This window comes from Magnolia sinica, chromosome 10 (genome assembly GCF_029962835.1).
Source record: "Magnolia sinica isolate HGM2019 chromosome 10, MsV1, whole genome shotgun sequence".
Lineage (NCBI taxonomy): Eukaryota > Viridiplantae > Streptophyta > Magnoliopsida > Magnoliales > Magnoliaceae > Magnolia > Magnolia sinica.
This window is the reverse complement of record NC_080582.1, coordinates 29,428,764-29,500,852: the sequence shown is the minus strand read 5'-3', so window position 1 is coordinate 29,500,852 and position 72,089 is coordinate 29,428,764. Positions and strand designations below refer to the sequence as shown.

The following is a 72,089-nucleotide window of genomic DNA, read 5'->3' as shown; positions in this document are numbered from 1 at the left end:
CCTTGCACTAAATGCACTGAAGCACCCAAAGCCCAAACAAAACATGAAGCAGAGGACCACTCTTAGAAGACTCTACTCAAATGAGATACCTGCCTTGTAGAGCCCTAAATATCAGAAGAGATGGAATCAATGTTTCCAAAAATTAACAGAAACTGAGATGACACCCTAGTAAAGGACCTGCCACCCTCACACCTTAAACCAATGCCCGAAGGCCATGCCTTGCCAAGTGATACTATAGCTAAAATACCAATAGCTACGGTTTTAGCCCGTAGCAAGATAATGTAACTATAGGTCTGAAAATTTGTAGCTAAAAGTTGGACTAGATCCGTAGCTATAGACAAAATTAGGCACTTGCTATGGTTTCCTAATTAAAAGCTACGGTTAATATTCGTAGCTAATGTCTATCTTAAAAAAAAAAAAAAAAAAAACAAAGGAAATATAAATGGTATCGCTTACCATTGCTAGTACATGCCTTGATATATCAACTCATCTAAAAATGATAGATTTAATAACAGCCTTCAATGATTCAACAATAAAAGAAACCAATGAATAGATGATGGTAAAAGATCTAGCAACACATGCTAAGATCCACCCCAATGCAACTAGATATGAGAAAAAATGCCCTTAAACACTATCGCCTATCCCAGTCGAGGCAATCAAAACCCCAAATCCTCACGGCGGCAAGTTTGAGCCATGAAAATTTGTGGAAAATGTTGCTATATTTTTAAAATACCGAGGTCATCTATTGACTATGAAGTAACTAGATTCTTGAACTATGGTTTGATCCAAGCGCACATTACTCTAAAGCCAACGGTAGCAGTCCTGGAATAACTACAAAACAGTAAGCAATGTCACTAGCATGACAATAGGTGAAAAACTACAGATGTCTGCATATAATCCAATAGTGATGAGTAACAAGGAATGAGGTAGACAAGTTTAAGGAATACAGAGAGCCATTGAACAAGTGAAATTGTGCCAAATGAAAAGTGATTGTGGACTACAAAGGCAAACTAAAGATATACACAAACTACATTAGTTTAGCAAAACAAAACACACACACACACACACACACACACACACACACAGAGAGAGAGAGAGAGAGAGAGAGAGAGAGAGAGAGAGAGAGAGTTGTGCAATAGTAAATGTAGTTATAAGTCTACAGGATTGACAATATACATACCACATCAGACATCACAATGCAGTTTCGTCACTGAATCACCTCTCCCAAGCTCCTTGTAAGATCCATATGTAATGTATGTTTTGGGTCCTAGGTCAGGCTTTAAGCAACCCTTGGGAAACTTTGTGGCAACATTGAGAATACCATATTTTGGATGGATATAATCATAAAATGGGGGCGTTGCAATGAATTCAGCACCATGCCTTGGCAGACACTCTTCAAATGAACAATTTTAGGCAATGAAGAAAAAAACGCATGTTGCATGCTGCATATCTTGGCAATTATGTCCATAATCAGTTTTAGACAATGCAAATACATAAATTTTCACCATATTAGCAAGTAAGATAAAGTGTATGGAAATAATCCAAGCACTTTCAAGAGACAGAATGGGAACCTTTTGAAATTTTCTATTCAGGTCTTGCAAGGGTTCTATCCGTATGAAAAAAGATACTAGATACTCCAACAAATGCGCGAAATAGTCCTTGTACTACCTGCAAACACAAAACATGCAATAAGCTGAAAAACATTAATGTAATAGTGATTATTATAAAAGGATGCAATGGACATGCAGAAAGTCCCTAAACACATTCAATTGTTCTTACGAAAGTAAAAGCCAGAAGGTTACTTAGTCATCTTCAAATTCCTAGGCATCTTATGTGTTTGTGTAAACACATCCAAGTAAGCAGAGTGTTCAATGCTCTCCAAATTTAGAGTTGATGTACCCAGTTAAACAATTCATGCATATGCAGATATTGACTAAAAGCTTCCTGATGAAATGAATCCAGATTCGTGTCAGTACAATATTATCTGATATAAAAACTGCAACTAATTGGTGGAATGCTTTAGACATCTAAACAAGATGGCTTCTTCTTTTCCATTGCCAAATCAAAGGGGGTCATTTCACAATCAGAAGTTGAAACCCAGACACTATATACTGCAAATGGGGCCTATCAACTCTATAAAATGGGACTTGAGATCCTAGAGCAAACATAAGCAAACCCCAATAAGAATTTGAGTTCTATGAAAAGCATGCATTTTGTGACAATTCTCATTTTTTTTTTTTTTTAACAACAATTCTGTCTTATTTTCTTGTTAGATATCAAAAATTGTATAGTTCTCTTTTTAGCGTTAGATCTGACTGGGCCATACTGTACAACCATCCTGTAGGGCCCGTTGAATCAAGGCCGGGCCAGGATCAATCAGTTATTAGGCCTGTACGCTCAAACCCAAATCAGGACGAAAGCAAACAGGGCTGAACAAGCCAGTCCATTTGCATCCCCAGCAGTAGTATTGAGAATACTAATGAGAAATTCTAGGATGATTCACTAGCCGTTTGTAAGGTGGGTCCCATCGCAAAAATGCCCACAACAAAATATCAGGCCCATTCGATTATCAGATGGGCCACGCAAGTATAAGAAGCTCAACATTCTACATTTATATGTGGACCGGACCACCCGATGAATGGATCTTATTGATCTCCACACCAGTGCATATGCACTGGGGCCCACACCTGATGAGTGGCACGGATCCTTCTGACATTACCAATTTAGTGTGCAAACGACCCCTTCAATAACTCCACTCCAAAACGACTTATCATTTCACAAACGAAGAATCATATTTCTGAGATTTCCATTTCATTATCATAATCAGGACTGGTGTGGAGATTAAAAAATTATTTTCTTTAATCCTAAAATCCCAAATTCCTAAAATCCCCAAATCTCCAATTTGTAAAATCACAAAATCCCCAATTTCAAAAGTCTTCGAATCCCCAAAATCCTATAAATCCCCAATTTATAAAATCAGAAAAACCCAATTCGGGGTCCACATTCAAATCTATAAGCCCTAAAATCTCTAAATCCTAAAATAAGGGTCCACATTCAAATCGGGAATCTACAAACAACAAACTCCCAAATTCCAAAATCAGCATTAATATTGAGAGAGAGAGAGAGAGAGAGATACTTCACCTGTGTGAATATGAGAGAGATGTGTAGAAGTATGGAGAGGGACGCATAAGCAGCGAGTGGAGTCCGGATCTTGGCCTTTTTCATTCCTGTTTTCTTTTTCTGTTTTTTTTTTTTTTTATTTTCCTTCGGTTTTTGTCATAATGGTTTGGAGTCCCATTTTTTCTTTTAGTTTTTATTTTTTTAATGAGTGGTGATGTGGACCAATGAGGAGGAGGCAATGAGGGAATCTCTGTTTACCGAATAACAGAGGATCCGGACTCCCGTTCCTTATGCAAAAAAATTTTGAACTGTTCCTACACTACCAAAAACCCCCAGAATCGTGAAATAGAAAACCACAATGTGTATTTCATTCCCAGGTCTCTCTCCCCTTGCGATTTCCATGGTTTTTTTCCCGTCATCTCCATTTGTAGCCTCTCTCTCTCTATTTGCAATCTTCATGCTCTGATCGAACCCAAAACGTTCTCACTGATGACAGATAAAACATCAATCCTCCTTCAAACCCCCTCTCTCCCTACCCATTTATATCATTACAACAGAAGCTTCATTTCTACAAAAGCTCTCTCTCTCTCCATTTGCAGTTTAGGGTTTTCCGGTAATGGTTTTACTAGTTTATGCTAAAAGTTAATTTCTGATTTATTATAGTTGGGATTAGTTTATTTTTATTTTTAAATTAGCATCAAGATATAATATTTGAAGGTTCATGATTTCTGCATTTTTCTAGGTCTCGGTTGGGATGGAAACCATTTCGCGTGTGGATCTTGATTTTGTGGGATTTTATCTTTGCTTTTTAAGATTTTTTTCTCTTTTGTTTTCCTTTCTTAGGTTTTTTTTCTATTTTCTGTCCATTTTTCTTTTGTATCTTCTTTTGGGATCGGCTTGGTGAAGCTGAGCCTCTTCCAACGGATGGAGTTTGAAAATGTGGTGCCTAATGAGCTTATTCTGGTGAATGGGTATATATGGAAGAGAATCGAAATGGATTTAATATGATTCTAACAGCGGCTCTTATGGATGTTTATTGCTAGTGTGGGTGCATCTCTCTCGCTTAGAAGCTGTTTGATGGAATGTCTAAATTTGTTTTCTTATCTTTTTATGGAGATGATGCCTTGTTAGATTTCTTAAGACATTGGTCTAAAATAGTTGGAAATATTCCTTATTGCATTCACTTCAATAGCAATGATCTAAATCAGATCATAAGCATAAACAAACCAATCAAAATTCAGACATTCAGATCATTGATCAGACATCCATACCCTTGGATGATTCTTGGCGGTTGAAAAAAGTCTAACCAAAGAACTGCATTCAATGGATAAAAGGCCACTGATCATAAAATTGAGGCAGATACAAAGCTCAAGTGGACCACACCACAAAAAGTTGTGGGGATTTAACATCTACCATTGAAAACTTCTTGTAGGTTGTAGAAGTTTTGGATCAATCTGATATATGGTCTTTTTCCTTCAATCAGCTGCATCTTATTTCGTAATTCTCGAAACTCGTAACACAACTCAGACATGATGGGAACTTGAGTCCCAGTCAGCCCAGAACTCAGTTGTTCTGTTTCAAGCTTAAAAGATTACGTTGTCTGATTTTGCAAGTTTTTCTTCTACGTAATTATCTTTTTCGAGTACATGAATAAGTCTTGAATACTTGATTGAGTTCATAATTGTGTACTGAAATGTTAATCTGTATCGATGCGTCGATTGAGATTTGCTTTTCTTTGGCAGACTGCTTTGAAGTTATTAGCAGGGGATGAGCAAGAGTTGCTACGTGTAATTCCTGTCCTTCTGAGCAGCCGTGAGGAAAATGATGCAGAAGGGAAGCTCGTAGAAATTACTGCAGTAAATGGATTTAGTGATCTGCTTAAGGATACTGCTTATAGCTATTTAATGGATGTGTTTTTCTTGGCTTTTATGTCCACAAATCCATGAAATTTGTAAAGGATGCACCATATATGCCTTTGTGTTTTTTTTTTTTTTTTTCTTTTCAATACATCATAATGTAGATTATTGAAACAATGTAAAAGATAATATAATTCGAATGCTCTGAGACTGGTAAATAATTATAGAAATGATGCTTGCAACACCATTTATCCATGGGAAAATAACATTGATAAAATAATTTTAAAAAATGCAGGGAGCAGTGGTTTTCTTCCCCATGATTCTTATTTAGTGGTGCCTCTTGTTTGTTGCTTCTGTTGAGACTTAGCAGTTGGTTTATTTTTTTAATGGAACCTAATGATTTTTGAAGGAATTTGTTTTCCATTTCCTGTTGGGCATCAAACTGCTTGGATTACATGTTTTTATACCTTTCAACTTTATAAGCCCTTCAGTTAATTAAACTGCTTTTGGTATTATTTTCCTTTGGGAAGTGAAATGATTTGACTTTTTTTTTTTTTCTTGATTTTTGCAGGTTATCTTGGAAGTGGCACCTGAGACTTTGTATGATAAGCTTTTCATGAAAATTTTCAGTGTGGCAGTTTTGTTATCCAAGCATTAGTTTGTCCTACAAGATCCGAAGGTCAGGTATTTGCTATAACATTTCCATTCATTTTGGAGCTTTTTATTTATTTTTTTTTCTTTTCTATTTTCTTATGTTGTTTTGAAGTCCTAATTGAGCCATGATGGACAATTCCATTCTTTTAGGTAAGGTTATTGGTACTGATTGTATATACATCTCTGATAAAATCTGTTGGCTTGGGTAGAGGCTGCTGAAGAAGTGGGCATTTTTTCATGGGACGTCATTTTTTATGTAATAGTTTGAGGCTCAGTTTTCCATAAAGACATGTAATGTAGTACTTTTAACCTTGAGTTTCACATGCATATGCTAACAACCCTAAATTCTTTTAGTTTTAGTTCTTCATTGTACTCATTTATATGAAATGGAAGAGCAGGCCAATTATTTCTACTGAAGAAAATTCACAACTGTTGATTTAAATTATGAACCATGCAACTATAAGTCTATAATACTATCTTCCAAAAAAGAAAAGAAAAGGAAAAAAAACCTATGCGATTCATGTGACTGTTAAACTTCTTTCACCATTTTCGTTTGCTTTCCTAACCATCCTTTGTACTTGCTTCACTATCTAGTAATACATGGAGCTCCCATACCCAGAATGCAATTAACAAACAAGGCCTTTTATTTTGATGCGAGTTTAGAAAACAATGTAAAATGTTTTTTTCCTCTTGATATTTTATGACCATCTTTCAGGGGCACATGAGTGAAAAACGAAGAATAATTTATTTTTGTGAGAAATAATTGGCAATTTCCTCCTCGCAATTTTTTCGATCTGTTTTGTAGATGGACTTGATTTGGGAGGAGCTTGGTCAAAAAAAAAGAAAAAAAAGAAAAGAAACTTCTAGAGATTGGAAAGTCAGGAGTTGTTGCTACTCTCTTAGCTGCCTGTGAACTTGGTAAAAAAATAAAGTGCGACTTTGGGGAGCGGTGGTTTTGTTTTCTAGAATTTGAAGATATATTTTGTCAATTCATTTCCACTTCCTTGAATCTCAAACCGTTTTTTGTTGTTGTTGAAAGGTCAAGAAACTTGCCTCCCTTACGTTCACAAATCACCTTTCTTCCTAGCTACGGTGATGTCAGCACATTACTAGTTTAGGAGCTTGAAATATATTGCTAGGAGATCCATTGAAAAAAGTGTATTGTTAGGAGATGATAATTAGCCATTTGCTAAATATTATCCCATGGCACTTTTCTTCATACAGGCAGTCCTTTTTGAAACATGGCATTTAATGGTGGCCTGTGGTCATAATGTCAGCATATGTTTTGTGGGGCTCATAATTTTTCTCCTAGTGGACCCAAAAGACTTGAAGTCACTGTTTGGCTCAGATTTTGTATTCATGCTAGCGAAACCAAATGCAGAATATTCTTTTCTTGATTGACTGTCAGTTTTTCTTTTCTGGGTCTTCTAATGGGCTTATAGTAGGAACATAAGGTGATGAATATCTTGACTTCTCTCTTTGCATAAGTACCATAAGTTTTATGCCCCCCCACCCATTTCTCCCTCTTTTGAGATGTTCTGATTGTTTATTTTTTCATTCCCTTGCTAGGATGTTACACTCCATGATTTGGATGCTGCAAATGCTCGCCCACAAGGAGGGGCAAGATATATTATCGGCCAGATGATGAAACCCAGGAAGACTGAAATTACTGAAAAGCTACGACAAGAAATTAACAAGGTTCTGCCACTCTTCTTTGAATGGAATATGGCCTTTAATGTAAATCCATTATTTTAAGGTGTGTTTGGTTGCACAAAATATCATGAAATTTCATGATATTTTGCAACAAACGAGGCTGCTTAATCATGAAATATCTTGGAATCTCATGATATTTGGAGCACCCAAATGCAGCCTTAGATATCATTCATCGTATTAAGGCAATTACTAGTGAGTCCCGTGGAAATATGTTTAGTTGGATGGTGGAAATGTGTGAGCCTTGAAAAAACCACATGATTAACAGGTTGTTAACAGATATATCAATGAAGGGGTAGCTGAGCTTGTCCCTGGAGTCCTATTCATTGATGAGGTGCCTTTTCCATTCAAGCCTCTTTCATTTCCTAAATTGCTTAGTTTTCTTCACAGTTCCTCTGTTTTGACATATCCTATTTGCAGGTTCACATGCACGATATGGAATGCTTTTCATACCTTAACCGTGCCCTAGAAAGCTCACTATCACCAATAGTAATTTTTTCTACGAACAGAGGAATATGCAATGTCAGGTAATGAGAAACTCTAGGCTTTCACGAAATGTGAAAAGGACTCAAAGTTGATTCCATGAAAAGTCATTTGTTTTCCATGCTCAGTTTGGCTGAGTGGATGAGCAAGTCGTCAATCATATGAAAAGTGCCCAAGTCCATTAAGTGGGCCTATTTTGAATAATCAAGGGTTTGGGACTCTAGGGACTCAGAGCTTGTTCAAACTTCAAAGCAAGTCAATTTATTTGCATTTTTGGTCCACTAGCTAGTTCATTCTTGAAATTGCTTTCACATATATCAGCTGCTTTTACATATAACACTGCTTCTTGGAAGATCCTACTTTTTGTTCTCTTATCTGAATTTTGTTCTTCCTAGAAATCTTTACATGCATTTTTTAGCATTAATTTGCAATATCTTCCTGCAAGCTTATGTTATTTTTTTCTTCAATGCATATGATGTAGGGGAACTGATATGAGCAGTCCACATGGCATACATGTTGGCCTGTTAGACCGTCTTGTGATTATATGGACAGAAACTTATGGTCCAGCTGACATTATACGGGTTCATGCTTAATTACTTCTCTGTTTCTGTAAAAATGGATAATCTACTCTTTGTAGACTTGAATCATTTGGATTATTGTGCTTCAGGAGTGCGATGGAGATATACACCGGGTATTATCAAACACTGTAAGCAATTGAGTAGCTGGTAATAACGCAAGAGGAATACTACCTCAAATGCTTGCATGGTTGAAGTTACACTTCAGATGATCAATTCAAATCTAAGGTAATTTACTTTAAGATTGTTCCTTTTTAGAGTGAAATTATGTCACTAATGCTCCGGTCTAATATTAACAAATTTGTGGAAAATCATGCAGGTTATATTATTTGATCTGAATATCATGAGCGCTAATCATAGTTTTATGGGTAGCATTTGTCTTTTAAGGCTCATTTAGATTGGTGAAATCCAAAAAGCAGATTTAGAAAGAAAAATGCTGCATCTCAAAGAAACCATGGTTAAGGAAGATCGAGGAAAAGAATTCGAAAAAAGTTGTTCCTTTAAGTTTTTATGGCTTTCAAGGAAATGTAGATTGATAAATGATCAAAAAGTGATAATTGTCTCTCAAAAATTATGGAAATGTGGATTATCAAGGTTTGGGGTAGAAAAGGAAAATGTCTATTTTAGGAAAATTGTAGAAAGAAAAGTAGTTTTCCACATATTACTTTATTATACCAATTGGTGTCATGTCAGCAAATTTATTTATTATTATTATTATTTTTTTCCAACGGTAGCATTTGGATTCCACCAATAAAACATTGAAGGATCAACCAAATTCTATGCTAAAAATTCAAGCATTGTAGGATGTTTATTATCTAAAAATACACTTTTTCTCAACGGTAGCATTTGGATTCCACCAATAAAACATTGAAGGATCAACCAAATTCTATGCTAAAAATTCAAACATTGAAGGATGTTTATTATCTAAAAATACACCTAACAAAGAAAGTATGGGTCTTGTTTATGCAAACTAAAGATTAAACTTGCCATACAATTTCTTTGCCTGTGCATTGTCAACTACCTCCTTTTTTGGTAATTACTTTTTATGGTTCTTGAATTGCTTTCTATAGTTAACTGATTTTTTTGGCTAACAGATCATTTAAACGACATCATTTCATTGAGCAATGTGAGTAGTACATGTGTAAAAAAGATGGAGAACGGGCCTAGCAGCATACATGCCAACATGGTACACTTGTGGGAGATTAAGACAGCTGGTGATTGGATCGAAAGTCAGGCCGGTCAGCTTGTCAGGTGGGTGATAAGCATACATTGAATGTGAACCAATGGTTATTTTCCTTGCAAAATTTTCATTTTTCTATTACTATTGTGATGCAACCGATGTGTGGAACACTGAGTTTTGGAAGTTCATAGCTGCAGAGGTATGCCGTGTTTACATAATTTGAGGACCAGTGAGATTTGTCTCATGTGGGCCATATATATGCTAATGTTGGCCATATGTTATGGGACCTTCTAAATGTATGGTTTGGATCATCATATCATGAAGTGAACGGGCAAGATGATTGGGCGATCCTTGTAGGCAAATCTCATTTAGTACTAAACTGTTAGACACATGCAATGTATACTCACACCCGCATGCACTCACATCTGCTACCACATATCCATGCATGTTTCAGCCCTTGGCCCTTTATATACACACTCCCCCTTGTATACACATTTACTTGACACAATGAACTCCCCATCATTTTCAACCGTTCCTAAATAGAGATTTTGGAATAGCGACCACGTGGAAACCAGTTTCTCAGCAATGTATCTCTCTCAATTTTATGAATGATCTTGATTGCGATTTGGGTTTTGTTTACTTGTTTTGGATTGATGGATTTCTTCTATATTTCCCAAAAATCAAGGAATTGTTACTGATTTCCACTACTTCACTAATGACTTCCATACAATTATTCTATAACTCTTAGAAATTTAGTTGTCCTTTTCTTTTTTCGTATGGACTTAATAGGCAAGCTGAATTTGCCGTGAGTGGAGCCTAAATTGAAACTTTGCGACGGTTTTCAACCGTCCATAATTTATTGCGACGCCATATTTTAGGAACGGTTGAAAGCCGTTACGAAATTGAAATTTTTGATCGTTCCAACCACTCAATTTTTGCAACACCCTATCTAGCCACGGTTGAAATTCCAAAATGGTTCAAGAATGATTTTCAACCATTCCTAAATAGGGATTTTGATGTAGTGGTTAGTCCCTCATTAGGTGGGGAGTTATCTCTTGGGTGATGAAACCAAAAACAGATCAAGAATCGCAGGCATAGAGCCACCACGGCCGCCTTAAGCCTAGCAATCTGGATAAAGTCATTGACTAAATGGAGGTGTTCCACCTTCCCCAATTTTGCTAGATGAACAGACTTAATTAATTCACCTGGCTAACACGAACGTTTATCGCATCGCATTATGTAACACCTTGAAAATCGGGGGTTGGGCAAAGCTCAACTCCCAAGTTCCAACGCATCACTTATGCAACATAAATTATGATGATTATTATGAGTGCATTCGAACATGAGTGAGATTATACTAAAACAGTATATCATACTCTAGGGATGGCTAAATTAAGCAAATGGAAGACTGTGATAGATATATAAAGTACATAAGTGGTTTTAAATCCCCAGAATATGAATATGTAGCAGGGCTGAATATATACTTGTTTTGTGTCAAATTATACAAAATACTAAAATGTAAAGTGTTCAACTAAATCATGTATCCCTGTAATCCCGTCGAATCAGAACAAGGTCTACGAAGACCCGCCTGACAACTGAACATAGGAGAATTCCTCCTCCTCGCCCATGAAGTCAATTTCTGTTGTATAGACTTCGCCATTACTTGCATCTAAAACAGATTCTGGGTGGTGTTTTAAAACACCGTCCCAGATGAGAATGAGTAGCTAATTCAGTGCAACTATAACGCAAAGGTTAACATGTTATCAATTCAGTCAAGCAGTAATAATAAAGTAATACAACAAGCATTCCTAGGTATTCTGGTTAATGCAAGGATAATATGTATTAATGATGCATGCCCTCGCCTACACTCCCTCTGTGAACTTCATCTCAAGATCGCGGCATGCACCCCTTCCTCTGTGCTCAACTCCAACGCCAAAGGCACATGCAATGCGGTGCATGTGCGTGATTACCAAGTTCTTATTTAGGCCTTTTCATACAGCAAGATTGGGAAGCTAAGGTACCACCCTTTAAATCACATATCCAAACAATGATCTATCTAGGGTAGTCAATCCTAGTTAATCACATACGACAAGCGAGTTCCAGGTCACTACGGAGAGGCTCGTCACCTCAATGCAAGCCTAGTGTATACATAAGGTCACTACAGAAAGGCTCATCACCTTACCGTACGCCTAGTGTATACTCGAAGTCACACCACCAACGCCCTACCAACTGACAGTCTATTTTCGAAGGCTCGTCACAACCCGACTGAGGACCATAGCCATGCTGCGCCAGTGTAGGCCTAATTTGTACTCGAGGTCACTACGAGAGGCTTGTCACCTGATCGTAGGCCGACAGCTTGAATACAGTGTCTCATACTACCGTATTCGGCTCATGAGTTTGGGTTGCTTACTGGTCACTACGGGGAGGCTCTTCACCCCAGCGTAGGCCGACAGCTCAACCACGATGTTCCATACCACCATGCCCGGCTCATGAGTCTTAGCGGATCGAGGTACCATGGTTGAGACGGGTCTTTACATTGATAAGGGGTACCTTAGGTTCAAGCAATAGCATCCATACATGGTGAACATACAATAAGCCAATCGGGTTACTTGACAAGCTCGACTGGTATGAGCATACGTTGAATTAATCGACATGGAGCGCATAAACACTCTACGTGGCTTAACCACTGTCGACAAACAGTGTACGACTCAGATTCATCGAACATGTCTTGTGTGGCGAAAACGACCTCAGCCACTAATTCAGCAATCATTACCGATTGCCTGGACTACGCAGTAGTCCCAATCACATTTGAACACAATAGGCATTCATGTGTGCTAGTCAAAACAGCATGCGACAATCAATTCAACTATAAATCTCATTTGGTCATTTTAACAAACACATAGTGCACATGTTATCATACATGGACATTCATCCATAAATCACGTAATAGCAAGATAGATTACATGAAGTAAACTATAACTATAGATAAGGTTATTGAGGATCCCATCTCAATGCCCTCATTAAACATATTTCAACAAGCATATTCTCATTCAAACATTTTATCAAACACTTAGATTACACATATCAACATACCTATAATAAAGTAATTATAACAGGTATTATAACAAATCCTTTCACAAAGGACTTGCCACACGTACAATAATCATGTATTCTCAAACATCAATCATAACAAGCACAAATCATAATTCCACATTCATTCAATCATTTCAACAAACACATAGAATGCATTAAAATCAACGTAGTTTACACATATGTGTAATATACGAAAAACATCGCATCTAACATATGTGATAGCAATCAAGTCAGTCATAAATCATTAACTGAAATTGAAAGCCTTGAAAACTATAACCTAAACATTGATAGTCTGCACCTTTCGTCGGTAAACTCTAACCGAACTCAGTTTGAACACTACGCCTTTGTCTACTGCACAACGGCTACCTGAATCATGAAATAGGTTAGCTATTTCACTGATTCCTCTATTTGGATTTCTAAAATAAGATTAGGGTTAGGATTTCTTACCCAAATCAAAGTTGGATTGATTTGTGTAGCAATGGTTGGGTGGCGATTCGGTGCGTGGAGTCGTGAGAAAGGATCCCAACAACGAACTCCCTCTCTCTCTCTCTCTTCTCCTCACTTTCTTTTCTCTTTCTCTCTCTTCTCTCTCCTAGGGTTTAGAATTCGTAGGGAATGAGAGGGGGGTGTGTAAAGGACCTTATATAGGCCCAGAACTGATGGGAATGGCCCTAGGGCCATGATATACTTAGGTTACAGCCAAACGGTGGCTGTTTCGATCCAACGGAGCGCATCTGGAGGCTCCTTTTTTGCATACGGTTTGAAAAAAGTTTCCTGACATTGGATCTAGGTTAGGCTAAGGTTTTGGTCCGATCGGAATTATAGATCGACCGTGGCGGACCAGTTTCAGTTCAACGGTCACCGGGACTCGATCAGGGCCACAAGTACACTGACATGTGTATGAAATTTTTCCTGATCCGAGGGTGTATTTAGGTCAGATTCCGATGGTCTGGAACCTTAAATTTGGCCCGCAAGTGAACGGTCCAATTCACTTAAGTTTTTGTTCATTTTTTAAAGGTATTCGCATTTCTCACATACTTTGCTCCGAGCTCAAGTTGTGCGTTTCTGGATACTGTTAGGACTTGATTTTCGAGATGGTTGTCAAGTCCAATGAGGCAGTTATAACTATAGAGTTTCGTAGTTATCGGATTTTCGACGCACGGTCCAGGTCTGATACGAAGTTTCAATGTGCTCCTGAGAGCAACTGATTTTAAAGATTGATCCTAGATTTCTAGGGATTGTAGCGTTAGCGATTCTGCTAGTTTTGGATTTTGCAGTTCGTATTTAAAGTGGTTTGAGCTAATTCCACAATTAATTTAGTTTAATACTTAACTAAATTTCACCCTAATTACGAAAGAATAAGGTCCTAAGGTAGGAGAAACTGATCTTTCCAAATAACATATTCGTTTTGTGAGATTCCACAATGTTAATGGTCAAAAGCCCATTTTATTTATATTTTTACTATTTATAGTAAGTTTTAGTTTAAGTTTGTTCTTCATCACCTAAACTTTAGGATTAGTGTCTAATATGAAAGTACTTAAAAAAATTGAAGAATAAGGTGGTGAAAGGTGAGATTTTGAAGGAAATGGGTTAAAAAGGGGATTTGAGACTTTGGGATTGAGTTCTGAGAAGTTATTAAGGTGTTATGATCGACCAATTGCCTAAGGACATCTATTTCCAAGTTGGCAAAAATCCGGGATGTTACACATTAGTTTAGGTTGTGTCGACTTAGGCGTCGTAGTTGCGTGTTGAGAGAGTGTTGGCATTTATGAATGTGGTGTTGGAGTCACTTATGAAGGAGTGTTGGATTGCAAGGGTGGACATACATCATCTCATGACAGCATGCATGTGCATTAATAAGAGCATTCACCAACAGTGTTTAAGTTGCTTTATCATTACTTGTGCTAGTGAAATTGATAATACGCGTAACTAAGAGTTAATGAAACCACTGAGTTGATCACTCCTGGGACGGTGTTTTAAAGCACCAACTAGACATCGTTATAGATACAGGTACCACGGAGTCTGATGCGTTGAAGGAGGCGCACATAAATTTGGAGGAGTCCTCGTACTTCTAGTTGTTGAGTGGGTTGATGTAGGACACCGGCGGAATGTCGACGAGATTTTAGCGTCGACACATCTTGTATTTTTTTGAAACTATATATTTTGCTCAGATGTAGTCATATACTCTGGATAGACTTTACTTATTAGTTGATTTACTTATGTTAAATATTTATATTTATGCTAGGGTACATAGCATAGTCTATTTTAATTCTATGAATTGCTCAAATGCCAGGTAAAACGAACTATAGAACCCCGCTTCTGCAAAGCATAAGTGACACCCAAATATTGAGAGTCGAGTATCTATTCGACATTCGAAATTCAGGGCGTTACAAAGTTAGTGGTTTATCAGGAATGAATATGATCACTATGTCTACTTTAAGACAATAATGATTGAGGATTCATTTTATTCGTATTATATGTTGATGACATGTTTATCATCGGTCAAATCATATCTGATATCAATATATTAAAGACTTGGTTGTCAGAGACATTTGAAATGAAAAATCTAAGTGCTACAAAGAAGATTCTCGGTATAGACATACATAAAGATGAACAGAGGAACAAATTACAGTTATCTTAGGTAGAGTGTCTTAATAAGGTATTGGTGAAGTTTGGAATGGACAAGGCTAAACCAGTTAGCACACCCTATGTTGCTCACTTCAAGTTTTCTTCAAAGCAATGTTCGATTACAGATGAAGAAAAGCAGGTTGTCTCGTGTGACATATTCAAGTGCAATTGGCAATTTGATGTATGTTATGGTCTTTACAAGAATGGATATTTCATATGCAGTTGGTGTTGTGAGCAGATACATGTCAAACCCCAGCAAGTAACATTGGGAAGCAGTGAAACGACTACTTCGTTATCTACGAGGTAAAATAGACTGTCTTGAAATTTTAGAAATCAGATGAAAAGCTTGTTGGCTATGTTGATTCACATTATGTAGGAAACGTGAACAATAGAATGTCGACTTCCAGTTACTTTTTTGTATTAGTAGGTGGAGTGGTTAGGAGGCATGTCGATGTTTCAGTATGTGGTTGTTGTTTTTTTACAACAGAAGCTGAGTATATGATAGTAATTGAGGCATTCAAGGAAGGTATTTGGTTATGTGAAATGATGAACGAACTCGGGCTTCAACAGGAGGCCGCACCGGTTAATTGTGATAGAGAAAGCACAATCAATTTGACGAAGAATTTAGTTTACAATTCTATAACTAAATATATTGATGTTCATCATTATTTTATCCGACAGGTAGTTGAGGAATGCAGTGTTACTCTAAAGAAGATCCAAAGGAGTGTGAATTTCGTGGATATACTGACCAAGGTGGTTCCCACAGAGAAGTTCTTATTCTATTCGACTTCTCTGAGTTTGGCGAAAGGTTGATAAAGACAGTGTGTATTAGAAACGACGACGATAGTGAAGTTATGATGGAGGCAATTAAAGATGGAGCTTAGAACTGTGGTTTGTGACAATAAAAAACATATTGAGATTGTTATCAGATGTCTTAAATTTATCTACAACTAGGAATGTCGATGCCATCGACAAACCACTCGATCCCATCGACAACCCACTCAATTTCATCGAGAAAATCCCGATTTATTCCCTTTTCTCGTTGAACTATTTTTGGGTCCAAATTGATATGATCGCAGGTGGCCTTGATCCCATCGAAGAGCATTCGGTGGTTGTCGATCCCATTTCGGTGGTTGTTGATCCCATTGACGGAAGCACACGGTTTTGTGGAATTGCGGAAATTATTTTCTATTCTAGGTGAGACACTATATATGGATGTTATTGCGGGATTATGATAATTATTCTAAGTAACCATAAGCTATTCTAAGGAGGGCTAAACTTGGGGGAGGTGAAAATGAGGATTTTCATATGATTGTAAGTGATCCCATCTCTTTTACTTTTGCTTTCATAGTGATTTACTTTCACTTTGTGCTGTGGTTTTTTTCGGGAGAGTTTTCCATATAAAATCATGTGTGCTTTGTGATTGCTTGTTTACGTTTGCTTAATCTCATGTAATCTGAAGTTGGGGTTTGTTTCCACGGATTCCCAACTAAAGGTTTGTATGTAGGCCACCATGCTATGTATTTTCCAGCTAATCATGCATTTGGTGTGCCTGTCAAGGATAAAGGGACACTACAAAAGTCATTTTGCTCCAAAAAATCAGCCAATCCGTACTTCATGAACATTATAAATAATTTACATTGATTTTGATGTTGTGGCCCACATGAGTTTTTGGATTGGACTGATATTTTTGTTTGCATGGTAACCATGTGGAGATCAACCTATGCATGGAGAGGACGCTACACAATAGAACCAGCAACTAATGTTTTCACTTTTTTTTTTTCCATGGTAAATGGCCATGCTTCCAACAACTCACCGTTCGTACATTGGTAAATGGCCAGCCCTCGGTTGTCAATGCCGAGCTTGGGTTGGCTTCAACGGGATTTTGGACTGTTGTACTGGGATATTTAGAATTTTGATTTTTCCTGACCCGAGCCCAGCTAGTTGACAGCCCCAGCCTTCTCTGCTTTAGTTTTTCCGGAACCACGCTGCCAGTGAACTACTTTTGTTTACCACCGTCCCTTTTCGAAAGTAATCCGACAGCTAGAATCGTCTGATGTATATTTATTTTAAGCTATTTCCAATCGATCCTACCGAACCGAGGAATGCGGATTTTCTAGTGAGCGCTCACTACCTATTGTTGTGATGCGGAGATTGTGTGGCCCACCTTGATGTATGGTTTTATTCACACCGACCGTCCATTTTACCGGGACGGGAATTTCCTACAAAAGCCTTTTGCAGGAAGCTCCTGCGCCTTGATGTTTTCATAAATCCATTCTGTTAATCTGTTTTATGAGGTCTTTTTAGGACATTCTACAGAAAATTAGATGGATAAAAAACTCGAGTGGGCACGAGAGGAAATAGTTGTGATTCAGTCACCACCATTGAAACATTTTTAATGCCACAAAAGTTTCCTATCGTGCTAATTTTTTCGTGTTTTCACTTCATCCCAGTGGGAATGACCTTATAAACCGTTTGGATGGCATATAAAAATCAAGGTGGAGCCTTGGAAGGTTTCAACGGTAGAAAACTCTTTCCCCAGTTTTCCCTCTCGTATGCCCCACTTGAGTCTTGAATCCACATCATTTTCTGTAAAATGTCGTAAAATGATCTCGGAAAACGGATGGACGGAATGGATTTATCACAAACATCACGGTGGACCCCACGTAGCATCTCAGCGCAGGAGCTTCCCGCGGAGGGCTTTTGCAGGAAATCCTCGTCCATTTTACCCGATCATGTTAGGACATGAGACCAAATTGAAGCATCTCCAAGGCTCAAGTGGACTACACCACAGGAAACAGTGAAAATTGAGCATCTACAATTGAAGACCTCCTAGGGCTACTGTTTCCTATGATGGTGTCTCGAGCTGGACACAAACCTAGCCAGCCTGAAAGTTCGACTCGAACTGGTTCGAATAGAAGTTTGTACCAAACCATGGGTCAGAGTCAAGCTCAATAGTGACTCAACTTGATTCAGCTCGGCTTGATTAGCTCGTAGATTGTATGCACTTCTTGTAATGTGATCCACTCGAGCTTTGGATATGATTCAATTTTGGAATCATGTCCTAAAATGATATTTAAAAATGGATGGACGGCATGATAATACACATACATAAAGACATGGATAATACATAATATATGTACACGAATGCACACTGTTTCTTATGGTTTAGTCCCCTTGAGCTTTGGATATGATTTAATTTTGGATTCGTGTCCTAAAATGATATGTAAAAATGGATGAATGATATGGATAATATATATACATGATAGTGGGCCCACAAAGTTTACTCAATACACTAAACCAGGATTTGAATTTGCTGGTGACCTCAACACCCGCCACGTAGGTGGTGTCATAGATCTGTGGGGTCCACCATGATATATGTATTTTATCCAGCCGTCCATCAAAATTTATAGCCCATTTTATGGTATAAGACCAAAAATAAGGAAGATCCAAACCTCTGATAGACCACAACACAGGATCTAAATTTGCTGGGGGACATAAGTTTTGAATCAATATTGTTTTCCTGTGGTGGGGCCCAACTTAATGTATGTGATGCATATCCACATCGGCCATCTATTTTTCCATATCATTTTGTGGCATAGCCCAAAAAATGAAGTAGATCCAAATATCAGTTGGGCCATACCACTTGAAACATTGAACCACTGCTATTGAAATCATCAGTGTCAATATCAACTTGATCTAAAACTTTTGTGGCCCACAAAAATTATTTCATGGTACATGTGACATTATCAGCAATTTGAATGGTGAATAAACATTATGGTAGACTCCATAAAGTTGTAATGATGTCGTTTAATGGTCACTATTTCCCGTGGTATGGCTCACCTGAGATTTAGAGCTGCTTCATTTTTGGGCCCATGTCCTAAAATGATATCGAAAACGGATGGGCAGCGTGGATATACAATACATATGTTGATGCAGTTTCCTGACAGACCCTTCGTTGTTGACTTTTCTATACCTGCACAGGTGTGAAAAGAAACAAAGGAAACCCTGGCTAGTGCAGGGGACTCTCCGATGCCTAAGTCAAGAACTGGGTCTTTTTTGTAAGGTAGGAACTCTAGAAAAGAGACACTAGTCGAATGCTGGGGTTAGAATGTGCATACCTTTGAAGGTTGGGGATACCTCTATATATATAGGAAAGGGAGTTCGATTGAACGAGGACTCTTCCCGATATCTTGGAGATTTGTCCAGATCTGGGATCCCTAAAGATTACCGGCTTCCGAGATTATCGAGATCCGATCTTATTCCCTGAAGATTTAGGGAGAGATCTTCGGGATTTTAGGGAATTACTTGAATCTATATCTCGGTTTTAAGTCGACTCCCATTGGTGGGTGATGACTCGGGAATAAGCAACACCGATCTCCCTGAAAAATCAGCATTCACCATCTTCGACCAATAATTAGGTCGGAGGGTTCGTGTTCCCTTTACCTGGGCACTAATGGTCCTTGATCTTGTCGCGGGATATTGTCTGACTTTCAATCGGACGTAGATGCCTTATCAAGCTCGAGTTTCTTCGGGCCCGTGCTGGTTCAGCAAAGTTGGTCCATTCCATAAGCTGACTTATCGACTTGTCTGTTTTTCCCCCAACAGTGAGCCCCCCTTACTTCTCGGGCTGACCTATGGAGGTTCGAGAAGTAAGCTTGTTGAAGTTAAGTCAAGTTATACATGGACTAGGTTGAGTCGCGTTGTCATTAATGCTAAGTATGACACCCAGCACGCTAGTCGAGGCATTGTTAGTCCGTAATTATAACGTGTCGTTTTGTCGATCGAGGTCACGTGGGGTGTCAAGCTATCTTTTCGATAATGGACCAATGAGGTCGTGATGCGTGGCGTCGTACTCAATATTGGGGTCAAGCATCGCATGGGGTCGTGCCACGTGTTGAGTCAGGGTAGCCGAGGGGATGTTGTATGGACGCGCATTGATGGGCGTCTGCAACAGCTGCCACGTGGCACGGCTATATAAGGGAAGCCCTAATCCTTAGGGCCTGTTTGGTTTTCCAAATATCATGGTATTTTGTAGTAAAGAAGTAATAATTACTTATTACTTGTATTTGTAATGATTGTTGGTACTTCTGTTGACTACTGTCACATGTTTGTTTTCTACAAAATTTTGGGTGGACTATACATAAAATCACTAGTCGTGCATTTGGTGGGATGGTGTATTAGATAGTTGATACTGGTTGGTATGTTATGATGTCCACCACTTCATCTCTATTACAGATGCAAGGCTGTTTGATTTCCATTGCATTCCCACGTACATAAATGGATTGTTGTCTCTCCCTCACAGTAGACCGATGGTCAGTGGTCAATGTGTTATGGGCCCCACTTTCTGTACGTGTTTCATCCACGCCATTCATCCATATTTTCAAAGCTAGTTTGAGAAGATGGTATATCCAAACTGACCCTTAAAAAATATTTACAGTTATATATCCAATATGACTTTTAAAATATGTTATTTGCGATTTACCCACTCAAAGCTACCTTTGAGAAGATGGTATATCCAAATAGACACTTATTATATGTACAATGTACATCCAGACAGACTTTTATAAGCTATTTGCGGTATACCCACTCAGAATTTCCTTCCGCATTTTCGTTTCTTTCCCCTTTCATCTCCCTGCATCTCTTCTGAACAATCTCCAGCGTCCATTTCTTCTACAATCAGGCCAGCGACTCACCCATTTCCTCTCTAGTGAGCTCCATCTCTTCCTCCTCCTGTCGTTTTTCAATTTTCGAGTAGCTTTACTCGTCGACACGATGTCCAGCTCATTGAGCTCGTGGGAGAGGGCTTTCGGCGGTGACAGTGGGGCGAGCTCTCACCTTAGGGTAATGTCGAACCCACCGCCGCCACTGGTGATGATGGCGGAGTTCGATTTCTAGTCGCTAGCGTCGCGGGTGTTAGAACGGTCTCCTGCCTAGAGGCCGGCACTCGTGGCCAGGGCGTTGAATTTGTCCCCATTGTAGAGGATAGCACCCACGCCTGGGGCGTCAAACACATCTCTGGCTATGGGCCCAGTTATTGTGGGGTGTGACCCTTCTGGAGAGGTCAATCCGGAAGAGCCTGATGATGAGAAGGGCCCGAGAGGGCCGGTGCCCTCAACCTTGTTTGAGGAAGAGTTGACCCGGATCAGGCTCGGATACCATGTCCCCGAGTCTGTGGTCCTCCGGCTTCCTTTGCTGGACAAGTTTCTGGACCGACCTCCATAGGGGGCTATTACGATCTTCCAGGTTGCGCTTCAGTGCAACATGTGGCTTCCTCTGCAGGGAGTAGTTAGGTGTCTGCTAGCTTGCCTTGGCTTCGCCCTAGGATTGATGATTCCGAACAGGTGGAGGGATTTGTTTGGCTATGCAGTCCTATGGGCAGAGCTAGATCAGCTCGAGCTATCTGTGGATGAGTTCCTCAACTTGTACTAGTTAAAGCTGAGTCGTCTTCAGCCTGGCTGGTTCTACTTCTTTGCTTGGCGGAATATTGGTGGGGCCCTTATTATCAACCCTTTGTCCTCCAATAAAATTGGAGAGACAAATGGTTCTAGGCCTCTGGATGCTAGGAGACAGCCGAGCTAGAATTGACTCCCATTGTCCCCCGGGCTTTCTCCGTTCCATGTCAGCATTTCTGCTGTAGTAGTTGTGCTTTAATTAGTTGGTATTTACTAATATCTAACCTTTGTTGCATGTGTCTTTTGTTATAGTTGTACCCAAACATCCTCCTTTGTTCAACAACAGATCATTTGCTCGGATCTGTGATTTACGGGCGCTCGAGGAAGGGAAGAGGTCTTGAAGAGTACTTCTTCAACCCGAGCTACTCCTCAAAATGGGCTTGGACTTTACTCTTACTGGTAAAAGCTTTGGTAAGATCTTCAACCGAGCTTCATTACTTAGAAATCTTCAAGAAATTTTTTGACACGTTGCTTGTGTGTCGTCATAGAGATGCCTAAAGCTCAGCCCATCCTCTGTTCTCCCTCTAAGGTTTGTGTGCCACCTCGAAATGAAACGGTGACGCCTAAGAAGAAGAAACAGAAGATCTCCACTAGGCCAAGGGGAAGGTCAGCCCCTCTTGCCCGGTCGTCTTAGAGGTCGAGGAAGAGGGCATGGAGGTGGAAACCTCCTTTGGAGTGGCAGAAACAGTTGCTCCTGAAAGCATTGCTCCTGCAGGGAGTATGTCGCCTTGTTCGACTTTCCTATGGACACGCTCCTCGGGCATGTGTCGACGACTCTTCTTGGGGTAAGTATCTCATCCGAAGCTTGCAGGGAGTATGCCACCTTGTTCAGCTCTCCCATGGACACGCTCCTCATGCACGTGTCGACGACTCTTCTTGGGGTAAGTATCTCATTCGAAGCTGATTCAAATTTCATTTTTCTTGTGGTTGCTCATCTTCACCTTTCTTTTTTGTAGTTCACCCTGTGCATGTTGAGGGCGTGCACCGAGTTTGCTTAGTTGTAGACTCGGGCGGAGGTGGCCAAGCAACAAGTGGCTCATTTTGAAGTTGAGCTGCAGGCTGCGAAGATGGCTCTTGAGGCGTCTTTCGCTAAGAAGGCCGAGGTAGTTGCGCGACTAGAGGAAGCTAAGGGCTTGCATGATGAGTGTTATGCTTAGCTTTTCGAGACCGAGGCAAAACTGAAGAGGCTGAGGAAGGAGTCTAAGGTTGTGATCGCCCAGGCTCAAAAGGAAGCTGTCCAGGAGTTTGAAACATCTCAGACATTTTTGGACGAGAGAGATAATCTCTTCTACCAAGGTTACACCGAGTACGTGAAGGCGATGAAGGAGGCCTTCCCAGAGAATGACCTCTCCACTTTTGATGAGCCAGAGTCGAGTTCCGATGAGTCGGGCAATAAGGTGGCTCCAAAGCCAGCTTTTGCAAAGCAGAATTTCCTTCATCCTGCTCAACCTTACCCTTTTTCAGCTTCAAGCACTTCAAGCGCACTTCTCCCGAGCCTTTTTTGGTTTTCAATACTTAGCCATTTGTAGATCAGTGTACATGTATTTTTTTAGGACATTACTGATGTAATCATGTCCTTTGGGTCTTTTTCAATGAAAATACTTCTTTGTCTTGAATTCTGGATTTCTAGGCTAAGTAGGTTGTTTTTTTAGTTCATTTGAGTGTGTTAGACCAAGCGTAAGTTGTAGATTGGGTGTCAGTCGGCTATTGTGCAAAGAATTGTTGAATCTATCCAAACTACATAGTTTGGACGTAGTTTAATCGTTGATCGGATCTAGGTCGATCATTGATCGAATCAAGATTACTTGCTGGTTAACCCTTGGTTAGTCGTTAATCAAATCGATATCGCCCAGTCATTAGATTTTAGTCGGGAATGGATTAGATAATTGTGCTAATGCTTTATAACGTAACTCAAGATTGAATAATACATAATGAATGTCGTACTGACCCAATTCAGGAGTAATAGATCTTCAAATGTTTGGCGTTACAAGGGAACGAGAGCAGTTGTCCAGCTAAGTCCTCTAGTCGATATGAACTAGGTCGGCTCGAGCTTGAAACCGCATAAGGCCCCTCCCAGTTCGGACCTAAGGTTCCTGACCCTATCTCTTTGGTATTCCAGAATGTCCTCCGAAGAACTATGTCTCCGAATCGAAATCTTCTGACCTTCACCCATGCATTATAGAAGCGTGATACCTGTTGTTTGTGAATGACAATCCGAGTCCGAGTTAGTTCCCTTTACTCTTCAAAGAGGTCGAGATTGAGGGCCATAAACTAGGTATTGGCTTATTCGTCGAATGAGTCTGTTCGGGCTATATGCAATCCGATTTCTATGGGAGTGACTGCCTCTGCTCCATATGTGAAGGTGAAAAGGGTCTCTCCGGTAGCTATTCGGGCAGTAGTTCGATATGCCCAAAAGACTTTCGGGAGTTCTTCGGCCTATGCTCCTTTGGCATCCTTGAGCTTTATACGGAGATGATGCTTAATGATCTGAATGATGGACGGTTTGGATTCCCCAAACGTGACCATATGATGGCCCATAGCTGATCGGAAGTAAATGCTGTCCGGTCGAGTTTCACTCGTACGCAGTTCGTGTGAGCTCCAAACCGTGTGCACGTACACGTATTTCACCATGTGAAGTTGATTAGGTTTTGTTCGAAATTTCCATGTGGACACGATGGACGACTTTGATCATTGATCAAGACTCAATTGGTGGGCCCAATTTCAAACCCGACATTGGCGGGAAGATGAAGGAGAGAATTTCTCCTTTTTCTAGTTTTCATCGGGTCAACACGGTCTAACCATGTTGACTAGTCCGGTGCATTGTGGGAGCACCATCCCCGGTGTACACAGTATTCCTGTGGGGTCCATTGTGATGTATTTCCTTCTAGATCCACGCAATCCATTTCATTTTGAGGGCTCAATCATAGTCGTCGACCAAGTATTAGGCAGATACACAGCTCGGTGGGCCATATAAATCAAAATATATGGTTTAAGTGCTTATTAATATAATTTTAAGAGCCAGATTGATTAAGTAACTTGCTATTCAAATCTTCTTGGGATCTAGGGCCCTATTTTAAGGTGAATGATGTGAGTAAGAGGGCCACACTACTTGATTATGAATTTTATTACGATTTATGATTGAATTTGTGGTTGTATCTGTCTAAATTTGTTAATCTTCATAAAATTGATGGTTAGGTAGTTTCCAAACCTAATCTAGGATAGTCTTAGGAGTTCGATATTAACGATGGGTGGTTTGACTTGTCAATCTAAGTGATTGAGATCTTAAAATAAGGTTCTTTAAGGATGTGATGGTCCATCTTAATATCGACTGATGGACGGTTTGATCGGTGGATACAAACTATTCTTGACGGTTAGATTGTTGCACGATTGAGTGTAAGTGTGATGTTTTCTAGCTCCTTTCGTTGTCAAATTTTGTAATGCCAAAACCTCTTGGAATCCTTGTCTTGTGTAGCACCTCTACAGGTCTATGCATCTTATGTACAAGCACAATGGTCTTTACTTCAAGATCTTCAAGTACAAGGTCAAGTACATAGTTCGCTCCTTCAAGAACTTTAAAGTGCAAGGTATTAAAGCTACATCTAAGGGAAAGACAATAGTCCTTATTTTGGTATTTAAGACTCAAGGTGAAGTACATCTCAAGTATCTCAAGTTCAAGCTTCAATGTATATCAATTTCAAGCTTCAGAAGTCTCAAGTTCAAGATTTTCTACATGACAAGACATCAAGCTTCATGAACTTCGAAGAACATCTAGCAACTAAAGCAAAAGAAGTCTCATTGTTCATCCATTGCTTATAAGGTATGAATGACCTTAGATTGACCTTAGGGTAGGCCATTTTGAATACATAATTCAAATTAGGTCTCTTTATAAATGGATTGATTGTTTCTCGACTAGTCCTGAACTATGTTCAACTAGTCCTAACACTGGCTCGACCAGTCTAAAAAATTTCATGACCAGTCCTAAGGTTGTTGCAAATTTTTGAAATTTTTTGTTAAGCCACGACCAGTCCTGGAGACTGCTCGACCGGTCGTGTGAACAGTGCACGACTCATGCTCGACCAGTCCTACAGCCATGACTCAAAGTCGAACGACTAAATCAGGCTCCACACCACCAGTCATGGACAGGTCACGACCAGTCGTGGAGGTCCCTCGACCGGTCGTGCAGGGTCTACGACCAGTCGTGGAACGGCTTTATCTTATCGCGCCCAAATTTCAAAAATCTATTAGTCTTACGACCAATCGTAGTGTCCTTAGGACTAGTCATGAACGTGATTTCTTCACGTATAAATAGAGCACGAATTTCAGAGTTTTTCATTAAATTCAAGCTAAATCAATACGCCACTCTGAGAGATAAGTTAGTGACCTTTTTAATCTATTGTGCTCATTTAATATTCTCTTTTATTAGCTTTCTTTGCATTTGATTTTGAATTTTCGCATTCCAATTTTATTTGAAAGAGGGATTGAAGTATTCTTATTTCTTGGAATCAAAATCAAATCAATCTAGCCCAAGGTGCTTTAAATCTAAAATCAATTTAGAACCTAAAACCATTTCATAAGTGAGTTTGGACATTGAACTTCTACTCCGATTTGGATCTTCTGGCCGGCATCAAAAAGAGAATATCCGGGTATTTTACATTATTGTAAATTTCTGTATTTTGGTTTCATTAAGATTGTGCCAGAAAAATCTCTCTGTTTTGGTTTGTTTGAGATGATCCAGAAAACTCAGAGTGTGGGGTTTTTGAATTGTGTAAGCCCACTTGAAAGACACGATTGTGAGGGTTTTAGGTGAACCTGGAAAAACCTATTTTCATAGTGAACGTTAATATCCACTATGTGAGGATATTAGGAGTGGAGTAGTTGTGTGGCTATTTTTCTAAATAGTTGGTGTACACACAAGCGAACTACTATAATTTCTGGTCTTGTGGTTTGAATGTTTATTTCTTTTTGTGAATGGTTGTAATTTACTTTTTTGCATTGTGGAGAATGTTATAATTTCTTTTATGCAAGTGTGGAGAATGTTGTAATAGCTTAGATTTCATTCCATGCTATTTATTTATTTATTCCTCTGTATCAGTTTGAGTTTTTGATACACAAATCATTCTAGTAAGGTTGTCCTGCCATAAACCCTTGGTTTTTATGGTGTAAGGTTGTCCTCAGGATAACATCCGTATCAACCTCTCAATGCTTGTTCTTTTGAGGTTGTTTTTGAATTCAGTATTGTGGGATTGTCTATTGCTATCTCTATTTAATTTATTTAAATTTCGTTATTATTTTTTAATTTGGCATAGTCCTATTCCACCCCCCCACCCCCCCCAGGACTTATAGTTCGGCCTTTTCATTGAGTTTATAGGCTAATCTCAAAGTACATAGGTGCGATATCACATGCCTCAACTGTTGGATTTGGATCGTGGGTCGGCTAGTTAGTGTCGATGTAATCCTACGTTGAGACATAAGGGGTCATTCAAGGGTGGATCATGAGTAATCATACGTGGTGTAAGTTATAGGTTATGTGTGTTTTATCATGCATTCATGCTAGATTTGATTTAAATGGTAACACTCGAGTACTGAAAAGTACAAGGTGTTACACTTATCAAAGAAATCCACGCGGTCCATTGGTTTCCCCTCGAAAAACTAGTCGGACCTGATCGATTTTGGATCAGATTCGTGGTGGCCCACAAATTATTTTAATTCACTGTCAGTCTTCTGTATGGACGATCAAAAATCAATCTTCGATGTATCTTGAAATTTCTCCACCTAGGCCATGTTTATAGGGCCCCTTTAAGCCTGATGGACGGTCCTGATTATCTGGATCATGGACCATAGTGGCCCACAAGAACAGACCGCAACCTTTGTTGTGAAATAGAATCGACGCACATCAACTCTGTGAAGTGTGATAGTCCATTGATTGCTGTCAGGTGGAAGATCCACACCGCTAATTGGATTCAGGATGAAAAACCATCCGAGAAGGAGTATTTTTGGTGTGAAATCGGTGTGGCCCACACGATCTTTTATTCCACCGTCCATCTTGCATTTAACGGCTAGGAACGTGCAGACGCTTGCATGATGCCAAAAGGACATCTAGGCGTGGGTTACACCCTCCTCTGGATGTAATGGACTTTTCTGATCTTCGAAAAAAGAGAAAAGTGGGGCCCACAATCAAGACTTGGCGTCGGCAGCGAAGACGTTGTTGCGTCTTTGGTTTTTTCAGAGAAATCGTCGTTTAGCGCAACGCTGACCGACTTTGCTTTGTTCGGTGCACGGCGACTATGCGTGTGCACACCATGTAAGGTGGGTCCCACCTTAATGTATACAAAGAATCTGCTCCGTCCATTTCTTTATGTAAATTAAGGGTTTGAGACCAAAATTGAAGCATATCCAGAGACCAGGTGGGCCCCAAATCACTGATATGTAGACTGATCTGTCCATTGGGCCACTTCCAGAGGGACAATTGGTCAAATTTGACGTGTATGGTTCATTTATGGTCCTCAGGCCATGTATGAAGTTTCGAGCCGAACAGATGGTGGAAACCCTGTGATCTCACATTTTGGTTGACTTTTAGGCCACTTGAGCTTCAGTTTTTCGATTTTTTCGGATCTCTGGCATGTGAATCCGTCGATCTTGGTCCCCTAGGGTCCATTCTTTGCCTTGATGAATTCTGAGCGTTAAATCCATGCTTTTAGTACCCTGTTTCAGTCCAAGCTCGTAAATATACCTTGCATCACAAACACTATTAAATCTGGTCGTTAAACAGTATCATGTTCGTAAATCTAGACAATAACGGGAGTCTAATATGCAATACTTGACCTTCAACAACAAATCGGTTGAAATTACATTTGGCTTGTTGAGGAGGAGACGTTGTACCATGTAGCAAAGCTTCTTAGGAAGTCCAGAATTTATTTCGTGCCATTCTCAACTCAAATACAAAGACTTTCTCTGCACCTCCCCCAACAACTACAACCAATACAACTAGTCACAGAAGATATAAAAGTAGTTTGTTATAAATAAAGAAGGATTAAGTAGAAGAACTGCCTCCAGGTCCTCCACAATTAATAAAGAAGAATAAGAGAGAATTTTAAGGGAACAAGAACAACAATATTATAAAGAGGCCGTAAAAGAAAGCTTGAAAACGGCATCCATGACTAGACAACAACATCCACCCCCTTCTAAGATAACATGATGCTAAAGCAGGCATGAGTAAATCATCAAAGTTTAAATGTAAGGCCCGTATTTTAGTCCTTACCGTTCCTTAAACTTCCGTGATGTTCCCAGTTGAATTCCGACGACCCACGACTTGTAATCGGTGTTTGCGTACGACCCTAAGTCGTCTCCCATATATTTGAGTCGACTAGACTCGAGACTTGTACTATTACGATCGCGTCGTTGCCGTGGTTCCAACACTGTGTCTCGCGCGCTGATGAGATACCCAGGCCAGGAGTTGTGGGCCCACGTATATTTTGAGGAAACGCCGCGCGTTACAAATCCCAAGAGAATCTCTACCACCTTTCATATCAATCAATCAATCACAAGTCAAGTACACAACCCATCAGTCACTTATACCTCTCTCTTCATCAAGTCAAATAAACCCATACCCAATCCATCCCTCTCTTACACAAGCCTTCCTAAAGTCAACTCTCTCTCTCTCTCTCTCTCTCTCTCTCTCTCTCTCTCCACCCATCCCTTTCTTACACCACACCATCCCCTTTCATCCATCACATCTCCTCTCCCTCTCATTCTCCCTACCATTTGCAAGCAACCCATAGGAGTGACCGTCCAAGCTCTTCCAAGAGAGCCTAGAGAAGGTCCACTCCCTACCACCCAATCTCTCATCTCAACCCTTCAACTTTTATCATCTTCTATTAAAGAAGAAGCTTAGGAGCTAGGGATTCCAAGGAGCCTAGAAGGAGTGCAATCGGTGGGTGATCGTAAGATTTTCATCATTAATCTCTATTTGAGGGCCCACATGTGGTGGGACCCATCTCGATGTATACATGTACATGGAGGAGCTCATAGTGGCGGAGCTCCTCCCATCTCCGTCGATCTCTCTCTCTCTCTCTCTCTCTCTCTCTCTTTATGATGGAATGTGGCCCACCTGATCCAACCGTTCACGTGTTGGGCCCCACCTTGCTGCCTGTCCGTTTGGACAGGCCTGGATGAAGGAAAAATACAAATATCAGCTTAAATCCAAAGCTGGTGGGCCCCACACATGTGGACGCACCTGATGTATGCCTTTCATCCATGCCATCCACCGTCCAGTGAGTGACGGTGGGGCCTTGACTTGATATATGTGTTGTATCCCCACCATGTGGGGCCTGCCATGATTTATATATCCACACCATCCACTATTTGGACGGTGGAAATCCACCTGATGGGAGTGGTGTATGGGTTTTGTCCTAACCGTCTGTCCCTTGCTGGGACATGGACCCCATCCGTGGAATGCCCACACTGTCCAGCAAAGACGTAGGGTCCACCTTGATGTATGATTCTATCCACACCATCTAGTTTGCTGGACGGTGGGACCCACCGTTGATGTATATGTTTTATATCCAAACTGTCCGTTGTGGGGCCCACCCCACACATGTTGCACGTGTGGAGGTGGGGCCCACCAGATGTATGTGTTGTATATCACACCGTCCATTCCTGGATGGTGACAATCGGGAGCCCACCATGATGTATCTGTACATCCACTCTGCCTGTCCGTTTTGGGGGCGTGGTACCCACCCCACATGTGTGACAAGTGTGAGGGTGGGGCCCACCAGATATATGTGCTATATATTCAAGCCATCCGTCCAGCAGAGGTAGAACGGTGGGGCTCATTGCATTGACATCAGCAAGTCCTTTGGCCTGATCATGAGGTGTATGTTATATCCCAACCATCCATCTAAACGGTGGGGACCAGCCAGCCAGATAGCTGCTGGACTGACTTCAGCAGCTCTGTGGGTCCCGTATGATGTATGTGTTACATCCAAATCGTTCATTTGTGGACCCCATAGGTTATATAGCTGTTGTATTGACTTCAGCAGCTCTATGGGTTCCGCATGATGTGTGTTATATCCAAACCGTCCATCCACTTCGCAAGCTCATCTTAAGGCTTGAGACAATAAATGAGACAGATCTGTCTATCAAGTGGACCACACTGTAAAAATCAGTGGAGGATTGAACGTCTACCATTGAAACCCATTTGGGGTCACAGAAGTTCTAGATCAATACGAAATATTTATTTTAAAACAGTGAAAATCATTATCTCCACTGTTATTTGTGGTATGGTCCAGATGATCTTTCGATATGATTTATTTTTTGGGTAATGCTCTAAAATGATCTCTAAAAATAGATGAATGGTGTAGATAGTCCAACTAGGACGATGGGTCCCACTTGATGTATATGAGGCCCATTGTTGCGACCCATGTGATGCAACCTGATGTGATGTATATGAGGCCTATGAGTGAGGCCCAGATGATGAGGCCCAATGTTATGTATATGAGGCCCATGAGTGAGGCCCAGTGTGATGTATGTGAGGCCCAGATGGTGAGGCCCATGAGTGAGGCCCGATGTGATGTATGAGAGGCCCATGGATGTGGCCCATTGTGATGTATTCGAGGCCCATGGGATGTGGCCCATTCTGATATATTTGAGGCCCATGGGATATGGCCCGATGCAATGTATATGAGGCCCAATGTGATGCATGTGAGGCCTTTGTGTGAGGCCCAAAGCGATGTATATGAGGACCGATGTGATGTGTGATTCCACCATAATGTACGTAATGATGTTTATGATAGGTCATGCCTTGGGAGCAACGATGGTTTGATGTCCACATTGTAAAAGTAATGATGGTTAAATGTCTATATTGTAACTCTCCTTAGGGCCCATTGTTAGGTCCACTCTCACCTCCCCTTAGCGGCTAACCCAAACCGTTGGGCCCCCATGATCGTTAGGCCCATTCTTGATATGAGTAGGCCGTCTAGGCCCATCCTTGATATGAGGAAAGTACATCATTATCATATAACATGCTTAGTATAGCTTCACGATCCATGCCCATGCGCATCATATATATGTTTGATATGAGGAGTGATTGATCATAGCACTGCCATTGGGCAGATTATTATTGGATTCCTTAATAGGAAGAGTTGCCCACGTGAGCGCATGGTATGTGTAGGATTGATGCATGATTGAATAGTATTATTCATGCATCTCGCATTTGTGTGATATGATTTCTGTATGCCCTAGCGACATCGGGGTCATAGCCTCCACAAGCATATCATGGATGACAGGATTGGACACCGAAAATACTGTTACTAGCATCGGGGCACTATAGATGTCCGTGGGTGAAAATTTCTAAACCCGATGGTACTAAAGGATGACTCTAATGTCGAGACCGAGTGGATACATGAGCGCATGAGGGTCCTATACCAGTAGGCCGCGTCTCCCACTATGTCGTGGTCAGTTGGAAGGGGGTGTAACCTTATCCGCTCGAGGGTAGGGGGCATAACTAGGCTGAGTTTGACCAGCTCATAAATGGGTTCACTATCGATGTGCCAGACTGATATTAGTAGGCGGATAGTGAGGTCTCTTCCACTTGCACGGTTGCGCGTCCAGTGGACGGCGATCTGGTGTATAGTGTACTAGACCTTGGTGATATATATATTCTTAAGATAAACTATATTGATATGAGGCTTCAGATGAGATTTGGTATGCTTGAGTTGCACCTCGCATTTGACATTGACCATGTAGGCCTTGCATCGCATAACCTTGTTATGGCCGATAGCATTCATGTCTCGCATCGCATGGCCTTGTTATGGCCGATATCATTCATGCCTTGCATCGCATAGCCTTGGTACGGCTGAAGGCATTCATGGATTTACCAGCATTTTCGTATTACTCTGATATTGCATACTTATATTTCTACCGTGCGCACATACTTTCACCACCCTTTAAGCTTTTTATAAGCTTATGCACGATTGATGCGTGCAAGTAACGTTAGGTCGTAGTTGAGTAGGAGCAGGAGCGTGCCACAAAGCTTTTGGAGTTTTGTTATTATTATCATTGTATATCCCTTTATGTGCGTTATACTTAAAGTTTTTTTTATCATAGTGGATTTTGTGATAGCGTTCTGATTATTGTTCGTGGGTTATGCTAAAACAAATTATATTAAAATTCCTCCTTGTAGGATCCCAAGATCGGAACCTGGTATATAAATGCCGGGAGCAGAGAATGGGGTACTACGGAGGTTGTTGGATCCGGATTCGGTGATCAGGAATTTTGTGAGCCCGGTTTTCGAGTTTGGGGCGTGACATTAAAAGTCTTGTAAATATGTAGTTGAAAATTTTGTACAAATCGGATCATAAAAAGCGCCTAAAAAAACTTATTGAATCTATGAATGAGGACGATGGAAAGGCATCTGCACCATCCGATTCAACAGAGGTAAACGGCCATCTTTTGGACACCTTCAGCTTGAAGTCAACCGAGAGTTCTCCTGCAGTTGAAGCCATAAAAAAGAACCAAAGGATGATTCTGGCGATGAAGGTGGAGGTGGAGGAGGGGGAGGAGGGGGTTACTATTATGAACAAGGTTACTCTGGTTACACGCCACAAAGGCATTCATCATATAGAAGTTATTGAATGAATAAAAATTTTATTTGTCTGTATGTGTATGTTAGGTTTATTTACTTTGTTCATTTTATAGATATAGTTTATTTACCTCGAAAATTGGATTTTTGATATTTTAACAGTTGAATGACTAATTAAATGGTCCAACGTATTGATATCATACATCTCACAATGGATGATGCTTCATTAAATCTCCCAAATTGAAAGATCTTACCTTGGATCTATGATATTTTAATAGTTGAACGAGAACTGTTGAATAATTTCTTTAGGGCCTATTTGATTTTCCAGCTCAAATGTAATTACCTTGTAAATGAGTAATCATTATTTAACAAGGTAATTACGGCATCTTTCCCAATGCTGACTTGATCGGTTACTTTTTAAACACTTAAATCGAGGAATTTGTAAAATAAATATGGAGCCCACCGTAATGTGTGTGGCTTATCCACACTACCCATTCATTATGCCAAATGAATTTAAGGCATGAGCCCAAAAATTAGGCAAATCCAAAGCTTAAGTGGACCACACCACAAGAAATTGTGAGAATCGTATACCTACCATTAAAAACTTCTTAAGGCCCTTAGAAGTTTTAGATCAGGCTTATATTTATATTTTTCACTTATCCATGTCTATGTGACCCTATGAATGGGTTAGATGGTGAATAAACCTTAATGTGGGCCCAGTAAAAGAATCAACCTTCGATGGTGGACAGATTAAGTCCGTTGTTTCCTTTCATGTGGGCCAATTGAGCATTAAATCTACCTCATTTTTTTTTCTTTTGCAGATCATGCCCTAAAATATTATAATAAAATAGATGGACGACACGGATATATTATATACATTATGGTGGGGTCATGGATGTAAGTCAACATTTTTGGACAGGTTTTCTAAGTGAAAGTACTCGCTCATTTTCAAACAAGTGAAAAAGTAATAATTACTTCTTTACTAGGGATTTACCAGCATCGTGAAAAATCAAATAGGCCCTTATTGAATGGCTAGAATTTTCAAATACGAGATATATATCGTGTTTGGTTTAATCAACAATAGACCCTGGGTCCTTGTGGCATGAAATGTTTCGATCTGTTGACATTAAATTGATGGTGAAAACGAAATGTTCAGGTCGACTCGTTGTGACTCGATATGTCTGATCGAGTCGGACTCGGTATCTATTTCGATCTGCCGACATTAAAATAACTCATTAATCCGATTCGAATTGTAGCCAATTCGATACGACTCAGTATCTCTGACCGAGTCGGACTGAGTTTGGTAAGCCCAGCCAAGATCCGGTTCGGATGGAGTCAAGCCTGACTTAGTGGCAAGTTAGTTTGAAAATAATACTGCTACAACGTGACACCAGTGGCAAGTTGGCTTGAAATAACAGACTTATGATGCGTCTCGAGTGGCAAGTTAGCTTGAAATAATGGAACTATGATGTGACTCTAGTGGCAAGTTAGTTTGAAAAAGTGATACTATGATGTGATGCTAGTGGCAAGTTGGTTATATTAAAAAAATGGAACCACACACCAGCAACGTAGCTGTGGGCACCTGTCATGTGAAGACAAGCACAGGTGCTCCTCGAATTCCCCAAGTTGTTTGAATGGTTCAAAGGAGATCAAAATTACATTAGCCTTAAAATTATGTATTTAGTATGTCTATACGATCTATTCATTTGGTGATACCATTTTAGATCTTCATCCAAAAAATGAGTAATTTCCAAGGTTCAAGTGGACCACACCAGAAATAGCAGTGGGGACAATGACTCTCACCGTTAAAACATTTGTAAGGCCCACGCTAATCCAATCTGTTCATGGTTTCAATGACAAACGTTCAATTCTCTACTGGATATAACTCATACTTTATGATGGCGCCCACAAAACTTGGAGACATCAATACACCGTTTAGGTTGCTGGGGTGTAGTATACCAGCCAATCCGCTTTTAAAAATTAGAAATAAAAAAAATGGTACTAGGACTTGACTCTAGCATCAGGCGTGTTCCAAAAAGTAATCCTAGGATGTGACGCTAAAGGCAAGTTGGTTTGAAAAAGTGATACTAGCCTCGAAAGCCTCGGTGTTTTGCGTGGGTCGTGGGTTAGAAAACTCGTAAAGGCTGAGTTGGTGGAGCCGTGGTAAAAGCCAAGTAGGTAGAGCCGTCAGCTCTCTGGAGGCACCCACGTGCACGCAAAAACTTATCTTGATACAAAAGTTATGTGGTCCTAAGACTATTGCAATGGTGGCCATTCAATCTCAATTGTTTCCTCTTGTGTGGCTCACTTTAACTTTGGTCACATTTTATTTTTTGTTTTATGTCCTGAAATGTGCTGGCAAAAAGGATGGATGGGGTGGATTTCACACAAACTTCAGGGTTGGGCACATCCTGCAACACCCAATTCACGCAATCAGAATCCTCCATCCATTACGTGCGCACTTCTATGTTAGTGCCTTGAAAAAGACATGATCGTATCCGCGATGTGAACCACATGGTGTGTATTTTCCAGCTAACCAAACATTAGGCATGCCTGAAATTGATAAAGGGGCACTACAAAAGTCATTTTGCTCCAAACATCATGCAGGTTACACTTCAGGAACTTAGGATGTTATACGAGTGATTTTACATTGATCTAGATGGTGTGGATGGAGCTGATACTTTTATTTGTATGGCGACCACGTGGAGATCAAACTGATGGATGGAGAAGATGCCGCACAAATTAAACTGGCAACTAATGTTTCAGCTTTTTATTTTTTAATTATAGTAAATGGCCATGCTTCCAACACCTCACCATTGATGCATTAGTAAATGGCCGGCCCTCGGTTGTACCCACGCCGAGCTTGGGGTTGGCTTCGGCAGGATTTTGAACAGTTGGGATATGCCTATTTAAATATTTGATTTTTCTGTGGTTGAGCCCTGCCCATTGACAGCCCGCACCCACTCTGCTTTATTTTTGCGGAAACAATGCTGTCGGTGAACTACTTTTGTTTACCACCGTCCGTTTTGAAAAAGTAATTGATAACTCAAATCATCTTATGTCTATTTATTTTCAACTTTTTGCAATCCATGGTGCCGAATTGGGGGAAGATGATTGTGTAACTAGGCCTCACCACCCTTCACTGTGGTTTCCTGAACGAACTGTGTGGCGTGGCCCACTGATATTTGTGTTTTATTCACACAGCTAATCTTTATGTCAACTCATTTTAAGCCATGAGAAGCATATCTAAATTTCAAGTGGACCACATCACACGAAACAGTGGATGAACACCTACCTGTGAAGATTTAGATCAAGCTGATATTTGTGTTTTCTTTTCGTCAGGGTCTCTGCAACCTTATGAATTGGTTGGATGACAAATAAACATAACAATGGGACTTAGAAAGGTTTCAACGGTGGATGTCATCCTCTCCATTGTTTCCTGTGGTGTGGTCCACTTGGGCTTTGGATGTGCTTCAACTTGGGATCTTGGCCTAAAATGAGCTCACAAAACAGATAAATGGCGTATATAAAATATATACATCACCGTGGCCCCTACAGAGTCTCCATGATAAGGGCAGCGAGCGCCTCATTACACAATTCCCGATCGGATTGGAGATGGACGGACATGATTCGTAAATATATCACCCCCTGCTAGACCGTGGCATCTTTCCTTAGAAAAAGTAGGGATACGGATTGGCTACTTCGCTGCCACCAGCCAAGGGTTGGTGGTCGGTGCTCGATGGACCCTACCATGATGTATATTTTTCATCCATGCCATCCATCTACTCTCCTAGATCAGTTTTGGGTATGAGACAAAAATGAGGTATATTCCAATCTCAAGTGGACCACATTACAAGAAACAGTGTTGAATGAACTTTGACCATTAAAAGCTTTTTGGGGCCATAAGAGTTTTGGATCAAGTTGATCTTTGTTTTTTTTTTTTTTTTTAACCCCTTCATCTAGGTCCGTATGATCTAATCAGCAGATTAATGTCAAATAAACAGTACAGTGGGCCTTAGTAGGATTTTAATGGTGGATATTCAATCATTATTGTTTTCCTGTGCTATGGTACACCTGAGATTTATATCCCTCTTATTTTTGGGATCAAGCATAAAATTATCTGTAAAAATGGATGAACAGCATAGATAAACACATACATAATGGTGGGGCCCACAGAGCACCGACTTCCAGCCACCGGGCTAGTGGCAAGGGGAGTAGTCAATCCGTTTCCAGAAGTAGACGTCCCAAGTAACAATGTTTGTAAAACCACCATACTTTTATGGGGTTGAGTTTTCCATTTATATAGACGTATACAAAGCAAAGTAGAGTTTGAATACAAGGATAAAATAGGAAAGATAACTATAAATGGAAACCGTATAACAAACAAATGGAAACCGTATAATCTAAATTATGTCTCCTATAATCAAGGAGGATTCCGTAAATCAAGAACTGATTTACTGGAATTCTCTACAGCCCCCCGCAAGCTAAGAGTGAGATTAACACAAACTCGTAGCTTGGATCGAAAGAAGACATAAAGATCCGGTGAGACACTCTTAGTGAAGACGTCAGCCAGTTGTAAGTGAGACAGAACATCCTGGAGACGTAGAATGCCAGCAACAACGAGCTCACGGAGAAAATGGTAATCAAGGTCGATGTGCTTGGCGCGCTTGTGGGACACGGGATTGGAACTCAAAAAAATTGCATTCTTGTTGTCACAAAGAAGGAGAGGCCGGTGAGTTAAAGGAACTCGAAGATCTTGTAGGAGATGAGTGAGCCATAAGACTTCAGCAGCAGCAAGGGCGAGAGCTCGGTACTTGGATTCGCAGCTTGAACGAGAAACTGTCGGCTATTTTTTGGCACTCTAAGAGACAAGATTTTTGCCAAGAAAAATTGAGTAGCCAGAGGTGGAGCGTCTAGTGTTCGGGCAGCTAGCCCAATCAGCGTCCGAGTATGCAACTAAGCCCATGGAAGAGGAGGAACGTGGGAGTGAAACAGGAGAGCAAGGCTAGTTTCTGTCACATGACGATGTTTGCGCTCAGCTCTACCATTTTAGGAAGGAGTATATGGGCAAGACATTTGGTGGTGGATGCCAAATTGTCGAAGATGAGATTGAAAACGATTGCTTGTAAATTCGGCGCCACCATCACTTTGAAAAATCTTGATTTTGGTGGAGTATTGGTTTTCAACCAATTTTTGAAATTGGAGAAAAATATTAAAGAAATCGGATTTTAATTTCATTGGATAAAGCCAAGTAAATCGAGAGTAATCATCGATAAATAACACATAATAGCTAAATCCCAAATTAGATTTGACGGGAGCAGGACCCCAAATATCGCAATGGATGAGACCTAAAATAACATTAGATCGAGTAGTATTCGGGGAATAAGGCAAGCGATGGCTCTTAACGAGTTGACAAGTAGAGCAAAGAGATGGATTAGGCAACAGAGAAGTAAGAAATAATTGTCCTTTTTTATTCAAAAGAGATAAAATAGAGTGATTTACATGACCAAGGCGAGTATGCCATAATTCAAAGGAAGCATGTAAATTCTTATTTCTAAGGACAGAAACAAATGCAGAGTTACCACGCTCCAGCACATACAAACCACCTTCTCGTTTACCTTTTGCCCCTGCCGTTCCTGTTACTCGATTCTGTACAACAAAATGATCATGAGAAAAAGTGACAGAGAGAGGAAAGTCAGAGGTCAGTTTGCTGATGGATAACAAGTTTTTGGTAAGACGAGGAATAAGGGGAACCTTCATTCTGCATCAGTGAGCTTTGAACAAAGTGAGTGCATTTGCTTGCGAGAAGAAGAGAGAGGCTAAGATGATTACTGAGGCTGTTGTTTCCTTTGTCATAGAAAAACTTGGAGATCTCCTTGTCCACCAAGGAGCCGCCCTCCTCGAAGAAAGTGGTCAGGTCGAATGGCTAAAAGGAGAATTGGAGTGGATGCAGGCCTTCTTAAAAGATGCAGATACGAAACAAAATGATGCAAGGGTGAAGAAATGGGTGGCTGATGTAAGAGACATTTCTTACAAAGCGGAGGATGCCATCGACACCTTCATCTTTCAAATAGAACAAAGCAGAAGAAGAGGGTCAATCAGTTACATACAGAATTTCACTTCCTTTGTTGGCGAACCTATTGCTCGGCAACAGCTACGCAAGATGATCGAAGTGATAAAGAGTGAACTCTTTGAGATCGGCCGGAGAAGAAAGACTTACGGCATCATAAGTCTCAGAAAAGGTGGAGAAGGAAGCAGTTCCATGGGCGAAAGTCTGCGGGAGCAAAGGCGAACCTCTCCTCTACTAGAAGATACAGAAATAGTCGGTTTCCAAGAAGACATAATAACGTTGGTGGCACGGTTGATCGAGGGCGAGTCGCGGCGCTGCGTGATTTCTGTCGTCGGAATGGGTGGTCTAGGCAAGACTACTCTCACCAGGAAAGTTTATAATCATGATGCTGTTAAGCAGAATTTTGATTGTTGTGCATGGATCTATGTATCTCAAGAATATGATGCAAGGGATCTTTTGCAGAGGATTATGGGATGCTTTCTGATTCACACTGGAAGAGAAATGGACGAAACGCAGATGAGGGAGAGTATTTTTGAGCATTTGAAGCACAAGAGATATTTTGTGGTGGTAGATGATATATGGAAGACGGAGGCATGGGATGCTTTAGCAGCTGCCTTTCCGGACATGAATAACGGAAGTCGGGTCATACTTACCACTCGCAACAGAGACGTAGCTTTACATGCAGACACCCAGAGCTGTGTTCATGATCTGAAACTTCTAAAAACAGATGAGAGCTGGAAATTGTTTTGTCAGAAGATATTCTTCGAGCAAAATAGCAGTTGCCCCCAAGATTTAGAGAGGCTGGGAAAGGAGATTGTGGCAAAATGTCACGGTCTACCTCTGGCAGTTGTGGTCGTTGGAGGGCTCTTATCGAGGAAAGCAAGGCTCCCAAGTCAGTGGGAGAAGGTACTGAAAAGCCTTTGCTGGCCATCTGTTGAAGGCCAAGCACAAATTTCAAGGATATTAGCTTTAAGCTATGAAGATCTACCCTATTACTTGAAGCCATGCTTTCTCTATTTAGGAGTTTATCCAGAAGACCACAGGTTCTCTGCTAAGGAGTTGATTTGGTTATGGGTTGCGGAAGGATTTGTACATTCAGAAGAGGCCAAAACATTGGAGGAAGTAGGAGAAGATTGCCTAGAGGATCTCATCCAGAGAAGCCTAATTCAAATAGTGGAAAGAAGTTCCATCGGGGGAATTAAAAGCTGCATCATCCACGATCTTCTTCGAGATCTCTCACTCTTAAAAGCCAAGGAAGAAAATTTTCTCAACGTCAACACTGCGGGCGCAAGATGTCTCTCTCCTAAAGCACGTCGACTTGCTATGCATCATGGCAACTTTATGAACGCTTTTTTAAGCGACTTCCCTCTGAACCTTCGTTCTATTATTTGGTTCATCTCAGGGCAATATTATTTTCAACAACATCAACAGAAGTTAATTTTCGGAGGCTTTCGATTGCTTAGGGTGTTACATATCAGTCATCGTGGCATACCGATAGAGGCAGAAGAGGTTCCGAAAGAAATAGGTACACTTATCCACTTGAGATACCTTGCAATGACGGTAAAGGTAGTGACTCGAACAGGAGAAAGCCTACCATCGTCGATGGCCAATCTATGCAACTTGCAAACACTAGTTGTACGTTTAACTATTTCCTGTTATTCAGTCCACATTCCTATTGATATTTGGAACATGCAACAGCTAAGGCACGTACGTGTAGGGTGGGGGGCATTTACTTGTGAAGGGTCTACACTAGCCGAGCAGACTGCAGATGAACTCAGCCTTCCAAGCAACCTACAAAGTCTAACAAATATTCGGGCAGGCGACTGGATAGAGAATTACTTGCAAAAGCTCATTAACCTTAGGACACTAAAAATAGACGAAGTAGATTCAAGTAGGCATGGAGAGGGATTGTTCGACTCTATTCCCAAATTGGACCACCTCCAGTCTCTGAAGCTAAAAGGTGTATGTCTAATCCCATTTCCGCCAATTTTAAATCTGCTGCATTTGTTTAAGCTGCATTTGGACGGAAGGTTAGAGAAGCTACCCGAGTCTCATGAATTCTCACCAAATCTCACCAAGCTTACCTTGTTCTGGTCTGAGTTAAAGCAAGACCCTATGACGACACTGGAGAAACTAGCAAACCTTCGGGTTCTCAGATTGGAGTATCGTTCATACTTGGGAAAGGAAATGGTATGCTCTCGGCAAGGGTTTCCTCGCCTTGAGTTCTTGGCAATTAGAGACTTGAATGATTTAGAGGAATGGAGAGTTGAGGAAGGAGCGATGCCGAGTCTTTTACGGTTACAGATGCTTCGATCCCTTAAATTGAAGATGCTTCCAGAAGGATTGCAGCATGTGACTACCCTCAAGAAATTGGAGACATCTAGTTTGCCTTATAGTTTCACAAAGAGGCTTCGAAAAGATGAGGGAGAGGATTGGTATAAGATTCAACACATACCCTCCATCGACATTGGTTGAAGCTATTAAATCCTCAGGAGCACCTTCCACCAAAATATGCTGCAGCTATTTCTGAAGATAAATATTGAGATGTGGAATTTGTTGTTGTCATGACTGGCGATCAAAGACAGGCTTTCATTCTTTGTTGCAGACTGATTCAGGATATCTCCCTAGTAAAGCCGGTACTGAGATTTACTTCTCATCTTATTTCTCTCCTTTCCATTCATACTTTCAACTACAATCATAGCCGTTTTAAATTCCGAGTTTCTTTATTGCTATGGCTTTTTTTTTTTTTTTTTTTTGTCAGTTTGTACAAGTTGGGCCCCTTTTTCAGATTTTTATTGCATAGACCATAATATCAGCATTTTAGGTCCTGAACAATGGCAGCACTTCTAAAAGCTGAAAACCCCAATGTGTAACACCTCCTGTCATACAGGTTTAACTGTTGGATGAAATGGTTGAACAAGGAATGTTTTGGCTGGATCATATTCGAGTCCCATTTTTCTTCTCTATTTGTGAGTTAGCTCACATAGCAGTATGGTTGGATGACCTACATTGAAAATTGATGCAGCAGGACATGCTTCAACAATTGAAAGCGAGGCTTCATGTAGCGGTATGGTTGGATGAGCTACATTGAAAATTGACACCACAGGACATGCCTCAGCCATTGAAAGTGATGCTTTGAGAAGAAGAGGGAGAGGATTAGCATAAGATTCAACATGTACCCTTCATTAACATAAATGAATAAGATGTGACTAGCAATCAAAGATGAGCTTTCCTTGTTTACTGCACACAGTTCATGATCTCTGCAAAGCAAAGCAGGTGAGATTTACTTGCTTTTTAATCTCTCCTCTTTATTGATACTGTCAACTATAATCATAGCTGTTTTGACTTCTAGTTTACATTATTGCTATGCTATTTTCCTTTTTTTTCAGTTTGTAAAATAGGGCCACCTTTTCATCTTTTTGGTGCCCTATTGATAGTGGGAAACACAATGTCAGCATTTTGTTCACTGAACAATGGGCCCACTTGTACAAAATGAAAACCGAAATAGTACTCTGTAATCCTTCGGACAGAGCATCACATAATACCTGTTATACATCATGCATGCTAACCATTGGATGAATTACCACAAAAAAGAACATTTTGTGTGTGGCCACGTTATTTATCTATTGATGAATCAGCCCACATGGCTGTATGGTTGGAAGACCATACCATTGATGCCCCATGGGATAAAAGTTGCACTTGTCTGACCATTGAAACTTTTTAGACTATATATGGATTTGATAATTGACCTTTTTTTTTTATAGCCTCATTTGAGGGACACCATTTGGATGATAAGGATGAAATTGCCAATGTGATTTTTAGACCATCCAGCCATAAAAGGTCCCTCCAAAGGGATGTTTCAGATCATCAAAATTTGCAACCATGTGTGCTTGACTTGTTCATAATTATTTGAGCCAAGAAATGGACGTCAACCACTAATTATCCTTATATTGAATGCTTACACAGATGCATTGAGGTTGGAAAGTCTCAAGCTCGTGCAACCCAGCTCCCTTGCAAGCCAACACAGGCCTGGATGGAAGATGCGCAAAATCCAAGCTGTCCATCAGGTGGGTCCCCACTTCTTGATGCCATAGCCCAAAAATCAGGCGAGTCCACTCCATGGAAGGATCACCAAAAGGGCCCCACACCCTAGGAATTCTGTGCAGCAAGACCCATTTTTGAGTCCTGTTCTAAGCACATTATATATATGGCTTCACAAACTGTTGTATCTCAGACTAAAGGTAAGTGGTATCACATTTCTGTTGTATCTCAAATAAATTTAATTCAGTTCCTTGGCCTCCCATTCGATAGGACATTGAAAGAATTACACGCTTTCTGTGGAAATGTTTACTCTGAGAAAAGCTCTTGGATTTTCTTCTTTTAATTTGCTTTTTCATTTCTGGTTTGTCTTATCTATTGGAATTGCAGCATCTGATGCCTTGAAGTGGACAGCAAGGACATGGATCCTACATAGTGGGCCAAGATTATCATCTAAATAGCAGCGTTTATGTTGCCCGTGTCTTCTGCATTATAAGTTTTGATTATATGTTTGTTTTTCAGTGACAAAGGTAAATGAGAAGACTTGATTTGTTCATGTTTTGATTTCAAAACATTGTTACTTTGTGATTGTGGACAGGGAATTAATAACTGTATTCAAGGAGAAATCCAGTGGAAGTTTGTTCTGTTTTATGGTTCTTATTCTGGCTTCCTCATTTATGAATAGCGTGAGATATTTGGATGATGTTTTCAAACTGTAGAATGAGAATGTTTAGATTTTTTTTGGTTACCAATCTTCAGTGCTTCAATATAACAAAAGAGTTCCCATAATGTTTGACTTGAGCAACTATTTAGAGTGTAGGCTCGGGTGTCCGCAATGCTCACATGGATGCATGAACAAAGCTGCTCATCAAAGTGCAACCACAATATGGCTTTCCTTGTGTGGAATTCAGGTCTGTCCACTCATCTGATGGCCACACATTTACATTAAATGCTGACTGATCTATGACTAACCTGATTCTTGGACCCAAAGCATAAGTTTTGGGTGAGGTTAACTTTTCAAAAAAGACAAGGAAAAAAACGAAGAAAAAAAAAAGGTTTTGGGTGAGGTTAGCAAAGACCAGATGAACCACTTGTGTGGAGCCTTACCAATCACATGCACCAAAATAGCATAAGCGTGCGAGGTAAGAGCTTTTCATCAGATGGACCAGTGTGTACAAAACAAATGGATGTCTAGAAGAAAACTGTATCAGCCAATCCATTTCTTTTGTATATTGTCTCCAACCTGAGAAGCAAAACTGCCTGATTTTTGCACAAGAACATCCAATCAATCTGGTTCATCTAATGGAATTATGGAAAGCTGGGATCTCATATACATCTTTCATATTGGCATGTGCAGCTATATGTGGATGTGCACAGCTCCACACGCCTGTGGGCTTAGCAAACAACTGTTTCAGATTTACTTAATTTGGTATTGATTTAGTTGGTCCTTGTATATGATATTTGCCTTTACAGCATGCGTAACTCTTTAGCTGCAGTAGGGTAATTTTTGTTGTCGGCAGGGAACTCATCAAGGAGGAAGTATGTTTGGATTTGCTCGCAGTCAATCCATTCTTTGAAACCCATGTCAGACGAGAATAGTAATCTCACATCCCAAGCTTAAATTTGGATGGTGTTAGTAATATTTCTACAATTTTACACGTTCTCTTTTTGTTATAACCCAACCATATCTAATCGGAAGTTCCTTGCCATCCGATTTTTTTGCCATCTTTTTCCTAGACAATTGATATTTATATTCTTTTCCTCTCCATATTTTGCAGGACATTGACCGGCAGATTAGAAGCTTGTTTCTGTAGGGTTTTTGGCGCATCTTCCATCTATGGCAGAGCTTATCAAATTGAAGTTTGTATCTCACAATTGCTGGCCCTACTTGTAAGTTGTAACGTGCATCACGACACTTCAACCCAATGCACTAGGAACTTATGTTTTCTACATGATTAGTTTTAGGGGTCATTTGGATGCCTGTAACTGTAAGTTTTATCAGCTGTAAAGGGTCTACAGGTGTTTGGATAAGAAATTTCACTGTCAGTTACAATATATAGCATGAGCTCACTTTTCAGGTGGAACTTGTTTGCAACTTCGAAAGTTATAGGCATCCAAACGGCCACTTGAAATAACTATATGCTTCGACTACTATATATAGATTCAAGCAAACAAATTATAGCATTTGACTTTCAGGTTTTACTTAAAATTTTGATTTAGGAAATATTGTGATGACCGCTTGATGGATGTGGAGGTGGAATGATGATTTGACGGTGATGAGATGTTTGGATGAGATTTTCTAGCTTGAGGATATTTGTATCTTTTGCAACCAATTGTTTGATATGGTACAATGTGTTATATTCATTATGATACATTTTGTACTTCAAATTACAATAACAATTTATGTAATGTTTTATTTATTTCCTGTATTCATGTTTGTATGTAATGTGCTAGTTGAAAATTGATAGTGGAAGTAATTTCTTTTACTTTTTAGGTTTCATACTCTACATCACTAATTTGCAGTGTGCTTGGATTTTCATTTTGCACAAGTGGGGCCATGGTTTAAGTATTCATATAGTTTTTATGATGGATCGTACTGTTGATGTCAAATGCTTAGTTGGCCTCTTACTAGAAGATCCTAGCCATTGGTTTTGTGTGAACTTTTCTCCAGTGAATGTGGATTGTTCATGTTGAAACGTTTCATCTATTTTTTTAAAGCTTTGTTTGGTTAGAGACCTAGTAGAACTAGGATTTAGGACTGTCAATGGGTTGGGTTCGGGTTGGGTCCTATAGCACCCATACCCAGTCTAACCAGGTTCAGATCCTTTCTCGTCTGGGTCTTGAAGACCCGGACTCAGATCCAATCAGTTTCAGGTACCCACCGGGTTTTGGCTTGAGGTTTTGAGTCGGGTTTGGGACAAATTAGAGCATTTAAATGGTTGGGCCGACCCAATGGATGGATTAGATCTCACTTTGAGATGCTCATGGTGTGTTACTCGCAGGTCCATGTACTCATTGACAGCCTTATTGGATTGAGCTTAATTCTGATTTTGGTAGGCACCCAACTCTCTAGTCGATTTGTGTCAGTAAGCTGTTCTTTCTGACACTTAATATCAAATGTTGGCTGTTTACTCTTTCATAACTTGTAAAATTCTGATTATATGGAAGAAAGATATGCTTTAGGGACAAGAATCTGATACGGGAGGGTGTCAACCCAGAGGTCAAATAGCCCTACCTGCTTTTGAGGGGTTGGCTAGGAATGGGACACTTGAAGTGAATAGATCAGGCTTGGGTTAACCCTACCCGACCTGCCTGCCCATATAAGTTATCAATCGGTTGGGCAAGAGGACTCGACCCAATCAGACCTAAAATTTGATACAAAAGTATATATATATTTTCCCTTCATAGCCTTAATATTGCATTCCATTCTTAAACTTGAGATGAGTCGTGGTGGGTTAGGTTGGGCCAGTCTAAGTTTAATGGGTTGGGTCAGGTTGGGCCATGTCTGGTCGGTTTGGTGTCGTGCTTGATGGATTTTTAAGTGGGTCGGGTCAGGTCAGAGGGTAAAGGGTCTTCATGGGTGGGTCATGGTTGTGCAAGAATTCTTGGCCCATTTAGTAAAATGGATCGGGTTTGGGCTGCTCCCGAACCAATCTGAACCCAACGCATTACCATTGCTAAATAGAATAGTTTTAGAATTGAAATTGCATTCGTATGCTAAATTTTGGTGGAAATGAGAAAGTTCTAAAAATTGGTTTGCATTAGTAGTAATAGCTCTACAAGTTTACAGCTTTTATTGGGTCCCAAACGTCCAATTATATATCTAAACCAAACGTCTATTCCGAAGGCAAAATCAGATATGGTTTGCAAATAGATAGCTAAGACAAGACATGCCTTATCTTCTCCTCAACCATCCAATCCCAAGGCGGCCGTTCAACAGTTAGGATCGAACGATTGGTGCGATTTATGGCAACATAACCCACTGGATTTTGGCTTTCCTAGGCGCTCAAAACTGGCCATCAACAACAATAGACATCATATGGTCGAGTCTGCTGCACGTGTAGATCCACTGCAAAGCTTTGTACCCTGGGCTTAACAGAAAACACTATTTGTGGGGCCCACAAGAATGTGTGCATGACATCCCATTCTTCCATAATGTGTGCTTGTTCTTATGTTCTACTTGGAACCCAAAAATCAGGCCAATTTAAAAACTTACGTGGGCCACACCATTTAAGAGTCAAGCCAAAAACTGCCCACCTGAGCTTTGGAATGATCTACCTTTTGGGACGTCCATTTATCCTGTTGGTGTTCCTGTTCTGAAGGAATTGGATGGCATATAAAAGACATGGTGGGCCAATAAAAATCTGAAAGTTAAACTGTTCCCTGGAGTGTGGCCCACCTGAGTTTTGGATCAACCTGATTCCTGAGTTCCCAGGTGAACATGAACAAAATGGATGTCATGCACACATCATCTTGTACACAATAACCACGACCATTGATTGGATGGTTTATATCATGTTGATAGGCCAAGTGATTCAACGATGGAGTCCATCTGACCATTGGCTCCAAATGCCCAGTAAAAAAAAACAAAAAAACCAACAGAACTACACAAAATCAGCAGAGGAACATTCATTGGAAAGAAATAACTCACAATCAATCTTGTGAAGAGGTGATCTCACTGTTGAATTAAGGTATCTTCAATCAGTCTGCCACTTGAGCTATGGATTAGGGTGTTGCTGGTAGCAACCTAAGTATTGAGATGACCCCTCATTCAAAAACACTACTATATAGCTGGTATAGGTACGTGTCGTGTGAAGACGAGCGCTGACGCTCCTCGAGCTCCTAATTGTACGAACGGTTCAAAGGAGATCAAAGTTACATGGCCCCACAATGATGTATTTATTATATCCACACCGTTCATCCATTTTTCAATATCATTTTAGAGTACTAGACAAAAAATGAATCATATCCAAAGATCAAATGGACCACACCACAAATAGCAGCAGAGATAATGATTTTCACCATTAAAAATTTCTTAAGGCCCAGCATAACGTTTATTTTCCATCCAATCTGTTTATAAGGTCACAGATACCTGGATGAAGAGAAAAACAAATTTCATATTGATACAAAAACTTCTGTGAACCCCAAAAGGGTTTCAATGGTAGACTTTCAATACTTCACTACTTTTTGCAGTGTGGTCCACTTGATCATTAGATCTGTCTTATTTTTAGTCTCAAGCCTTATGACGAGCTCTCAAAATGGGTGGACGGTTTGGATATAACACATACTTCATTATGGGACCCGCAGAACTTGCTGAGGTCAATACACCAGCTAGTGGTGTGTGGTACAGCAGCCAATCCGCTTCCATCCTAACCATCCATTCTTGCCTTTCCCATTAATAGGAACCATTCAACTCTGTCCTCTTACTATCAATCTGAAGGTTACGAATCAAAGGTTTGAAAACCTTGGTTTCTACTGAAGTTTAAACAATGGACCATCTGCTGTCATGTCAATTATTTTCAGGAATTTTCTTTCACCTGATAAGACAAAATCACCCAAAACAATAAATTTTAGAAGTCAATACCCACGTTCTTGAACTTAACCTTAAATTTACCACCTTTTCATCAACTTTCATTCACACACATCACTATTTTCTGAAAATGATGAAACTACCTATAATGGTTTGTATGCCACGATAACCGGCCCACCTTAATGGTGGACAAGAGACAAGTTATGAAGGATCTTATCAGGTTGGCCGTTTGATTATGGTTCAGATTGTCAAAACTGTCCATGAGTTTTCTTTTTCTTTTTTTGTACCCCCATCAAAGGAGAAACCTATCAATAAACAGTTTGAATCATGTAAAAAGCCCCAAATCCAACGGATACAATAATCCTCAATTAAATTATTGTAGCATGTCAGGACGAATTGTGGCAAACTTCCCGACCGGAATCCTTTTAGGTTACAATACCTGAGTCCTTGCAAGTTACAGCACCTGATTTATATCTTCAAAAACACAGTTTTTCTAGCCCCAGCATGTTGAATATGTAAAATCCACTCTACCCATCAAGTTCTATCCTCGATTATAGGATCTGATGCAAAGAATCAAATAGATCCACAGCTCAGGTGGCCACACCATAGGGAACAATGGAAATGGGATACAAACCATAAGTTTTGTGTGTTGGGCTACCATGGTCTAAATCTTTCATTAAACCCATTAATCAAGTGTAACTCACTAGGATGAAGTGAAAATACAAAAATCAACCCGATACAAATACCCAGTAGGCACATCACGTGAAGTTAGAAGTTTTAGGAGCAGTTTTACATTGCTGGAATTGGCGTGGTGCATCAGAGCTTTATCAGGAAGATCTTTTGGTATATAGGATTGAAATAATATTGATTCTCACCTTACGGACAAAGTGCGTTTACATATAAAACATACTGGGTCCACAGAGTTCCCGCCTCTCTCTCTCTCTCTCACCCACACCACAGACTAGCGCCAAACTACATGTAATATAGACGCCGTGCTTGCAACAATCTCAGCACCACATGGAGGACCATGTGCATCAGATGATCCAAATCCACCCATCCATCAAGTGCACCTCCACATTTTCACCATGGATCCTAAATATCAGTAAAATCCAAGATATTGATGGGCTACAATATAGGGGATTTTGTAAAATTGTGCCTAAAACTCTAAATTCATGTGGTGTAGCCACATATGTCATAGAATGTCCTGATTTTCAAGAATCCATTCATCCTGGTACGTCACATCAGATAAGTGGATTGGATGGAATAGACACACACAAGGTTAAGTTTCATCATTTTCAGAAAATAGGAAAGGGACTGGCAAAAATTAATGGAAAGTTGTAAAATAAAGTTGTTGATGTAGAAATCTAATTAATCTTTCCTAGACCTCCGTGTACCTGTACAAGGAATGGACAAGGTAGACCTTGACTAGTGCAGGGGACCTTTTAATGCCTAAGTCACACGGGGGATTTGGGTCTAGTCAAGTAAATGAGGCTTTAGGCCAGTGATTGTGCGTACCTTTCACCATAGGAAGAGGCGCTCCTATTTATAGGTGAAGAGATGAGGTGGCCTGTGTGGAGGAAATCTCCCTATTTAGTAGGAGTGAGTTATAGCAAGACATAGACTTCGTATGTAGTGGGAGAATCTCCTTGGATTTCCGATTAGAATCCCGGGTGGATCTTATGTTAGATATTCCCTAGATTTTTTGCTAGGATCTCGCGTAGATACTACGGAGATCAGGTCGGATCCGGTGGAAGGAGAATCATACCGACCTGGGGTCATACCAACCTGGGATCATGCCGATATGGGATGTGGGAGTAGTGCCCTCCTCAGTGACGGGTGAGTCATCAGATTTTCCGACCTGCTGTCGATGGGCTGAGCTCAACCTCATATCATAGTCGATTAAGGGTCAAAGGGCCAGCCTTTAGTTGTGCCTGTCATTGTCCGGTCTGGCGAAGTGTATAAAGTTCCGACCTGACCTCTTGTCTACGGCCGGTATGAATTCTCTGCAACAAAAGTTAAATCCAAAAATGTATTGGTACCTTTTAAAGTTCATTGTTTTTGGATGGTTTTCTCTTAGGCAATAAGGTGGATAGCTTTTCGTAAAAATCTCAAAATAAAGTTACCTCAAAAGATGGGAGTTGGCAAGCCACAGAAGACCACAATCATGGTCACGGGCTGAAGTGTGACCGACTGGATTGTTAGGGTTAGCAATGGGTTGGGTTGGCCAGGGAATCAATCGGCCCAACCAAGGTGGGCTCAGGCCGAGCTAAATGGGCAGAGCAGGTTGGGCCCAAGCTAGAGTGTGAGCCATTTATATAAACGGGCTGGGCTTCAGTTGAACTGTACCTGACCCAACCCGCTGATAGAGGCTATCAATAGGAAAGCCCAAAGCCTGAATCAAAATAAGTATAGATGCATTTGTTACATATGTATCCACCAACCAGCCATGCTTATAGGACAGAATGTTGGGCAGTTAATTAACAATATATTTATAAGATGTGTCACCGAAGTGAGGATATTGAGACGGATGAGCAGCCAAACGATGAAGATTAGACATGACTGCATTCAGGGGACTTAAGAGTAGCACTGATAGGTAATAAGATAAGGGAAGGGCCATAGGTTATGTGCAAGGGAATCGAAGAACTGCACTAAGAGTAAGTATAACTTGAAGGCTCTAAAAGAGAAAAGGGAAGGTCAACAGGATGTGAATAGAGGTAGTTCGAAAAGACCTAATGACATATGTTCTAATTGAAGTAATGACCCTTGAAGAGTGAAATGGCTGATCAGGATTCATGTAAATGACCCCCAATACATTGGGACAAGGCTTAGATAATGATAAATGATGATGTATCCTCCTCTCAATGGGTTAGATAGTGCATGGCCTTAGCCTTATATTCCATTCTTAAACCTATGACATGCTTCAATGGGATCGGTCAGGTCAATTGAGCCCAACCCATTTACAATTAAATGGGTCAGGTTAAGTCTTGTCAATCTTAATGAATTACAAGTGGATCATCAGGTTTTACAGGAGGTTTGTGCAAGAATTCTTGGCCATTTATTAAATAGGTTGAGCTCCGGCTCACCCCAATTGGGTTGGACCCATTGCCACCCCAATGCAGTGTTACATGGTCTCTAACAAATGTGAATCCATGTTAATGATAAACATTCAATACTTGGTCAGAACTTTATGAGTGAAGTCCTACCCTTCATTAATCTAGACAATTCATCCCGTGATTCATAGATGGGCTATATACATAAAAAAAATTCCTAGGAAGATGCATGTGGGTTGTTTAGTTGAAAGTTTTGGACCGTTGGATCGTGACAACACGATGATCGAACCGTTAATCATGGGCCATTATCATCATCAGACATAATCAGACATTACATACCTTAGGATTTCATTTTTTTTTTTTTATAGCTTAGATTAGGTTTGTGGTACACTTATTTTATGTTTTGAGAGGTTTGAGACATATATGGAAAGCAAAAAAAAACTGAGAGGGTAAAATTGTAATTTGGCAACCTAAAAGCCTATTTATTTAAGGATTGGACTTCCGGTCTTTAGAGGGTTTTTTTTTTTAAATGATATACTTTGTGAAAAGAAGAGAGTTTTTCTCTCTTTTCCATGTGGTTCATGAAAAATCTCTTAGGATTAGATATCTCTTGGTGTGATTCCAAAGTGGTGTGAATTCATGAGTTATCTTTCTGTCTCTTTTTCTTCAACAACAAGGTATTTACCATCTTCTCTTTTCTCTTAGCTTTTTCTTCTTATTCTTATCTCATCTTATACCCAATCCAACCTATCTCACAACCCTAATTCTCTCTAACCCAAACCCAACTTAGCCTTAATTGTACAGTCAATCTAGATCGCACAGACCAGTCCGTACGTTCGTACAGCCGGCCGTATGGCCATCCATCCTCTTCCCTTTTGTGATTCTTCCCACCCTTTTCTCCTCATCTAATCCTTCTTGTGGAAATTGTAAGTGCTATTATGTTTAAAGCACATTTTACACCTAGTTTGTCAAATTTCAACATGTCAAAACAACTTAGCAAGTGATCTTCAAGTCAAGCTCATGTTGAAGTTCAAGACAAGCTCATGTTGAAGTTCATGTTCAAGCTCAAAGCTTAAGATGAAGACCAAGCTCGATCTACTAAAAATTCTAGTAGAAGATCAAACTCCTTTAAGAAGTTCAAGTTTCTAATCCTATGAAATTCAGTCCATACAGGTATGATAAACCCGAAAAAGACCTTAGGTCTAGGTGCTTTCAAAACATACTTAAAATTGGATTTTTATATTTAAAATTGACTGAGTTTCGACTAGCCTGAGTTTTACCTCGACCAGTCTAAGAATTTCTCGACTAGTCCAAGCACAAGCCGAAGTGTAAAAGAAATTTGTACGTTCAATAGGGGCGGAAACATTGGAGGAAGCTGCAGAAGATTGCCTCCTGGAGCTAATCCAAAGATGCTTGATTCAAATGCTGAAAAGAAGCTCCATTGGGACACTTAAATGCTGTTGCATCCATGATCTTCTTCGAGATCTCTCCATTTCAAAAGCCAAAGAAGAAAATTTTCTCCATGTCACAAATTCTCAGTCTCCCTGTACAGCACGTCGACTTGCCATTCATCATATCAACCGTAAGTACACTTCTTTAGACCACTCCACTCGACACCTTCGTTCTATTATTTGGTTCAGCCCAGAGGCAAAATTCCTCAAACAAAATCACCAGAAGTTGTTTTTTGGAGGCTTTCAATTTCTTAGGGTGTTACATCTACATAACATAGGGATAGAAGAGGTTCCATATGAAATAGGTACACTTATCCACTTGAGATGCCTTGGTGTGATGGGATACTCAAAACCCTTGTCACTGTCAATAACCAATCTATGCAACTTGCAAACACTACACATAGGTAGACTAGGTATGGACACTTCAATCGACATACCTAGTGATATCTGGAAAATGCAAAAACTTAGGCATGTACGCTTAGAGGGAAAATTTACAGATGGAATGTCTAAATCAGGCGGGCTGTCCGTTAAAGAAAGCAGTTTTCCATACAACCTACAAACTTTAAAAACTATTTGGGCAGGCGACTGGATAGAAGATTGCTTGGAAAAGCTGACTGATCTTAGAAAATTAGGAATAGCGGGAGTAGATTTAACTAGGCATGGAAAGGGGTTGCTCGACTCTATTACCAAATTAGAGAACCTCCAATCTCTGATGCTAAGAGGTGTGAATCTAAACCCACTTCCGCCAATTTTATATAGGCTGCATCTGTATAAGCTGTGTTTGAATGGAAGGTTAGGGAAGCTACCTGAGTCTCATGAATTCTCACCAAATCTCACCAAGCTCACCTTGGAACACTCCGATTTAAAGCAAGACCCAATGATGGTACTAGAGAAACTAATGAACCTTCGGGTACTCAGATTGCGTTTTTCTTCATACTCGGGAAGGGAAATGGTCTGCTCTGCACAAGGGTTTCCTCGACTTGAGTCCTTGGAGGCTCAAACCTTAGTTTATTTGGAGGGGTGGAGAGTTGAAGAAGGAGCGATGCCGTGTCTTTTACATTTACATATTTATCAATGCCCACGATTGAAAATGCTTCCAGAAGGATTGCAGCATGTGACTTCCCTCAGGAAATTAGAGATAACATTAATGCCTCACAGATTCATAGGAAGGCTTCGAGAAGATGGGGGAGAGGATTTGCATAAGATTCAACACATACCCTCCATCGACATAAAACGTTCATTTTGAGCAAGGAACGGGTAACTGATATTCATTCCCATCGCAACGAAAAATCTTCTTGCGAAGAGAAGACAGATGTCCCAGCTAATGCAATCTGGAGCACCTTATGTCCAAGCTATTATATCATCAGGAGCACCTTCCACCGAAATATGCTCCACCTGGATCTGAAGATAAATATTGAGATGTGGAATTGTTGTTGTTACTGGCAATCAAAGACAGGCATTTGTTCATCGTTTCAGACTGATTCAGGTCATCTCACAGCAAGGCAGGTGAGATAAACTACTTTCATTTTATCTCTCCATTCCATTCATATTTTCAACTACAGTCATTACCATTTTAAATTCCAAGTTTCTTCATTGTTATGCCATTAATTTTTATTTTTTTTCAGTTTGTACAAGTTGGGCTCCTTTTTTTCAGATTTTTGGTGCATAGACCATAATATCAGCATTTTAGGCCACTGAACAATGGCCCACTTGTAAAAGCTGAAAAATCAATTGTGTACTACCTCATGTGTGTCATGCATGCTAACTGTTGGATGAAATGGCTAAACAAGGATTTTTTTATTTTTTTTTGGTGGATTGAATTTGAGTCCCTTTTTTCCTCCATCAATGAGTTGGCTCATGTGGCGGTATGGTTGGATGACCTACACTGAAAATTGACACTGCAGGACATGTTTCAACAATTGAAAGCAATGCTTCAAGAAGGGAAAGAAGATTGGCATAAGATTCAACATGTACCCTCCATTAAATGCATGAATAAGATGTGGATATGGTGTTTGTTGTGATTAGCAATCAAAGATGAGCTTTCCTGTTTTCGTGCACACAGATTCAAGATCTCCCCAAGCAATGCGGGTGAGATTTACTTCTTGTTGTTCTCTTTCCTCTTTATTGATACTGTCAGCAATATTCATGGCCATTTTTACTTCTAGTTTTCATTATTGCTATGTTATTGCTCTTTTTCTTTAGTTTTCACAAGTAGGGCTGCCTTTTCATATTTTTGGTGAATCATTCATAGTATGGGCCCATTTGTGCAAATTGAAAACCAAAGATATACTCTGTAATCCTTCAGATAACTTCAGATAGAGCATTGCATGATACCAGGTGTACGTCATGCATGCCAACTATTGGATGAATTACCTCTAAAAGGTACAATTTGAATGGATTGCACTTGTGAGTCCATTATTTCTCTAATGACAAATCGGCCCACATGGGTGTATGGCTGGAGGATCATACCATTGATCCCCCTGTTGGATAAAATTAGCACCAGTTGACAATTGAAACTTTTCTTTCATCATTGTGTGTTTTTACACTATATAGATTTGATAATCTTTAACCATTTTTGCTTTTAGCCCTGTTTGAGGGATACCACTTGGATGATGAGGATGCAATTGCCAAAGCGATTTTAGACTGCCCCTCCACAGGGATGGTTCAGTTCATCAAAATACGTAACCATGTCTGCTTGGCTTCTGCGTAGTTGTTTGAGCCAAGAAATGGACATCAACCACTACTTATCCTCATATCAAATGCCTACGCAAATGCAATGAGGTTGGAAAGTCTCAAGCTTGCGCAACCCAGCTCCTTAGAAAACACAAGTATGGATGGAAGACATGGAAGATATAAGCTGGCCATCAGGTGGGTCCGCACTTGTTGATGCCACAGCCCAAAAATCAGGCGAGTCCACTTCATGGAAGGATCACCAAAAGCAAGGGCCCCATACCCTAGGAATTCTGTGCAGCGAGACCCATTTCGAAGTTCCTCTGTTCTAAGCACATTATATGGCTTCACAAGCTGAGCAGATGCTTCTATCAGACAAGTGGTATCACGTTCTGTTGTATATCAAATACATTTACTTCAGTGCCTTGGCCTCCCATTTGATAGGAAATTGAAAAAATTACACACTTTCTGTGTAGAATTTCTCTGAGAAAAGCTCTTATCTTTTCTTCTTTTCATTTTCTTTTTCATTTCTAATGTATCTTATCCAGTGTTTTCAGTAGTGGTCATAGCGTACGTAGCATATGCAGGGTAGCATAACTCCCTGGTAGCATAAGCTATAGGGCATGTAGTGTAAGCTATAGAGCATGTAGCGTAGCATGTAACGTAGTGTAGTGTTCACTCCCCAAGTATATGGTTGTGATGTAGTAATAAACTCGGTAAGACCGAGGTCGAATCCTAAGGTACTAAAACCTTTACGTTATCTGAAACTAAGTAGAACTAGAACTAGAATAAGATGATATCTAAATCGAGGGAATATGAGGAAATAATGGTGAAATAGTAATCGAAGACTTAGATAATTCAAAGGTAGGGAACTAGGGATTCAGAGGATCCACTTGTAGATATCAGGGAAGTCTACGCTTGATTCACGAACTCAACTGGACTTCGAGTCCCATCTTCATCCGGTTGGAAGATATATCACTAAAATCGAATCTGAACTTTTGTTGATCTAGTTTTCAAGAGATAAGACGGATGCAAATTAGAATGGATTCAGCATCAGTTTTAGTCCTCTGGGGTCCTCCCTTGCCTTGGTGACTTCGGAACGTCAATTCCATGCATTCAGCATCAATTTTAGTCCAAGCTTTCTAAATTCACCTTGCACCACAAACACGATTAAAATAAGGCATTAAACAATATCATGTTCGTAAAAGCAGGTAATAACTGAGGTCTGATATGAAATATTTGACCCTCAACATGTAGCCTGTAGCACAAGTAGCGTATACTACCTGAAATCTCTCTCTCTCTCTCTCTCTCTCTCTCTCTCTCTCTCTCTCTCTCTCTCTCTCTCTCTCTCTCTCTCAAGTTTTTCTTCTAATGCTAGTTCAACACGTATTTTAAAATGGTGGTGACTCGCCCCATCACACATGGCACTACATTAGATCAATTGGGACCATCCAAATTGTGGACCATGTCTTGGATAGAGCACTTAATTAGATCAATTCAGATCATCCAAATTGTGGTGCATATTGTGAATTTGTGATGTTTCAATAAATAAAAAAGTGGTCACACTTAGAGATTCCTGAAGGCAAAGAGACAGAGATTTTGCATGAAAATATGTGGTTGATGATCCAAGTTCGCAATTGAGAAATCATAGGTATTATGCAATTTGTAAATTTTAACATAAATTTTTATTATTTTAATTAAATATATTATGTATCGTGTAGCTTACACTACACGCTATAGAGGGCCATATGCTATGCTATACGCTACACGCTATTTAAAACACTAGTCTTATCTATTGGTATTGCAATATCTGATGCCTAATATATGAAGTGCACAACAAGGATGGGATCTGACGCAAGGATGAATGTGAAGAGGATAACTACTCCGAATCCACGGAGCTTCTCTAGACTCCTCACAGAGACTTCTCAAATCCACGAGGAAAGAAAGCAAAAAAATAGAAATAAATTCTAAGAAATTCGAAATTAATTAATTGATGACTAAAAACGAGTTCACAACCCTTTAAATAGTGGTACCAAGCAATGAGAAAGAAATCAGAATCAAACTACAACTAAAACTCCTAGAATCCGCGACTTACTATAAATACTAAACTTACTATTTATAGACGGTCGTGATGTCTACTAGTGCACAAGGTTTTCGGCCAAAAATAGTAAGTGTCCTATTTGGCTTCACCAAACCGTTCCCCTAATTATTCTAAGCTCTTTTTATGTTGCACGCAACTCCTAAAGCCCGATGGATGAAGAGTTATAATCAAACTAAAACTTACTATTTATAGTAAAAACAAAATTAAAGCAAGGAAACGACCGTCGATCTAGGGGTTTTTTGCAATTCTGGGTTGCGCAACCCGGCGTAGCGGGGTTGGTTGGCTAAAGTAGCTCGTTCTACCCCAAAATCATATATTTTATGTCAGGTAACTCATTCCGGATTGCGAGATACGACTGATCTAAGGTCCGACGGTCCGGATCACTTCTGTCGTCGACCGGGCCTTTTCTAATCCATCTTGGCCATGAAACTGTCTGCGACTCGCTCTACATCAGGATCCTACATTAGTGGGCCAAGATTATCATCTAAATATTGATGGTTAAATTGCACGTGCCTACAGCATTATAAGTTTTGATTATATCTTTGTTTTTGAGTGACAATTTTTTTAAATTTTTTTTTTTTTCTAAACAACATTATTGTGTGATTGTGGAGAGGGAATTAATAACTATATTCGAGGAGAAATCTAGTGAAAGTTTGTTCCCTTTTATGGTTCCCATTCTGGTTTCCTCATTTATGAATAGTGTGAGATATTTGGATGATGTTTTCAAACTATATGGCTTTCCTTGTGAAAAATTCAGGTCGGTCCACTCATCTGATGGTCAAACATGTACGTTAAATGGTAACTGTCCATTTCTTTTGCATATGTTTGGCTCGCCAGATTTGTGACTGACCTGATTCTTGGACCTAAGGCGTAAGTGGAACCTTGCCAACCACATGCGCAAAAATGGCATACAGGTTTGAAGTAAGAGCTTTCCATCAAGTGGACCACTGTGTACAAAACAAATGGATGTCTAGAAAAAAGAATTGTAATCACCATCCATTTCTTTTGTATATTGTCCCCAACCTGCGAAGCAAAACTGCCTAATTTTTGTGCAAGAACATCTAATCAATCCGTCTCACCTAATGGAATTATGGAAAGCTGGGATCTAAGATACATTCCATATTGGCATGTGCGGCTGCATGTGGATGGGCACGGCTCCAATGTGTGTGGGCTTAGCAAACATCTGTTTTAGCTTTACTTAATACGGTATTGATTTGTTTGGTCCTATGTTATATTAGCCTTTACAGCATTTTTAACTCTTTAACTGCAGTAGCGTAATTTTTGTGGTCAATAAGGAACTCTTCGAGGAGCCAATACGTTTGGATTTGTTTGCAGTCAATCCATGCTCTGAAGCCCCATAATTGGATTGTGTTAGTAATATTTCTTCAATTTCACATGTTCTCTTTCTGTCATGACACAACTAAATCTAGTCATGTGTTTCCTGTAATCCAATAATCTTTGGCCATCTTTTTTTCTAGAAAATTGATATTTATGTTCTTTTCCTAACCATCTTTTGTAGTACATTGACTGATAGATTAGGATTTCCACTCTATAAGGATTTTGGAGCATCTTCCATCTATGGGACAGATTATCAAATTAAAGTTTGTATCTCACAACTACCGACCCCACTTGTAACAGGTATCAGGATACTTCAACCCAATGCACTAGGAACTTATTACTTCCTCTTGTTTTCTCCAAAATTAGTCTTAAGGATGCCTGCAAGTTTTATTAGTTGTAAAGGGTTTACAGGTAACTCACAGGTGGTGTTTGGATAGGAAATTTCACTTTCAGGTAACTTGCTTACAACTTAAAACATTCCAGGCAAATAAATTCTCGCATGTAAATTATATATTTTAACTACTTTTATAGATTTAAGCAAATAATTTCTTGCATGTAAATTCCACGTCTTAATCACAAATTTGATTCACAGACTTTTTCCTCCGAGGAGATATTGTGATGACCACAGACGTAGATGGACGGATGTGGAGCATGGTGGAAATGGTGATTCTATGATGATGAGATGTTTGTTTGAATGATATTTTCTAATTGTTGCTTGTGAATGTTTGTATCTTTTGCAAACAATCGTTTGATACGGTTCATTGTGCTAATATTCATTATGATGCGTTCTCTACTTCAAATTACACTAAAAAAAATTTATGTAATATTTGATTTATTTTCTTGTATGCATATCTGTATGTAATGTGCTGGTTAAACATTGAAATGGGAAACAATTTCTTTTCCTCTTTTCGGTGGTTACATGACTAAGAGTTTGAAGTGTGCTTGGATTTTCATTTTGAACAATCAGGACGCATGGTTCAAGGATACCTATAGTTGATTGTAAATGCTCAGCTGGCCCCTTACTGGAAGATCCTAGCCATCTGGTTTTCTTTGGCCTCTTCTCTGTTCAATGTGGATTATTGGCATTGAAACGTTTCATTTGTTGCTTGGATTTTGGGCTGTCAGCGAGTTGGTTTTGGATTGGGTCCTATAGTACCCACACCCATGCTAACCAGGTTCAGCTCCTTTTGCGTCTACGTACCTGATTTTTACCGGGTCCCAAAGTGCTATTCCCAAACCCAACCTGATTTTTTAATAGGTTCAATAATGGGACCTGAACGGTTAGGTGCATCGGGTGCTCTCAGAGGTCCAGTTACTCATCGATGGAGGAATTGGATTGAGCTTAATTTTTTATTTTGGAAGGCCCCCGACTCGCGATGTTGATTTGTGCAAGTAAGCTGTGTTTCGTTCCACTTAATAATAAATTTTGGCATGTTTACTTTCTTAAAACTTCTAAAGTTGTGATTATGCAGAAGAAAGATATGCTTTAGTGAGAAGAATCTGATGCGGAGGGTATGGGACCACTTTAATCCTGGTCTAAAGCAAGGATGAAATAGAATAAGGGGTGGCAATGGGTCGGCTCAGCTAGCCCTACCCGCTTTTGAGGTGGGTTCAAGCCAACCTAAATTGGTAGTGGGTTGGGCTCGGGAGGCAAAATAAAGAAGAAAAGTCTCTCTCTCTCTCTCTCTCTCTCTCTCTCTCTCTCTCTCTCTCTCTCTCTCTCTCTCTCTCTCTATATATATATATATATATATATATATATATATATATATATATATATATATATATATCCAGTTTAGGCATGGTTCATGGCCCCTTGCATTGTATTCATTCTGAAACCGCCTGAGTGGGTAGTGGTGGGTTGGTTCAGGTCAGTCCAGCGCAACCCATTTACAATTTAATGGGGTCAGGTCTGATGAATTTTTAAATGGGTTGGGTCAGGTCAAAGGGTAGTGGGTCATGGGTTGGGCGTGTGCAATAATTCTTGGCGCGTTTAGTAAAATGGGCTGAGTTTGGGCTGATCCCAACCCATGGGCACCCTTTTTTTTTCTTTCTTTCTTTCTTTTTACACACACCCACACCCAAGGCACTCACACACCCACCCACACGACATGGGCAACCCCAATTCAAATTGCGAGTATGTTAAATTTCAGTGGAAATGAGAAATTGCTTCTTTTTTTTTTTTAAAGTGGTTTTTTTCCTATGTAACGTCCCCTACAAGTTTATAGCTCTTATTGTGTCCCAAACATTCAATTATCTACAGTGGGCATCTATTGCGTATAATTGGACAAGTAGTTTGCAAATGGATAACGAAAACAAAACATGCCTTGTTTTCTTCTTAACCATCCAAGTGCAAGGAACCCAGAGAATAAACAGTTAGGATCTTATGGTCACACCGATCCTACTTGAGACCAGACCAGAAACCCTTCAGGCTAGCCTGGCCCATTGCAGCCCTGATTGCGACCCTAAAACCGGATCGGTGGTTTGCAAATAGGTAGTGAAAACAAAACGTGCCTTCTCTTCTACTCGACCATCCAATGGCCTAGTAGATGCTGGCTTCCGTAGGCGTTCAACTCTGGCCATCCACAATAATTGGCATCATATGATCGAGTTTGCTATGCATGAGTGTAGATCCACTGCAAAGCTTCGTACCCTAAGCCTTAACAAAAAACAAGATTCGTGGGACCCACTGGAATGTGTGCATGACATCCAAATCTTCCATAATGTGAGCCTTCTCGTGTTCTATCTAGCACCCAAAATTCAGTCCGATCCAAAAGCTTGGGTGGGCCACACCATTCAAAATCAAGCCTTAAATCTCTAAAATCAAATGGAGCTGCCTACCTCAGTTTCGGAATGATCTTTCTTTGAGGATGTCCACTACATCATGCTATATCATCAAATAATCATGGCCATCAATATCACAGACCCTCCATCTGATCATTTTTCATGATCGCACCATGAAACTTATATAATCTCAATGCTAATGTATCAGGAAACAAAGTGAATGGTGATCATCCGATGGATCATATGATCCAACGGTCAAAACTTGATATCTTGACAATCTACTCATTAAATAATCATTTTAACGGTAGTTCTGATTATCCAACGGTAAATCTTCTTTCTAGATGGTCTGAATGATGATCCATGGTGTTGATTGGTGATCCATTAGGTGGATTGTCACACGTCTTGGGTTCAAATGGTCCAGATGGCCCACCTGATGATCAGTTTTGATTAAAATAATCAAAAAATATTATACCCCTCAAAATTTCTAAGTTTGTTGCACTTGTGAATTTTGCAACTCTTGTTTTATGGGTATTTCTTTAACCATTTCGGTCAGCCGTTGACTACTCTTTCAAGTTCCTTCATTTCCTATGGCCATTATTTGTTATCCGCAACTCTTATTGATCATTCTTTTTCTGAATGTTTGACTTTCTTGTATACCCTGAGTAGTGATCACTCATATGAAAAATTCTTGCTTATTTGAAATAGATAATTCAGCCCTAATTGATTTACCGACTGAAATTTTGGTTCCTTAAATGATTTGGTTCATCGAAGAGATCATGTCTGGATTAGTTATCTCTTAACCGGATACATTCTTTTCATTGCATCCTTTGTTATTAAAGAACTAAATCCCAACTCGTGAGTCAAGATATGATCCCAAAATCTTTTGCCCACCAATTCGGTCTAATCCAATCAATCACTCTGTCATCGTGTCATCTAACCAAGAATCAGGCCCTGAATGATCATCTCATTGTTAATTTTGCCGATGAATACACGGAGTTAGCCATTTGCTATAGAACCGACATTTTGGACTTCTCCTTACTTGACCTACCTGGTTAGCCATTTGCTATAGAAACTGAATATTACTTCTTTGGCCGCTGCAAACACCTAGATCCAAAATAAAGTTGAGCAGGTGAGAAGCCAACTCCAAGACCCACTTAGCAAAGTTTGCCTGATCTTGTCTCCTCTGGCCGATACATAGACGTCGCTACACTGATTGAGTGCATCCAAAATGTTACTGGTACCAACATCGATTTACAAGCAAAACTGCTGTCCTTAGACAATAGTGTGGTAGTCATTAGGGAGTTTGAGGGAAAAAAGGACAGGTTGATTGGGCTGACGTTTTTTTTACAGGCTATGGTGTTAAAATGGTTAAAGCTAAAAGGTTAGTAGGGGAGTATGAAGAAGTTAAGTAAAAGGGTGACTGACTAGCAAGGGGACCTTTTTGCTGCAATAACTGAGGTGCAGAAAATTGATTGCCAAATCTAGGAATTACATCACCAAATCCAATTATTACAGTCTTGCCGTACAAGGCTAAAGAAGAGGTGTGCGAAGTTCTCGATTATGAAATGAAGGAGTTGATGAATGAAGCATTATCATTGAGGAATGCCGTGAAGGAGGTGAATTCTCGAATTCTTGAGATCTTTGGCTTGTTTTTTTTCTTTCTATGAAGTAGGTTTTTAAGATACCTGGATCTGTAATATTGAGCCGTTGTGCTTTTTGTTGCTAGTCTTCTGTTCAAGTTGTTTAGTCGACTATCAATCTCTGCTTTTTTGGCTTTTCACTGTAGAAACTTTATATTTAGAAATAGTTCGGTCACATGGGGTCATATGGTCGTATGTAAATTTTGTTAGGTGGTCATTTGACCGTCTTTTTTTTTTTTTTTTTTCCGTTATGCTATTGGCTAATTTCTTTTCTTTTCAATCTACTCATTAGTCACTGGTCATAAGATATATTTCATACATTCAATTTCTTATTGGTTCCCTCGTGGGGGGAACTAACTTCTTCGACTTACCACCGCTCGCAGCTGTCCTTAATGTTTGACTATTTAAACTTGTGATTGGCACACATTTCCTTAATTCTCTCCCTTCATTTTACGGGACCATCCAAAGAACAAAATGGTTTCTTGAGGCCACCATTTTTTATCTTGGCCGGGAGAACGGCTTTCCATACCTGTGATCCCCTCATAAAGACTAAATTTGGTCTATTTGTTAACAATCATTTGGTCAGATCTCACTTTGAGCTTTCTTTATTTTGGGACGATCGTATTAGCCTCTGTGCAACAAACTTTGGTTTTAGTAAACTTGTGTTAGACATGTACCTCTTTCGATATTCTTTATATTTTCTCCTGAATCTTAGAGATGCATGTTGTCAATACCAGCAAAAGTTTTACATTCGCATCCTTCCTATGGCCAGTCGACGAAACTTTGGATGGATAACTTTTGTCCATCTATTTTCTCTTACATTGACCGGTTTAACCATTCTTATGTGGTTCTCAAAACAGCTTCTTTATTGACATTTCTATACTTCGGATCCTAGACTACCTTCCTCGTGGTGTGGTAGGCGGTTGATAAGGTCATTAGTGTGGTGAGTGATTTCCTCTCTATGGCCTCACCTCGATTGTCTGCCCAAGGCAGAAATACTAACATGTTGTTTTGAATTCTTGGTTGCACCAATCATAAGTAATTTTGTGAAATCATAAGTAATTTTGTGAACTCTTAAGAGGAGATCGCGAGATTACTTCTCCTTGCAGATCTGACCATTCTCCAGAAACCATAGAATGACTAACTATTCGATAGTCTTTAACTGTCATTAAGTCAGCCTTTAACTTAGATTGTCCAACCTTCACAAGTTGCGCACAACGACATCACTCTAGTCACCTGGGGGAACAGATTGGTGTCGACCATCATGATTTCTTTTCTAGTCACCTGAGGGAACAGATTGGTGTGGACCATCATGATTTCTTTTTCTTTTTTCAACAATCACATGTCAATGTTGTTTTGAATTACGTTCCTGAAAACCATGTAATTTAATTTTTGGTAGAGTGAGAATGAGTACCACAAAATTTGTAGCACTCTCCCTTTTTTTTAACTCTTCGGCCAATGGGATTCTTTGATTTTTCAGTACTTTGATAAGTTTACCTTTTAAGAGATGATAAAAAATCTCATCAGCACAGGTTATATTGAAGGAGTATTGGTTTCCTACTTTGAATAGATTCTTCCTCGCATTTTGACTAGCAGGAGCGGTTATTTATTTATAAGACAGCTTGAATGGCTTCTTAACGACCACTTCCACTTCCGCCATATCCAATTTGAAGTTTGGGTCTTAATAATTGGTCTTAAGCGAGGAATTCTTCCTAAAGCTCTCTTCTATAACGAGTCATTCATATGTAGTTACTCAGGTGGATAAATCAAATAAATCTTTGAATTACATGCCCTCAAATTTCTTTCGAAGTTCAAAATCTAAACTATCGTAGGCTTACAAATTTGACTTCTAGTTTAGTGACTAAGCATTTGCTCCTTGCCTTCTTCAATCGGGCAATATACGTGTCAGTATTTTCTGTTGATAATTGTCTCAAACGGGACAAGTCAACCATGTCCCTCTAGCTTAATCTGGAAGCACTGTGTATGAAATTTCTCCTTCATTTCTGGCTTAGTATTAATAAATTTAGGTGGAAAAATAATATACCATGTAAAGTTCGTGCCAGTTAGAGAATTTTCAAAGATCCTTAGTTTCAAAAAGTCAATAGTGATGATTCGCCACACAGTATGGTGAATCAACCAATATGCTCGATGATCGATTAACCATATTCCACTGAGAAAAGAGTAAACTCAAGGGGCTTGTATCCCCTTGACAGTTGATAATGCCAATCTATCCGGTCTAAATAGGGTTTTATATATGTCAGTCGGTTTACCTATCGGCCTTATTGGTGGCCAACTACTTCCTGAATCAGGTTCATTGAGTCCTCCAAATCCATTTGAGGTAGTTAAATAGTTAGTCATTATTCAAGAGATGTCGAATTAACTATCAAAAGAACCAAAGGCATAAGATTTTTCCCCTCAAGGGCTCCATAATTAGGGGCCTCTTGGTTGTACTGGCTTTGGATCAATTGTACTAACCGCCTCTTCTATTACCGGCTTGAGGTGGTAAATTTTAACCTAGTTGGTTCTGACTAAACCTCTTGTTCCTTAGCTATGGAGGTATCAATTGATCTTGCACAACATTCAGTAGAAGGTTAGTGTCCATATTATATGAACAATTGTCAAGGAACCTTGCCACTGACCACACGCACATGCGCGCCGTGCCGAGTCCATGTCTACATGTGTGTGCGAGACAGGTTGGGCTGGACACAGGTGCAGGTGTACTCGCATGGATGTGTATGTGTATGTGTGTTTATGGGTACACACAAGACTTTATGTGAGAGTATACTCGCACTTGCGTCTTTTCATTTTAAACCAACGAGATGTGACAGATCGGTTGGTCGCAACTATTGGGTTTAAACCCAACGGACCGTTCCAATTTCAAATATACGACAAATCTTTTCTTCTATTGTAAAAACTCTTGTAATGCCCCAAAAATTAACACTCGAGTTCCCGGATGTTAACTTAATAAAATGCACATATGACCTCGTTCAAGTTCACATTCATTTAACACAGGAGCAATCAAAGTAACACAATTCAAATCAGTGGATTTAAAGTGAGGTAAAGATAACAAAAATCAGTAAAAATAGGGCTACAATCAAAGTACAATTAAAAAGTATTGTCCGTCCAAATGTGGATTTTATAAGCCACAATATACACACCCAAGACAATTAAAGTGTAAAGTTTTCAATTTTCTCCCAATCCTCTAAAACATAATGGCGGTGGCACAAGTCGATCTAAGCATACGTTTAAGGTCTCGCTAGTACCTACATCAATAATATTTTCTAATTGGTGTTTTAAAACACTGTTTTGGGATCCCGGTCTTTTGCAACATCGCTCGTGTGCACACGTGTCCCAACTTGCACTGTTGATAGACCATACACTGCACCTAGTGCACTTAGAAAACTCACCCAAGCAATTTGTTTTGGATGATCTTGAGACCTCTATCATGTGGACCACGTCGTCGTTGCGATCGCAATGGTGAAAACCATGTGTCAATCTAACGCTCCATTAGTGAGATATGACCCATCAAATGTATAAGGCCCAAATTATGTATCCAGTAACACAAGCAAACTTTATTATGCTAAACCCATTAGACTTGAGCCCATGTGGGCCTAAAGCCTACTTTTACAACATGAAAATTACCAACAAATAAGACAATTGCTACATGACAAAATAAGAAGTTAGCACATATAAGACAAGCACTATAAGACAAAATTGGATTCTATCCAAAAACTCATCATTAGCTCTCTCCCCATGCCTTAGAAACTAATCATGGCTCATGTCCACCTCATCCTATACATGCACCCAATGCATGTCTTGATTTGTGTCATATCACTTCAAACAACCAATTACAACACTCCACTTCATCATCCACCACGCATCACCTACAACCCATAACCCTTATCCATCCATTAGCCAATGCATGTCTAGATTTCTTTCACCTTGGCCAATGCATGCTTAGCACCATCCACCTCATCTATCCACTACCCATAACATACATCACCTTCCACCTCACTTTTAGCACCAATAAGATCTCATAAACTTGCCACATCATCTTGCCATATCAACCCTCAATTCCCTATATAAGAGTAGGAGCTCTCTTGCACTTATTCTTTTTCTATACTTAGAAAAATTCTGAGATTTTAAGAGAGAGTGAGAGAGAGTGGGGCTAAGGTGTGGTCCACCATTAATCAAAGAGGGAGTGGACCACACATCATCATCCAATCATCCATGTATTGAGGTGAGTCTACACCCCTCCTCTCATCCTCATCCTCCTCTTTCTTCCTCTTTTTATTTTCTTGACATGTGTGGGCCCCACTAGTGTAGAGTTCTTGTGTGCATGTATTTATGGCTATGGTGGTCAACAAAGTGTCCCATGTCAGTATGGTCCACCATGATGAACATCATATCCACACCCTTCATATGTAATCCTGTTTTTTTAGTATCTGGACAGCCAGTTCTAGAAATCATATAAAATTGACCATGCTAAGATCAAAGTTGAAACTTGGAAATAAATGAACCACAACATGAACTAACTCTGGACCAAATTTCATAGTCATCCAACGGTCCAATCATCCGTAACATCAATTTTACTTGGCTGCTATCCAGCAACACATGCAGGATTCCAATTTGCCTAAAACGGACCCATTTTTAACTCTTTTAATGAATGTATTAAAAATATATATTTTGTTGGATTCATAGAAAATCGAACTAGCTTTCCAACGGTATATAATAGGCCTTAATCGAAGTTCAGACGGCTGAGATAATAGCCTTATACCAAAGATGTATCTAGGAGCTTATTATGGCCATTCTTGTGTGGTCAATATCTATGATTCCAACGGTCAGATGCATCTGATATTTGTTCTTAATTTACCTAAGATAGTAAATAATTATATGTATGGTCCCTATGATCAGATTCTTTCATAATAAAATTTAGAAAATTCTAAATCGACAGATACTTCTGTAAGGATAAATCTTAAATTCTTTTGTATGGTCAAGATGGATTCAAGGCTTTGTATGGTTGGAAACCTATATTCAGTGTAAATAATGTATCACTAAACCATCCATTGGATTGGATTTTCCAACAGAAAATTTGATGATAGAGATTTGGTCAATATATTTCATGTGCTACTAGATGTGTATGTTGGATACATGTTATACATAACATTCATCCTCTTATTGACCCACTTGGGTGTGGGATCACTTGTAATTTATATATTTTATTAGTTCATCCAATCTGGAAACCCATATATATTTTTATGTGTCTCTTATCTATGGTTTACTAGCATGTGTGCCCCACTTGCCATTGGATCTATTTCATTTCCTTTGCATTTTCTGTTTGCTATATTGCATGTAAGCCTCTTTGACACCTTGTAGTGGGCCTCAAACTCTGTAGTTAAGGGTCCCACTTTGGGAGATGTTTAATCCTTATATAAGTGAGGTGGGATGTCCCGCCTTTTTGTTATGAATGATCCCTTAATGTTTGAAAATTGGGCCCTAAGTTGTGACAGACCTCATTGCTGGAAACTGTCTGATTATTTGTGTTTTGTACTAACTTTGGGCCTCTGGAGTGGACCACACGCTGGAGATATGAGAAGGCCACCACTTGGAACCTTTAACTTATACCAATGAATAGATAAATAATATTTTATTCGGGCTGAATCACACCCCACATGATTAGGGAGTGGATCCCAAAATGTGGTCAGGCATGGTTGTGTAGAAAATTATGTACAGAAAATCAAAGTACCTATGTTTGATCCTATACCAAATATTATGTGTGTAAAACTAGTTGGTCCCAGCTTATAGTTTTTGAAGTACATATATAGTAAAACCAAGGGCACCTGATGGGACACTGAAAGGTGGTCCCCTGTGATCATGGGACGTACTCAAGATTGGACCAAAACTAATTCTGCACTGTGTTTCCTGCACATTTCCTCCAAGTACTCATATTTGGGACATCACCGTAAATTGTAAATACCTAACCAATAAGGGTTTCCTTATACCTTTTAAAGCCCATACATAGAGCTACCAGATGGATCCCCCCTTTCACCATATGTGAGTCCCACTTGATCATAAATATGAATTGAAAATGGCTAGAAACCAATATTTGCGTAAAAATCTGTTTGAAGTAAAATTTATGTGGGGCCACGTCGGTAGGGTCCACCACCTTCCCAAAGCATTTAATGCAGCATCTAAACTCTGAAAATAACTCTCAGATATTGTTCAGCTTAAAAACCTTAAATGGGTCATCTAGTATGAGCCATCTTATATGGGCCTTACCTTTCATGTTATGAGGTCAATCTGACATGTTTTGTAAATGGGTGTTGTATAACTTGTAAAATATTTAGTGGACAGATCTTGTTGTCCAAATGTTCTCTTAAGATATAGGTGGCCTTGGGCCCATCTAAATGTATAACATTAGAGAAATCGTTGGGGAATGAGAAACCCACAATGGTAACCTTCTTTGAGCCTGTTGGGTAGGCTTATTGCCTACTGGGGCAGTGTGCCTTTCATACTACCTCTAGTTAAGTGGACAACTCTTAAAGAGACCTATTTCACAATGCATAAATTAGACTATTAGACTTTTCTTGGTTTATTGTGTACGTGGCTAGTGGGCCCAATATGATATATGACATGAAAGACGTTAGCATGTCATCCTCACTACAAGAAATTCCACATTTAGCGATGAAAATTTTCGTCGCTAAAAGCTAAATTTTCGTAGCTAAAAAGTTTTAGCGACGAAAATTTTCGTCGCTAAAAGACCGAAGCAAATGGTTTTTAGCAACGAAAAATTTTAATCGTCGTCAAAGGTAAGCTTTTTAGCGACGAAAGTTTTCGACGCAAAAAAAAACTTTTAGCGACGAAAATTTTCATCGCAAAAAAACTTTTGCAAAACTTTTAGCGACGAATTATTTCGTCGCTAAAAAATAAATGTTCAACTTTTAGCCACGATAGTTTTCGTCGCTAAAAATAATTCCAAAAATAAAATTACAAAAATAAAATTTTCGTTGCTAAAAAATAAATTTATAAAACTTTTAGTGACGAAAATTTTCGTCGCTAAAAAATAAATGATTGACTTTTAGCAACGATTGTTTTCGTCGCTAAAAATAATTCCAAAACTTTTGGCGATGAACATATTCGTCGCTAAAAAATAAATGTTAAAAATTACAAAACTTTTAGTAACAAAAATTTTCGTTGCAAAAAAATGAATGTTAGACTTTTAGCTACAAAAATTTTTATAGGTAAAAGTCTCTTTTTTTTAAAAAAAATAATCCAGCACAAATTCCTGATATTCACCTGTTACAATATATTTCAGCATATTCATCCTGATATACACCTGTTATATAAATATATTTCATCATATTCACATTCACATCCATCTAAACCCAAACTAGTAAATCCATCCAAACATAAATTACATTAATCCAAACACAAACAATCTTATCCACATCACATTCATTTACGCATAAATACATATAAGCTTCACATCATAAATAAAAATACCCTAAACCTAAACTTTAACCTAAACCTAAAACCTATAACCTAAACCTAAAACCTAAACCTTAACCTAAACCTAAAACCTATAACCTAAACCTAAAACCTAAACCTTAATCTAAACCTAACCTATAACCTATAAGTTTAGGTTTAGGAAATCGGGTTCGGGTTCGGGATTAGGTTTAGGTTTGGGTTTTCAAGTTTAGGTTTAAGTTTAGGTTAGAGAGTTGAGATTAGGATTAGGTGTAGGTTTAGGTTTAGGGATTTGAGAATACATTAAGGTTTAGGTTTAGGAAATCAGGTTCGGGTTATAGGTTTAGATTTAGGTTAGGTTATAGATTAAGGTTTAGGAAATTGAGTTTAGGTTATAGGTTAAGGTTTAGGGAATTGAGTTTAGGTTATAGGTTAAGGTTTAGGTTTAGGTTAAGGTTTAGGTTTAGGTTTAGGTTATAGGTTTTGGGATTTGAGAATAAGTTTAGGTTAAGATTATAAGTTTAGGTTTAGGAAATCGAGTTCGGGTTCGAGATCGGGTTTAGGTTTGGGTTTTCAAGTTTAGGTTTAGGTTAGGGAGTTGAGATTAGGATTAGGTGT

At 39.7% G+C, this 72,089-nt stretch overlaps 3 protein-coding genes and 2 long non-coding RNA genes across 8 annotated transcripts; all 5 read left to right on the top strand.

Moving 5' to 3' along the window:
* Positions 1–3,441: 3,441 nt before the first annotated feature.
* Positions 3,442–6,401, top strand: LOC131258253 (pumilio homolog 23-like). Its single transcript, XM_058259434.1, has 2 exons — positions 3,442–5,030; positions 5,548–6,401. Exons 1-2 carry the CDS (start codon positions 4,830–4,832, stop codon positions 5,632–5,634), a joined length of 288 nt encoding a protein of 95 aa, XP_058115417.1. The 5' UTR covers positions 3,442–4,829; the 3' UTR covers positions 5,635–6,401.
* An 81-nt stretch (positions 6,402–6,482) lies between these two features.
* On the top strand, positions 6,483–10,124 carry LOC131258252 (ruvB-like protein 1). 2 transcript variants are annotated; one of them, XM_058259433.1, is made up of 6 exons: positions 6,483–7,328; positions 7,609–7,674; positions 7,761–7,867; positions 8,305–8,404; positions 8,491–8,626; positions 9,493–10,124. In XM_058259433.1, exons 1-5 carry the CDS (start codon positions 7,272–7,274, stop codon positions 8,539–8,541), a joined length of 381 nt encoding a protein of 126 aa, XP_058115416.1. In that variant the 5' UTR covers positions 6,483–7,271; the 3' UTR covers positions 8,542–8,626; positions 9,493–10,124. The 2 variants fall into 2 exon arrangements, 1 of the variants encoding a protein (XP_058115416.1); XR_009178022.1 differs by lacking the exon at positions 8,305–8,404 and having other exon boundaries at positions 7,247–7,328.
* A 28,959-nt stretch (positions 10,125–39,083) lies between these two features.
* Positions 39,084–55,258, top strand: LOC131217468 (disease resistance RPP8-like protein 3). The gene is made up of 5 exons (XM_058212406.1): positions 39,084–41,872; positions 43,963–43,970; positions 44,882–44,940; positions 45,219–45,330; positions 53,356–55,258. Exons 1-5 carry the CDS (start codon positions 39,157–39,159, stop codon positions 54,715–54,717), a joined length of 4,257 nt encoding a protein of 1,418 aa, XP_058068389.1. The 5' UTR covers positions 39,084–39,156; the 3' UTR covers positions 54,718–55,258.
* On the top strand, positions 42,607–45,642 carry LOC131258251 (uncharacterized). Of its 2 annotated transcripts, none has more exons than XR_009178020.1 (5): positions 42,607–42,678; positions 43,497–43,643; positions 43,831–44,351; positions 44,961–45,038; positions 45,219–45,642. It is a non-coding gene; the product is annotated as an uncharacterized LOC131258251 (long non-coding RNA). The 2 variants fall into 2 exon arrangements; XR_009178019.1 differs by having other exon boundaries at positions 43,369–43,643.
* A 3,587-nt stretch (positions 55,259–58,845) lies between the features above and the next one.
* LOC131258250 (uncharacterized) lies at positions 58,846–60,481 on the top strand. 2 transcript variants are annotated; one of them, XR_009178018.1, is made up of 2 exons: positions 58,846–59,880; positions 60,188–60,481. It is a non-coding gene; the product is annotated as an uncharacterized LOC131258250 (long non-coding RNA). The 2 variants fall into 2 exon arrangements; XR_009178017.1 differs by having other exon boundaries at positions 60,173–60,481.
* Positions 60,482–72,089: the final 11,608 nt, after the last annotated feature.

Bases quoted from the DNA above. Each gene is read 5' to 3' on its own strand.
- LOC131217468 (XM_058212406.1), top strand. From the start codon at position 39,157: ATGATTACTGAGGCTGTTGTTTCCTTTGTCATAGAAAAACTTGGAGAT. The intron at 44,941-45,218 runs GTAATTTTTGTT...CATATTTTGCAG, and splicing joins AACTCTTTAGCTGCAGTAGG to GACATTGACCGGCAGATTAG. The intron at 45,331-53,355 runs GTAAGTTGTAAC...GAAGTGTAAAAG, and splicing joins CACAATTGCTGGCCCTACTT to AAATTTGTACGTTCAATAGG.
- LOC131258252 (XM_058259433.1), top strand. From the start codon at position 7,272: ATGATGAAACCCAGGAAGACTGAAATTACTGAAAAGCTACGACAAGAA. The intron at 7,329-7,608 runs GTTCTGCCACTC...CATGATTAACAG, and splicing joins TACGACAAGAAATTAACAAG to GTTGTTAACAGATATATCAA. The intron at 7,675-7,760 runs GTGCCTTTTCCA...TCCTATTTGCAG, and splicing joins GAGTCCTATTCATTGATGAG to GTTCACATGCACGATATGGA.
- LOC131258253 (XM_058259434.1), top strand. From the start codon at position 4,830: ATGCGTCGATTGAGATTTGCTTTTCTTTGGCAGACTGCTTTGAAGTTA. The intron at 5,031-5,547 runs GTGTTTTTCTTG...TGATTTTTGCAG, and splicing joins CTTATAGCTATTTAATGGAT to GTTATCTTGGAAGTGGCACC.